The sequence below is a fragment of the Triturus cristatus genome, chromosome 2_2, assembly GCF_964204655.1.
Source record: "Triturus cristatus chromosome 2_2, aTriCri1.1, whole genome shotgun sequence".
Lineage (NCBI taxonomy): Eukaryota > Metazoa > Chordata > Amphibia > Caudata > Salamandridae > Triturus > Triturus cristatus.
The window spans coordinates 336,068,998-336,141,086 of NC_140582.1; the positions used below are offsets into that span (position 1 = coordinate 336,068,998).

General features: G+C 46.0%; 2 protein-coding genes across 2 annotated transcripts; both read right to left on the reverse strand.

Annotated features, from left to right (window-relative positions):
• Window positions 1-2,609: 2,609 nt before the first annotated feature.
• LOC146862246 (cis-aconitate decarboxylase-like) lies at window positions 2,610-8,993 on the reverse strand. The gene is made up of 6 exons (XM_085643249.1): window positions 8,722-8,993; window positions 6,976-7,030; window positions 6,314-6,501; window positions 5,155-5,247; window positions 4,653-4,858; window positions 2,610-4,160 (listed from the first exon to the last, which is right to left on the reverse strand). The coding sequence occupies exons 1-6, from the start codon at window positions 8,740-8,742 to the stop codon at window positions 3,239-3,241; spliced, it is 1,485 nt and encodes a 494-aa protein (XP_085499375.1). The 5' UTR covers window positions 8,743-8,993; the 3' UTR covers window positions 2,610-3,238.
• A 16,072-nt stretch (window positions 8,994-25,065) lies between these two features.
• On the reverse strand, window positions 25,066-31,292 carry LOC146862247 (cis-aconitate decarboxylase-like). Its single transcript, XM_085641415.1, has 6 exons — window positions 31,045-31,292; window positions 29,431-29,485; window positions 28,771-28,958; window positions 27,620-27,712; window positions 27,118-27,323; window positions 25,066-26,625 (listed from the first exon to the last, which is right to left on the reverse strand). Exons 1-6 carry the CDS (start codon window positions 31,063-31,065, stop codon window positions 25,704-25,706), a joined length of 1,485 nt encoding a protein of 494 aa, XP_085497541.1. The 5' UTR covers window positions 31,066-31,292; the 3' UTR covers window positions 25,066-25,703.
• Window positions 31,293-72,089: the final 40,797 nt, after the last annotated feature.

Genomic DNA, 72,089 nt, shown 5'->3' on the forward strand with positions numbered 1-72,089 from the left:
TTCAGTTTACCATGCAAACTGTGCCTATATTTTCCCGACAAAGCTCAATAGAGATTTGAAATTACATACAGCACAAAATGCAATCCCATCACGAATGGATGTAGGAGAGAATCAAAAAGCCCCAACTCCCACCTCTTTTTGTCATCAGTAGGTTTACTTTATGGTGATTCTAGATATTGGTCAGTATGTGTGATTGAGTGCCCTAAATAAATTAATATACACAAAAGCCCTACAGGAGTATAAGACAGCAATAGTTCAGGCCAAGTCATTATATTTTACAAATAAAATTCAGGCAGCCTCTAACACCACTAGAGAACTATTTAAAACGGTCACTCAATTGACCAAGAGCCCCCGCGATACTGTCTTCACCCCTAACCAGGACCTCGTGACCAATATTGCAACTTTCTTCCAGCAAAAGGTTCAGAATGTCTATGATGATTTGAGTTCATCTGCATTGACTATACCCAACGACAATGTCGACACTGCCCACTCGTTTGGGCCTGGCTATTCCTGTTTTCCGCTGTTGGAGGAGACTCAGGTGGCAGACCTAATTGCTCTGATGAAGTCGGGGTCCCCTCTAGATCCTTGTCCACCACGCATTCTACACTTGATCCCACAAACGGTAGCGGTTGGCCTGACCCCGCTGCTCAATAACATCATCTCCTCTGGTGACTTTCCCAGCTGCTGGAAAAAGGCTTGTATCCGACCGATCCTTAAAAAGGACTCTTTAGACCCAACGGTACTAAAGAACTACCGCCCAATTTCCTGCCTTCCCCTGCCAGCTAAGATTCTCGAAAAAGCTATAAACCAGGAAATGATGAGATATGTGGACCAAAACAAACTCCTGGATCCCTCTCAGCATGGTTTCCGCCCATATCACTCGACAGAGTCCGCTCTTATCATGGCCACTGAAAACATCCGAAAGGAAATGGACGAGGGCGGCAGAACGGCTTTGATCTTGCTGGATCTTACGGCGGCATTCGATACCGTAAACCACTCCATCCTATTAAACAGACTAAAAACTTTAGGCTTCACGGGCACGGCACTTACACTGTTAACGTCCTTCTTGGACTCTCGTATCCAACAAGTACATTGGGAAGGTCTTTACTCTGATGAATGCTCTCTTCCAGGTGGGGTCCCTCAGGGCTCGGCACTGTCGCCCACCCTTTTTAATCTGTATGTCACTCCCCTGGCTGCCCTAATTCGATCTCATGGCCTTCAATTAGTCTCTTATGCCGACGACACTCAAATCATTGTGTCAGTGTCCCAGTCCATCGAAGCTACGGCAGAACGCTTCAAAAACTGCCTTCTGGATGTTAAAAACTGGATGAGCTGTAATTTTTTTAAATTAAACGCGGACAAAACCGAGATAATCGAATTCGGTCAGAAACCACCTGTCTGGAGCAACCTATGGTGGCCTCAGGAGGCAGGCCCCTGCCCTAATCCGGTTGATAAAGTCAAAAATCTTGGTTTCTTGATGGACAAAGATCTCTCCTGTAAAACACAGATAAATCAAGTCACCTCCACTTGTTTCTACACCATTAAAGTCCTTAATAAAATCCTACCCTACATCCCTCCAACTCTAAAAAAGACTGTAATGGCTGCCCTGATAATGTCCCGAGTGGATTATTGTAATGCACTCTACTTGGGCACAGGTGAAAAACAAATTAACAAACTCCAGGCAATTCAAAACGCAGCAGCTAGGGCTCTACTCAATCTACCCTATCGTCATCCAACGTCAAAAGCTATTAGGGAACTTCACTGGCTCCCAGTTAGAGCCAGAATACAATTCAAGGCCCTTTGCCTGGTCCAGAAATCTCTGTATGGCACCGGACCTGATGACTTGTCTAAACTTCTCCCTCGCTATGTGCCCTCGCGTGCTCTAAGGTCAGCCAACCTTGATCTATTATGCCACCCAAGAATAAGAAGAATGCGATGGGGCGGCAGGTCTTTCCCGTACCAGGCCTCCAGATTGTGGAACTCTCTGCCCTCCCACTTACGCTCACAAAAATCTAAACAATGTTTTAGGAAAGCACTAAAAACCTGGCTTTTCTCTCCTCATTAATGATCCACTCTCACAATTCTCTACGTTATCTCAGCGCCAAGACGCCTCGGCATTCGAGCGCTTTATAAATATTTCAGTATTCACTATTCAGTATTGAGTGGAGTGGCTCACAGAATAGGTTGGCAAACTGTATAATTTTCTGTGTATTTCCCACATGTTTGATTAACAGTATGCTCCACTTTCCAACACACATTGCACCAGAACTTCCACAGTGGTGCAAACTGTATGGCAACAGCCGAAATATGTTAACATTTAAAATGTGTGCCATGATTGGATCAATCTTTGGTACTTGTTCAGATATGTATATTCCAGCTGTTATATGAGTAGTTGAGCTTCCAAGGAAAGTTTCTAAAAACAGGGATGGCTGTGAAACTCTAGTAGGAGGGCTAGCATGTTGAGCAACAGCTGAAAAGGAGAGTTTCATATGTAACGTCCGTGTGTGAGAGAATCAAGTCTCACTGTCACCAAGCCGTGGCCACCTTGTAAGGTAGCATCTTAAAATGTCAGCAGCTTTACACATCAAAAATTACAATCGCTGTACAATAAATTTATTGACTTTATTAAAAATTAAATAACCACAGAAAGCACAAAATACGTTTCACTGACGAACATGAGAGATTGAAATAGAAAGTCCTTGCAGTGACCTATTTTGTCCAGTGTTTTTAGAAAAGTACACATAAGAGAGTGCGGCACAGGGAGAATTCTGTACAAGAGCAATATTGAAGATCCAGCTCGTCCTATCTTTGGCCACTAGGGGTGAATCACTTAGTTGGAAAAAGAAGTGGTATTTCAGTGAGATGGAGGTCACATTTTTTTAAACAATAAATAAACAAATAATAAATAACAATACAAATTGCATTTTACAGTCCTTACAAAGTACTGATGAGTTACTAGGATACGTAATCTTATTGCTTCTGGCCAGCCAGATGCTTCTATATTTGTATTAGGTTAAAAGGGGACCTCACTGTACTGTGAGACATAACAACACCTTTCATGAAAGGAGAGGACATAATTGACGCTCGTCGTTTTATAGAATGAATTAGTAACGTCCCTCTCCTTGGGTCGATTTTCAATCTTGTGTAAAACTAGATAATGCAAAGATAATTGCACCTGGTGGTTCATTTAAAGTTTTACTCCCACTTTGCGAGAGGGATGAATTGTGATTGAACTTGTTTACTGCAGGGAGGATGCCAGTTGTGAACAGTCTGTAAGGCTTTCTATCTCCTTCACCACCTCAATAATTGCTTGTGCCTGGTCTTGGTGGAGCACATGGGTAGCATTGGAGAGGAACTTCTCATGGAGTGATTCTTGGCTGAGGGGCTTCCTCCAGTGTCCATAGAAGGTGTCACATCTGCCGGTCACGATCTCTCCACTCTCCAGGAGCAGCACTACTTCTCCGTACATCTTGTCAAAGTTAGCAACATTGTCTTCAGGGTGCTCCACTACCACCTTCTTCAAGAGGTTGATGAGGTCTGGTCTCCTAAGGCTGTCCTCACTGAAGGAAGAAATGCCCACCTCGCCATCGAGGAGGGCAGTGCAGGCGTTGAACTGGAAGGAGTGTCGCGCCTCATGCTCAGACTCTGGGAAGGGCCTGTTGATATACTTGGAGACTGGGACCCTCAGAAGAACAGTGCGGATGGAAGCAGGGTTAAAGGAGCCCATTATATTGGTGACTCGGTTTCTGACTGAGATGGCAGCGTCTGCCACCCAGTGCATGCCCAAGTGAGCTGGGAACCTCTTGAAGGCGATGTCTTGCTTCTCCAAGAGAAAGCTGTAATCTTGATCTGGCATTGCCAGCGACGAAGGCTGGTAGTCACCATAGAAAGCACTGAACCCAGAGCAGCCGGGCACATCGTCCAAGATAAGTGGGTTGGCTTCCATCCCACGGGCAGCCAGAAGTGCTGCTTCCATCCCAAAGCGGGTCGCATTGCCAATATGGAGAGGCTTGGCAAGAGTTGCAGCATTGGCCATAGGCGCTCCCGCCAGAGAGGCAGCAATTGCCAGAGCATGGGCACATTGTTCTGCATTCAATGAAAGGAGTTTTGCTGTAGCAGCAGCACTGCCCATAGTGCCAACAACTGAAGGAGGGTGGAACCTGAAGGAAACACAAAGGTCTGTGTCAGACATTGAATAATGATAATACCAAAACAGATTTAAAAGAGGGGTAATGCTAACAATAAGTGTGAATTACGGAAATATATTTAAAGCATGTCAGACAGTAATGCTATCATGCAGTACAAGGAAACAGAGAAAAAAATGCTAGGATTTAATCAAGCATTAGACACAAACAAATAATCTAGTTACAGTGAACAGAAAAATAAATGTTACCATGTTTACATTGTACTGTGTGCTATCAACATACATGATTTTGTTTGTATCACAGATTCCTCTTGCAGATATTTCTGCCCTTTGCCCCCGTCAGACATGCATCATAACATTCCCTCTCTCTATGGATCTCACATATAAAACATGGAATATTTCTACCCTCTTTCAGCATCATAACCACGCTCGGGAGATACTGGAGCCCCCTATGGGCATCATTTGGTGGCCATAGGATATTTCTGCCCTTTGTGCTTATCATACAAACCTTTTAGGAATATTGCTGGCTTCATTGGAGAAACGCATGAGTCTTCCTTGCACCTCGATGCCCACGTTGAATGCCAACAGAAAGTCTGAGCCACTGGGTCGGAAACCCACGGGCAACATCTGTGTGGCAGCCATTAGAGCCGGCAGCACAGCACCTGACGGGTGAGTGGCAGGGTGCCAAGTGTCATCGAAGTCCATGGAGTGACTCTGTTAGAAGAGGAGTAGAGGATTAGAAGGTCTTTAAAGAAGGGTAGGTCAGGATGTGATGTTAAGCAGAGAGATTGTGTCATCGACCTATGGAAACAATTTACAAAAGTGTAGGATTCATATTCTAAGATTTGGTTGACCGACTGTGCCATTTCCCAATACAGACTCTTTACAGAAGTGGAAACAGACAGGATTTTACATTGGCGGAGACAGCATTTAAGTAAAATTCTCACAAACTCATCGCTCTAAGTCTATGATTGATTGATAAAGTGATTGGCAGCTTTCAAAATCCTTACCGCTACTCCATTGACATATGCAGCCAGCGTAGGTGGGAGTCTCAATCCTTTCCTTCCGTACACAGAGCTGATGGCAGACAAGGAGTACATGTCCTGTTGGAGAAAGAATTAAGTTAGAAATCGACAGTGTACCTAGACACCTAGTGGTGGAACAACAGAGCTTGTGGGAATGTGGGTTATTTAACTCTAAACACAGGATGATTCAACCTCATACATTGTGGTGTGTCTTAGAAGAAATGCAGGAGTCTCTGTGAGTAGATGTATTGTTTCTGAAGGACAGTTGTACAGTGAATCAGACGTTGCAATGTTTATTTAGGTACCATAGTCCATAGTTAACGACTTAACATCTGAAGGCAGCCTGGGGTGTGATTAGTGGATGAGTATTTCATGGTGCATGAGTAAATAATAGTGGACTTTGTGACTTTGTCTTTCTCTCTTATCTGTTATTCCAGTGAGATGGTCACACTGTTGTTCTAGAGGGTTATTTAATGGGTGAGGGGTTCATGGTGTGTTGCTTGGTAAGATCCAAGATTCGGATAACCAGATAAATTCTCATGGTGATACTGAACAGCGATAGTCTCAAAGGGGTTTTGATTAAGGGACGGTTTGAATCCTGAGACGTGGTTTTAAGTCAATGCCTCCTTTTCTCTCTGAGTAGTTCAAAGATATGGTAACTTTCTGGGTCAATGCAGGGTGTTTAAATGCTTGTGTGTTACAAGATGTGTTGTTCATTTTGCTACCAGCCTCACCTTGACCGACATGACTCCTGGGTGATGGTGCACTCTGCTGATGTACAGGGTTTTAATGGACGTGTAATCCTTGGTGTGCTTTTTGGCTCAGAAACTGTCTGCTTTTAACTCATAAGGCTTCAAGGAAATTATGGCATAGTAGGTTTTTAATTGCTGGGTTGCAAATGGTGGGCTTGCTTTGGCCCATGTCTCAGGCTGGATCAAAGGGAGGTGGTGTCCATTGCTCGAATAGAGAGCTTTAATGGATGGATTTTACATTAGTGTTCTTCGGTGTGTTCCATTTTGTGGTGCCTGTAGCCTTTTACATGGCAGGATCACGGGGATACAGTCACACTCTTGGCCACAAAAGGGTTTTTAATTGTTGTATTTCGCATGGTATGATGTTTAGTGTGTTCAATGTCTCCTCTTACCTGGCAGTATCCCAGGGCGATGTTGAACACATGGGTCGTGCTTCCCACCAGTCCAACGCCGATGCTGTCCAGGATCATACGCTTGCTTCGGTGCCGCACAGTTTGGGACAGGTGATCTCCCTGGACTCCATGTATGAAGGAAGCAAAGCTGCTAGTGACCGCCTTCTCCCGGGGGCTCCCCTCCAGCACTGAATAAAGAGAAGAGAGACGATCAGAACTATAAGCATTCTGGGTTGGCATAAGACACAAATCCAGCTGATCTGGACCAGAACCAGATGTTGTTTATATGGGATAATCTTTACCCAGGGCTCTTGGAGTTCTAAACTGATAGCAAACTCAAACCAGTGCTAGCAGCTCCAAAAGCAGAAACTGGGACCTTGGCATAAGGGACCCAAGTCAGGGTGAGTGACACCAGAACCTGTAACTGGGCCCATGGGATACAGAGCGGTCCGGGCACGAGGAGAGTGGCATCAGAACAAGTAACTGGGCCCAGGGTATACAAAGCGGCATCATAACAGGGAGAGTGACACCAGAACCAGTGACTGGGACCAAGATATAGAGAGCGGTTTCAGACCAGGGGATCGGACATCAGAACCAGTAACTGGGCAGAAAAGAATCAGCGTGACCTCAGACCAACTGTAGTGCATGCACCAAACACTTACCTTCCACCGCCGCTGTGTGCACCTGCCTGGACAGCCTGAGGATGGCGCGTGGTTTCTGGAAGAAGGGAGAAAGCAATATTAGCCGAGTTGTGTCATTGTATAAGAACGTGGAAGGGAGTGGACAGGGCTAAAAGAGAAGAACACAAGGCACCAGAGTCGAGAAGGGGAAGATGACAGAGAAGGGGAAATAACAGAGGAGAGATTTTAGGGTTTTCACAGCTAGCAAGTGCAATCTGTCAAACTGCAGTCCAAGACTGGCAAAGGAGTAACTTCAGCCTGGCCCATGGGCAGCCTCAGCCTGGCATATAAGCAATTCAAGGTTGGAACATGAGCTGTCCCAGCATGGCACATTGCCTGGCATATCAGCAGGAAGAGCATGGTATATAAACAGCCATAGACTGGCACATGAGCTGCAGCACTGGCACCACAGTCACTCCATCACAGGGGGGGGACCAATAGCAGAGCAGCACCCGGGGAGGACTCTGATAAATGATGCCAGCACCTTGGCATATGAAGTCAGCACACTGACATATGATGCAAGTACCCTGACATTACAGGAACCATTGTGCCATATTATGCCAGCACCTTAAGCTGGCACTCATCTAATCGCAGCACTATGTCTAAGGATGCTGGTCTTTTGGCCTGTGATGCCAGCAGACTGTGAAATTATGCCAGTTTAGTACCACATACAACAGGTGGTCTCTGTTCTGGTGCAAGCATTCTGATTGGATGTTGGCAGAGAAGCAGTGTGAAGCATGATATCAGCTGGCACAGAGTGAAACTCTTTATTTTGCTCCTGCCGTAGATGCGAGAAAGACAATGTCTCTTGGGCCACAGTGCACCACCGAGGCACTATGTATCAAGTGGCACATGCATGCCACCCGGGACCCCGTATCTATATGGGCACAGTTTTCTGATCGGCTAAAATAAAATGTTGTTTGAACAATTCCCCTTCAGGGATGGCTCGAGAACTTCTGGCTATTGTCGAACACTGTTTACGTGGTGTGCGTTGTGCATTATTACACCCACTTTGGGAAACAAACACTCACAATAAAGTCCCAAACTCCTTTCAGTGCAATCTGCTGTTGCTAATACTGCATTTTAACGAGCAGTTTGTGCTTCACGGGCTGTGCTTGATAACAGCGACAGCGCTACAAACAACAGAACTGCAGCAAAACCCGAAGGCGCTTTAAATATTACTGTCGCATTTCTGAGAATTGTCCCGCATGATAAAAGCCCCAATTGGTGAACATCTTATAACAGACCTTAACTACCCAGGATGCCTCTGCAATGATCACGGGAGACAGAGACGTCCATATTATGAACATCACAGAAACACATGACGAATGGTCTCAGACCTGGCTATATTAAAACACAAGGTAAGAATAAAAGGTGCCCTCCTTTTATTCACAAACATATATTCAAAAACGAAAAAACTTATTAAGAAGTATGAGAATGTAAAAAGTACATAAAAAGCATGAGAATGCCAAGATGAAAGAAACGAATCAACAAATGAAGGCAGTAACATAGCCACATTAGACATTATCTAATAAGTGAATGCACCGTCTGTTGTATATTAAAAGATATCCCTCTATGAAAACAATACATGAATAGCGAGATCGAGAGAAATGCTTTCACCCAACCTAAGTAGAGAAGGGAAATAAAGTATGCCCCCCAAGCAGACGAAAAATATACAAATCCAGCCATTAGAGGGGCCAAAAACTGATGCCTGTAGCAGGGTCTCACCTGGAAGGCGCATTGAAGCATGTTCCGCACTGGTGTCTGCCTCTGTCCTGGGAGAAGCTTTCCCTGTCTGTGCAATCAGTTCCTGTCTTTCGAAATAGACCTCCTGTGCCCCGGTCTATCTCCGTCGACCTGAGAGGGGTCTCTTTTGTCTCTGTCCTGGGACAGTCCTTCGCTCTGCCTCGCTCTCTCTGGTGCTGACAGGCAGGGGCAGGTGAGCTCCTGGTGTTGGCTGATGCTGTGTCTCTCCTGACAGAGGTTAAATAGGCTGAAGAGGCGCTTGAGATCCCCGCAGGGGATCCCTGTGTGGAGTGACGTCACTAAAAGGGGCAGGTGTGACCAGAGCCAGGTGTCAATCTCTGGGAAAGGCCAGGGAGACATCTGGGAAATTCCTAAACCACCGTAGAAAAAAAAGACCACAAAGAGAGGGTCCCGTGGAAAATCCAAGGAAGACACCCCCGGCTGATCCAAAGTGTCAGTGTCGCCCTCACTTGGTTTCCTAAAATGGAGGAGGAACTGTGATCATACTAGTAACCGTGATATTAAGAGTGTTTGTGAGCGCGCGCAGATCAATTTAAGGGATTTGTAAAGCGCGGCAAAACACCAGTGAGGGTCTCGAGGCATAGCTGTATCTTTCCCTGCATGCCTATACATCTGCGCATGTGTGAATTTAATGACATCCATTTGTATTTACAATAAAATATTTACATTCACACATTTGAATCCAACATAGTAAACAGTTCATGCGAACACCCGTTTAATAATTTTATTTACATTTGTCATTTATCCACGTGAGTGCGTATGTGTTTGTACGCATTTCTTTAATCTCTGTCTCTATATGACTCGGTGCCTACAATTCTAAGCATCTCTCTAAGAATATACCTGAGATTTAAGTTTACAAAAGAACAGTCACATTCACACATTCGAACCCACTTCAAATAATTCTCGCAAGCCTCACGCTCATAATTTAAGGGAATCATACATACTTTTTATAAGGAATAACAAAAAAACGATATTTCCTCTGTGCTTTCCATGGTTGGAATGTATTCTTAATAACAATAGACTTTAAACAGTCAAAGGAAATCATTTCTCATTAGAAACCTATGACGTCATATCTCAGAAACGGAAGGGTAGCAGTTTGGGAGATGAACATCCTACTTTAATTCCCTATAATAACCTTGAAAATCCGAACAGGAAGTTCCAACTCTTTGTGGGGGGCTGGAGGCGGGCGTTGTCTCCAAGTAGCGCCTGCCCTGAGCCGTGCAGGGGACTCCACTCACTATCTCTGTTTACGAAGTTAGGAAATCCCGGAAGTTACAGACAATAAACACCTCTCAGGGGTGTCCTTGTGTAGGACACATTTCATCATACCAGCTCCTCCCTCTCTCCCACAGAGCTGGTTCCACAGGTCTGTGAAGGAACTGGAACCACAAGTGACAACACCCCGGTCTAAAGAGAGACTGTCTGGGATTCATTGACAGCAGAGACTTCAGAGCAGGGGCTGCTGCACCACAACCCCCCCCCCCCACACACACACTCCAACAAGCGGTACAACTGGTCAGCAGACGCTTGAACAGGTCACATTACTGAGCACCTAATGCAGTTATTTAGAGTTTTGAGCAGCTACACATAGCCCATTAATGCTGCGTCAAGGCGCTGTGAGATGAAAGGTAAACAGAATGGGGGAGAGATGGTTGGAGGGGGTGGTAGACAACAATTCTTGGGAGAGCGGGTGGTCGGACTCTTCTGGTTAGTAGATCTCAGGTGTCTACTCAGGAGACTTTGGTTGTGTAGCTGGGAGCCTGTCCATGGACAGATATACGGACAGGACGAAGGGTATCAAATTGGGATCTCTCTTTGACCAGGAGCCAATGGAGTGACTTGAAGATCACCGTGATCCGGTCCTTGTGTCTACGGCCAATTATGGGTCTAGCTTTACAAGTCTCTACCACACAACTATGATTTTGAGGAAGACGGGGTTTCCCTGGCAGAAGACTGTTGAAAAATAAATGAGTCAGAACTATGATTTAAAAACCCTGGACACACAACAGGCAAATTTGTTTGCATCACTGGAGAAGCAAAAACTATCTGATATGAAGTGTTCGCTGGAAAATATCCATTGAAAACCCATTGGAAAATGACGGCAATTCTGAATGCCCATTACTGATCCTCTGCCGGTTAATCCTCCTTTAAAACTTTCTATCAGAAGTTAGTCTGTTATATGCCTGGGCACTGCCGTCACATGCCAGGCTTCCGCCAACATAAATCTAAGTGTTTCTCAAATATTCCAACGTGCTCCCAGTTATATAGCCCTTAGTGTTGGTAATATCAATCAATCAATCAATCAGTGACACTTGTAGAGCGCGCTACATACCCGTAGGGTCTCAAGGCGCTGGGGGGGGGGGTGAGGGGGGGGGGTGCCGCTACTGCTCGAACAGCCAGGTCTTCAGCTTCTTCCTGAAGGAGAGGTGGTCTTGGGTCAGGCGCAGGTCGGTCGGGAGGGAGTTCCAGGTCTTGGCGGCCAGGTAGGAGAAGGACCTTCCTCCTGTAGTCGCTCTTCGGATGCGGGGGACGGCGGCGAGGGCGTGGTTGGCTGATCGGAGGTGGCGTTTGGGAGCGTAGAAGTTGACTCGGCTGTTGAGGTAGCTCGGGCCTTGGTCGTGTAGGGCTTTGTGTGCGTGGGTGAGGAGGCGGAAGGTGATTCTTTTGTTGACGGGGAGCCAGTGAAGGTCTCTTAGATGTCCGGAGATGTGGCTGGTTCGTGGGATGTCGAGGATGAGTCTGGCTGAGGCGTTCTGGATCCGCTGGAGTCTCTTCTGGAGCTTGGCGGTGGTACCGGCGTAGAGGGCGTTGCCGTAGTCCAGTCGGCTGGTGACGAGGGCCTGGGTGACGGTCTTCCTGGTCTCGGTGGGGATCCACAAGAAGATCTTCCGTAGCATGCGTAGGATGTTGAAGCACGCCGAGGAGACGTTGTTGACTTGCCTGGTCATGGAGAGGGAGGTGTCCAGGAGGAAGCCCAGGTTGCGTGCATGGTCTGTCGGTTTGGGTGCGGTGCCCAGGGCGGGAGGCCACCAGGAGTCGTCCCAGGCGGAGGGTGAGGAGCCCAGGATGAGGACCTCCGTCTTGTCCGAGTTCAGTTTCAGGCGGCTGGTCGTCATCCACTCGGCTACCTCTTTCATCTCTTCGTGCAGGTTGGATCTGGCGGCGGCGGGGTCGTTGGTCAGGGAGAGGATCAGTTGGGTGTCGTCGGCGTAGGAGATTATGCTGAGGTTGTGTTTGCGTACGATGGCCGCGAGGGGGCTCATGTAGACGTTGAAGAGGGTGGGGCTCAGAGATGATCCTTGAGGGACGCCGCAGGTGACTTCGGAGGCCTCTGACTTGTACGGTGGTAGGCGGACTCTCTGTGTTCTTCCGTCGAGGAAGGAGATGATCCAGTCCAGCGCCTTGTCCTGGATTCCGATGTTGCTGAGGCGCCGTACTAGGGTGCGGTGGCAGACCGTGTCGAATGCCGCAGAGAGGTCTAGGAGGATGAGGGCCGCTGTTTCTCCATTGTCCATCAGGGCTCGGATGTCATCGGTGGCGGCGATGAGGGCGGTCTCGGTGCTGTGATTGGCTCGGAAGCCGGACTGTGAGGGGTCGAGGGATCCGTTCGTCTCGAGGAAGGCGGCCATCTGCTTGTTGACGGTCTTCTCGATGACTTTGGCTGGAAACGGGAGGAGCGAGATGGGGCGGTAATTCTTGAGGTCGGTGGGGTCCGCTGTAGGTTTCTTTAGTAGGGCGCTGAGTTCGGCGTGCTTCCAGCTCTCAGGGAAGATGGTGGTGTCGAAGGAAGTGTTGATGATGTCTCGCAGGTGGGGTGCGATGACAGCGTCGGCCTTGTTGAAGACGTGGTGAGGGCAGGGGTCGGTCGGTGATCCGGAGTGGATGGAGCTCATCGTGCGGATGGTGTCTTCGGTGCTGATCGGGGTCCAGGCGTGGAGGGTGGTGGTGGGGGGTGGTTGTTCGGTCATGGTGTGCGTTGGTTGGTTGTTGAAGCTGTTATGTATGTCCGCGATCTTGTTGTGGAAGTATGAAGCGAGGGAGTTGCAGAGGTCTTGCGATGGGGTGATGTCGTTGTTTCCTGCGCTGGGGTTGGAAAGCTCTTTCACGATGTTGAAGAGTTCCTTGCAGTTGTGTGCGTTGTTGTCCAACCGGTCTTTGAATGCTGTTTTCTTGGCGGCGCGGATCAGCTGGTGGTGTTTCCGGGTGGCAAGTTTGAAGGAGGTCCTGTTGTCCGGTGTCGGTTCCCTTCTCCAGACTTTCTCGAGGGCTCGGCAGTTCTTCTTGGAGCTCTTGAGTTCGTCTGTGAACCATGGGGCCTTCTTGCTGCCGGGTCTGCTAGGCGGGGTCCTCAGTGGGGCGAGTTCGTCCGCGCAGTTGCTGATCCACTTTGTGAGGTTGTCGGCGGCTTGGCTGGGGTTCGCTGAGCTGGCAGGAGGGTGCTGGTTCAGGGAGGTGGCGAGCTGGTCTGCTGTGATCTTGTTCCAGCTTCTGCGGGCTGCCTGTTGCTGGTGTTGGTGGGTCGTCGTTCTCTTGAAGGTGAAGTGGACGCAGCTGTGGTCCGTCCATTGAAGCTCTGTGGCGTGGCTGAAGTCTATGTCTGTGCTGGATGAGAAGACTGCGTCGAGTGTGTGTCCGGCGAGGTGGGTGGGGGTGGACACCAGTTGCTTGAGTCCCAGGTTGGCGAGGTTGTCGAGCAGGGTGCTGGTGTTGCGGTCGTTGTTGTTCTCCAGATGGAAGTTGAGGTCTCCCAGGAGGATGTAGTCGGCGGAGGGGAGGGCATGCGGGCTGACGAAGTCGGCGATGTCCTCGCTGAATTGTGTGCGTGGTCCAGGGGGTCGGTAGATCAGGGTGCCTCTGAGGGTGGTGTTCGGGTTGGTGTGGATCTGGAAATGCAGGTGTTCGGCGGTGGTCAGGGTGTTGTCGGTGCTGGTCGTGAGACGGATGGTGTTCCTGTGGACGATGGCGATGCCTCCTCCCATCTGGTTGGCGTTTCGGTCCCTCCGGACGACCTTGTAGCCCTCTGGGATAGCGATGGCGATGTCGGGAGCTGAAGAGGCGTTCATCCAGGTCTCCGTGAGGAAGGCGACGTCAGGGGCTGTGGCGTCTAGAAGGTTCCAGAGTTCGATGGCGTGTCTGTGGACGGAGCGGGTGTTGAGCAGGATGCACTTGAGGTGGGTGCTGCTGGTGTTCGACTTGGTGGGTGCTGGTGCGAGGCTGGACCGGATGCAGGTGTACTTGCAGGCGTGGCAGCTGAAAGGTCCGTGGGTACGTCGTGGAGTGGCTTGATGGCATTCTGGGAGTCGGCTGGTGTTGAGAGCGGTGAGGGTGGCGGCGGAGTACGTCAGGCGGGTCGGTCGGGATCTTCGTTGGCCAGGGGTCCTGGCGCTGGGCGCGGTCCGGTCGCGGACGGGCGCAGACGGGCTTACCTTTGGCGCGCCTTCGGCGCGCCCGCTGCGCGTGACCGCTGCGCGTGACCGCTGCGCGTTCGCACGGTCGCCATATAAGGCGAAGTGCGCGGGTGGGCGGGGCAGCTGGGAGGCGGGAGCGGGGAGGGAACAGAAAGGAAAAAGGGGCGTGGTCAGCGGTGGTGGCGGGAAGCGGGGAGCGGGGAGGGAAGGCGGAGGGCGGCGAGGTAGGCGGGCAGACAGGCAGGAGAACGCAAAGGGCTGAAACTGACTAAAAAAAATACAGGCACAAAAGTCAGACAAAAACTGCTAACACGGGAGGAAAATGCAGTTCAAACAAGCACAAATGCTAGACAAAACAAGCAAAAACAGACGCCAGCGGCGTCAGCCGGCAGCGAGGCAGGCAGCGAGGCAGAGGGCAAGGCGAGGGGGCACACACAGCAGCTGGTGGCCGTGCGGCGCGGGGGTGTCCCACAAGTGGGTCACACTCACCTGCGTCGCACGGTCGCCATATAAGGCCAAGTGCGCGGGTGGGCGGGGCAGCTGGGAGGCGGGAGCGGGGAGGGAACAGAAAGGAAAAAGGGGCGTGGTCAGCGGTGGTGGCGGGAAGCGGGGAGCGGGGAGGGAAGGCGGAGGGCGGCGAGGTAGGCGGGCAGACAGGCAGGAGAACGCAAAGGGCTGAAACTGACTAAAAAAAATACAGGCACAAAAGTCAGACAAAAACTGCTAACACGGGAGGAAAATGCAGTTCAAACAAGCACAAATGCTAGACAAAACAAGCAAAAACAGACGCCAGCGGTGCCCAATATGCCAGCCGGCTGGGGTGCTTCTCAGTTGTGAGGAGTTCTGATTAAACACAAGCCTGCCAGGGATGAGCGCTGATGCTCAGATAGAATGAGGCTTTCTCGGAGTTCCAGAGGCCTGGTCATGGTGCTAGGTGTCTGATAAAAGTGCCCACATGTTGGTACTATGGCACTCAGTGTGCCAATATGCCACTGATGGAGCCCAGCTCTGTCACCTCTGTTCAAAGAACGATTGTGCCAGGGAGGAGAGCCAATACTGAGAAAGGCAGAGACTTTCTCAGAGTGCCAGAGATTTACCCACAGTGCTCGGATGATGATTAAATGATGCTCAATGTGCCAACCAACCTCTGGATCTGCTCAGGGGTGCAAAAGTTCTGTGCAAAGCACAAGTCTGCCAGGGATGAGTTCCAATGCTCAGCTAGGCCGGGGCGCTCTCAGAGTGCCCGGGGTCTCCTAGTAATATCTGATCCTCATGTTGCTAATGCCATGATGCCCAAGAGTATGAAATACACTTTACTATTCCGTTAACCTACATCGACCCTGCATGTAAAGCATAATTGCCATGCCAATGACTCACAGTGAAGGGGATGCCAGCTGTGTGCAATCAAGAACTACTGATAAACATGTCATGATGCAGCCTTCTATCATACGTAGATACTTATCAATATGAAGGAGTAACCCTGAGCATCAGATATAATTATGCACATGTCTGTCACTGGGGTTAATGCTGTTGTTAGAAATTGGGTTTCTGGTTGGCTAGGGCTTCTGCCACAGCCAGGCAGAAACCACCACTCTAGTCAGGGCAAGGGAGTTATACGCTGTAGATAACCCCTGCTCACCCCCTTGGTAGCTTGGCACGAGCAGACAGGCTTATATCAGAGGCAATGTGTAAAGTGTTTGCGCAACACACACACACAGCAGCGACACACTAGGCACACTACAAAAGAAACTCCACACAAGGTTATATAAAAAATAGCCTTTGTTTTATCCAAAACACATTAGAATCATAATCACACATATACACTGCGCCAACTGGCATCAGGCAATAATTTACAGGGGATTATATACATGACAGGGCCAACCGGGCCACTGTCAGAACCATCACACAGCACAAGTAGCAAATATAACACAACCAGTAAATACTGGCAAAATACTCTACTCAGCATTAGCATTAGCAACATAAACGCATTATGCCTCCATCACCTTAGGCATAAGACACATTATGCACAAACACCATAAGCATAAATACATTATGCAATCTCTGTAGGCATAAACAGATTATGCAATAGGTATCACATTAGGGCCTTGCGCCCTACCAACACTGACCCCCGGCCACAACTGGCCTTCGGTGGGGCTCAAAGGCCCTTTGTCCTCCAAAGTCAGGGCTCTAACTGGGGCCTTCCACTGGCCCTTTGGCTGCCAACGCAGCAAAGACAATGTGCACCATGCACTGGAGTGTGGGATGTACATCACCCCTTGCTCCTCATCTAAAAAGAAATGGCCCCACGTTGCAGCTGCCGCTCTCTCTTGCAGTGCAGCTGGAGAAACCACAGCACTGGCACTAACTGTGCCGTGAGACCCCGTTCACTGGGCTCCGTCTGGTGCACTCCCTCGGCACCAACACTGATGCACAACACCAGCCCCACTCACCGGGGCAGATCGGCGTCTGCTCCAGGCACCGACAATGTGCCTCGGTAGGTCCCCCACTCACGGGACCTTCCCTGACCCCTCCTATCTCCTCCCCCCAGGACTTCGATATGGAGCCCACGAGGCTCCGGTCCCCTTCTAGAAGACTCACCACTGCGGGGTAGGCTCCCGCCCACAGTCTGGCTTCCACCGCCTGTCTTCCGGCTCTGGCATGGGCCGCTCTGATTAGAAGCGTAGTCTCCTTCTGATTTCTGGCCTCTAGGCCCCGCTCACAACCAGGCAATCTTTGCCTGTCTTCCTGGCCGGCCGTGCTTCTCCTCTCCGGCTCAAAAGTGCGGTGTAGGCTCCCGCCTTTAAGTACACACAAATGCTGGGTGGGCTCCCGCTAACAGGAGCACAAAAATGTGGGGTGGGCTCCCGCCTTACTTCTTGGATCATCGCAATGCAGGGTGGGCTCCCGCTTCCATCACAATGCGGGGTAGGCTCCCGTTGTCCTCTGGCAATGCGGTGTAATCCCCACATCGGGATTCCCTTGGAATACGACGCAGCCCAGCGATGTTTCTCCTGTCCTGGGCGAACCAAGAAGAGCGTTGCAGCTCTCACGAGGTGCTAAGCCCCCAAATGTTTAAGGGAAAAGGCTGGGCCCAAAAAGGCCAGCTCACAGGGCCCTCCAGCAGGGAGGCAGTCCCTCGTGGTGGTTCCTCCTGGGGCCCAGCAGCAGCAAGTCCCCAAGTAGCACAAGGAAGCACACCTTCATGGCGCAACAGCCCCAATATTTACACAGTGTTTACCCTTTGTCTGCCCCCGGCACAGGGTTTGGGGGAACCAGCCTAAACTGGTTCTGGGGGGTGTTGAAGCACTCTGTTTACCAGGCTTCCACACACTCCTTTGTCAGATGGGTCTCGGTCCTCTGATACACCACATGGGGGGCTGAGCCAGCATTCACCTAGGCAGGCTCTGACCTGTTCAGGGTCAGGGGACTACCCCCGAGCCACGTCCTACCTCGAATATAAACGAAAGGGGCATTATTTACCCAGTGAGAGGGTACTTGGACCTTAACAACTGGAATACTCTCATGGTGCCCAATATGCCAGGCATTCTGTGGTGCTGCTCAGCACCCAGAGAGTTGTGCTCAAAACTCGGGCCTACTAGGGATAAACGCTGATGCTCAGCTAGGCTGGGGTGCACTCAGAGTGCTAGGGGTCTGCTAGTCATAACTGACCCTCATGCTGATAATACCATGATGCCCAAGAGTGTGAAATACGCATTGCAATGAAATTGACCTATGCTGGTACTATGGCACTCAGTGTGCCAGCATACATGTGATGCTGCCCAGCTCTGTCACCTATGTTCATAGTACAATTCCGTTGTTGCACTTCGTTCATAGATGTGTCCCCCTAGGCACAGCTTTTGATCCATTCTATCTTTCTTTAAAATATTTGAGGCGACCCGTGGTAGATTGAATTTCAGTTCATGTATTTTATTCATACATTGTGAATATTCATACTAAATTGGTTATTCTTATTTATGGACTATTTATTCCTATGCCTTTCGGGTATGAATACCCTTCGTCAGGGATTAGTCCTGCAGTAAGAATATAAGTATCATAAACAACTGTGCACAATACTGTATAAGGTATTATCTCATTTGGTTGATGTGCTTGTTTGGGTAATCAAATTAGGACTGTGTTTCCATACGTTCGTTGTTGAATTTGTGAAAAAATGTTACATTAGAAGTAGCGACTGCAGTGTGTTATTAAAATCGTGAATTTCATCTGATTTCATTCACCGCTCGGTGCGAGATAAGCGTGTTCAAATTATGGTGTGCGGTACGGGAAGTGTCATAGAATTTTTCAAACCATGTGAATGAATAAAGTAAACAATGTTTAGCGTCCACGAATATGTGCCCGTGGGTTTTCCTTACGCTAGATGGTTTGAGAGTTAGTGACCGGTTCGTGATGGAAAAAAGTTATCGATAATGGTTTAAATAACTGTTATTTTCGTGCGTTATACAATAAAGTGAAGCAATGAGGTGAAGCAGGTAGCCGTTAAAGTGTTCGCGACGTTCCGTTCTAAAAACGAAAGTGTTTAGTGTTGCTATTCGTGCGTTACGCAAGATTGAATATCAACACAAAGTTCATGCCATTACATACCAAGAATCCTTTCAGTGCTCCTTGGTGGAGAATTTTCGTTGCCGATATGTGCAATACCATTCGAAGAGCGTCTATATGATGGGATTCGTTCGTGTGAGTGACATAATGAATGGACTAGGGTATACTAACATTGGGAGCCATCTTGGAGTGTATAGGTATGATTAGTGTGTAATCATATTGGGGGCCATCTAGGAGTGTGTTTATGTGCCATAGTGATGGATATAAGTGATGTTTAAGAGGGATACAGGTGAATAAAAACAAGATAAACTGATTCAAAGATAACAAACAAATTCAATGCGGTCATTTATCCCATGTGGATGTGCGCTGTCCAATTTTTTGATCCAAACGTTTTCTCGCTGCAGTAAAAATTTTCTGTTGTCTCGTCCTTCTGCTTTTTGTACCACTTCGAGGATTAAGAATCGTAGTTGGCTAATGTTGTGATGGTTTTCATGGAAGTGTTGTGCCACAGTTGACTTGAGTTGTTTGGTACGTATATTAGATTTATGTTCATTGATTCTCGTCTTTATTTTTCTTTCTGTTTTTCCCACGTAGATTTTGCCACATGGGCATTTAATCAGATACACTGCATTGTTGGTATTACAGGTAGCTGTGACCTTGAGTTTTATGATATTTCCATTTCTTGGGTGAGTTATGGTTGTGCCTGGTATGATATTGTTGCAGTTGTTGCAGTTGTAACATGCCATCGTTCCTCTGTAAGTGTTGAGGTCGACTTTATTAGTTTGCTTAAGCGTTTCTCCCAGGTTTTTACTTCTGGTATATGCAAATGTGGGTAGTTCCTGGAATAAATTTTTGAAGTCTGGTTCCATGGTTAACATTGGCCAATGTCGTTTAATTATGCGTTTCATATCTTGACTAGCAGTAGAAAATTTAGACACCATCACTAAGGGGTTTGTTTTTTCTTGTATAGGCTTGGTAAGAAGATCATTCCTGTTTTGTGATTGGCATCTGTTAAGTGCTTCATGTAATATTCTTGGTGGGTATCCTCTTTGTAGAAAGTGCTCTACAGTTTCCTGTAGACGTATATTGGTGGTTTGTGGATCGGATACTATGCATTTTACTCGCAACATTTGTGAGTAAGGTAAATGTTGTTTGAGTGGTTCTTGGTGGAAGCTGGCATAGTGCAGTGTATTGTTTCGATCAGTTGGTTAATGAAGGATACTCGAACATCCAAGAAGTTGATGTGTTCATTTTGTATATCATGTGTAAATTGTATTCGCTCATCGATTTGATTGAGATTTTGGAGTGCTTCTATAAGAGTAGGTAATGGACCATTCCATACTACAAATATGTTGTCGATGTAACGTAAGAACAATTTACTGTGTTTCTTCCATTGGTCTTTCGAGAGTATGTTATCTTGTTCGAATTTGTCCATGAACAAATTCGCGTACTCTGGTGCGGCGCAATTGCCCATGGAAGTTCCGGTAGTTTGTATATCCCATTCATTTTTCCATTTGAAATAGCTGTGAAACAAAGTAAATTGTAACAGCTCCATGAGGAAGACTTGGGTGTCCAGATTGTGGTCTGAGTGTAACAATGCTTGTTCAATTGCTTCAATCCCTAGGTTATGTGGTATGGATGTGTATAGAGATTTCACATCGATGGTGCACAGTAAAATCGTTTCATCTGGATGGATTTCAATTTTCTACAATTTTTTGAGAAAGTCTGTAGTGTCTTTGACATATGTTTGCGTTTTGAAGACCATTGGTTGAAAGTATCGGTCGATGAATTGTCCGATGGGTTCGTGTATGCTTCCTTTTGTGGACACAATTGGTCTGAATGGTGGGTTCAGTGGATCTTTATGTATTTTTGGTACCATCTAGATGGTCGGGCTTTTTGGAAATTCTTGGATTAGAAATTTTTTGGTTCTGTTGTTGATTGTTCCTTTATCAAATGCTTGGTTAATGAGATTTTTTAGCATGTTATGAAAGGTATCCGTTGAATTGATGTCGAGTTTTATATAGGTTGTTTCGTCCGCTAGGTGACTGGTTACTGCTGTTTCATAGGTTGTTGTGTTGAGGATAACTAGAGCCCCTCCCTTGTCTGCTTTTTGACATGTGATGTTCGGATTGTTGGCTATGTTCTTAATGATGCCAATTTATTTTTGAGTTAGATTGATTTTTCTTCTTTTTTTCGAAAGATTGAGTTTCAATAAGTCATGCTTGACTAAGTTTTCAAAAGTATCCAATGTTTTATGGCTTACTGGTGCCATATATGTACTTTGTGTTGATAATCCCTTGAGTTGATCAGGTTCAGGATTGATTTGTGGGGGTAGAATGTTTTGGAAGTAGTGTCGAAGGCGTAACTTTCTCATGAATTTGAATAGACTTATTTCAAGTTCCAAATGGTTGGTATTGGTAGTTTGAACATATGAGGTTCCTTTTTGCAGAGTACAATTCTGCCAGGGAGGAGAGCCAATTCTGAGGAAGGCTGAGGCTTTCTCAGAGTGCCAGAGGTCTGCTCACGTCTCAAATGATGCTCAATGTGCCAGCAATCCAGTGGTGCTGCTCTGCAGTGCGAGAGTGCTGCGCAAAACATGAGTCTGCCAGGGATGAGTTCCAATGCTCAGCTAGGCCGGGGTGCTCTCAGAGTGCCAGGGGTCTGCTAATCATAACTGACCCTCATGCTGATATTACCATGATGCCCAAGAGTGTGAAATACACATTACAATGAAATTGACCTACATCAACCCTGCATGTAAAGCATCATCGCCATGCCAGTGACTTACAGTGGAGGGGATGCCAGCTGTGTACAATCAAGAACTGCTGATAAACATTTCATGGTGCAGTCTTCTATCATACGTATATACTAATCAACATAAAGGAGTTGCCCTGACCATCCGATGTAATCATCTGCACTGAAGTGGGTACATGTCTTGCACTGGGTTAATCCTGCTCACACAGGATCTGCTGCCCACACGACACTCATGTACATGTGCACACCTGGGCAAACTAGAAGGGTACAAGTCTGATTACAGTGAGCTGCCAACAAGAGTTACCATACTCTCTGCCTGCCTCAATCTGCCGATTGGACAACGTAAGTCTCACTTCCACAACCATCCATTGGCTGATTCCTTTCAGTGTAGCACGTGAGAGATTCCGGTCTTGGAATGTGGATGTGCTTACAAACTAGCACGCATTATCTACTCTAGATTTGACTAAAATGATCCAGTGTAATTGTCACATTGTCAGCGGCAAACACATGGCCTCAAGAATACAAACAACAAACCTTTGTAATAGGAGGCAGTTAGGATATAGTTCCATCATCAGTCCATATCAAATATCCACATATTTTAAAACTAAAGTATTTAATACAAAGCTTGAGAAGCTCTACAATAACTATGAGTAGATTCACAATGAACTGAAACACCAAAGAGTACTTATCTCCAAATGTCTCAACCTGTAAATCAAATACCCAGGATGATATGCTTCTTAAGGTAAAGTTGTATTAGAGATGCTGACTGTTAGTACCGGGGTCTCTAGTTGGCAGGGGTATGCACTCTAGTCCAAGAAGGAACCACTGTTTCCGACAGGGTAGCTTGGCGCAAAGCAGGTAGGCTAAACGCAGAAGGCAATGTGTAAAGTATCTGTGCAACACACTCCAACAGTAACACAGTAAAAGCACTCACAAAAGGACACTACACCAATTTTACATAAAAAGACAGGTATATTTATCTCAAAACTTATGCAAGATACAAAAATACGACAAGTAAATTCCATGTATAGTGGAAGGTGTCGAATAGGTAATGTCTCTGGGGAGATTGCCACCAATACCTGATAGTAGCTGTCTCTCAGGTGGGAAGTACTGGGGCAAACAAAAACAGTTCCCAAATGTAGTAGATTATACACTGTTCGCAACATTTTATGAGTCCGAGTCCCTTTGGGACGTTGACAATGGGGATCAGAGAAATGCAGTAGGCAGTCTATGCCAAAAATGCCCAGATCGAGAGGTGAGTAGGGCGTGTCACTCTTGGCCCTGTTCGTATCGTGGGCAGTACGACTTTACTGGTTTGTGGTAAAGGGATGCAGTGGTAAAAGGCCGCCGGTTGGAAAAGGAAAGGCCCAGCAGTCTCTTTGTTACAGTCCCCGGCAGTCCCGTTAGTCACTTTAGGCAGTCCCCGCTAGGCCCGCTATTCCGGTGCAGTCTCGGACACTCGCTCATAAAGAGGGAAGTCCCTGCAGCCTACAACCTGCTCCCGCCAGCTACTCCCACACGGCAGCTCAACTGGCATGCTGTCCATTACCTGAGGCGGGCACTGGCTTCGAGGCTCCGCGGGTCTCCCAAGACGCTGGGTTTCTCATCATGGCGGAGTCAGGACCGGAGCGGGGCAGCACTTCTAGTTTCAACGTGGCCGCGCTCCAGGACCAGCCCCTCGATGCCGGGCAACACTCCCGGAGCTGCACCAATCCTAGCGTGGCCCCACTCTGACGTCAGCGGGGCAGCGCACTGGTTCCCCGAGTCTCCCGGGCTGGCGGCGGTGATCCCGGCTAACAGCACTTCCACCACAGCGCTTGCAGAGGCAGTTTGTAGTTAGGTACAGTTACAATGCAGTTATACGCCCAGGCCGGCAGCGGTGATTCTTGCAGCGATTTTGGTGCACCTCGACTCTGGCCTGCAGCGGTGACTTCGGGGCTGGCAGAACTTTTAGTTTGGGATGCAGTCGGGTTACCCGGCCTGCAGCGGTGATCTTTGGGGAAACCAGCGCGTTTCTGTCACAGCGCTCCACAGTCCCAGCGCAGTCAGGTCACGGGCAGTAATGTCGGCAGTTGAAAGGTGTTCTCCGTGCACATGCAGCGGCAATGATTTTGACACACAGCGCTTTCCTGCCACAGCGCTTTACAGTTCAGTTAGAGTCCCGGGCGGTGGCGGTGCTTTTAGGATCACAGCGCTTCTTCCTCACAGCGCTTGACAGGTCTGGTTGCAGGAGAAGTAGATTGTGGTAGTCTTTAGGAATCTTTATAGTTCAATAAGCAGGGGACCAGTCACTGGAGAAAAGTCATTGTGGAGACACGCTGGAGATGTTACCTCAGTCTCCCTGGCAGGGCAAGATCAGCAGTGAGTAGGGCAGCTCAGCACGTTGGGGGCAGCAGATCCTGGGAGCAGTCAGCCTCAACAGTGTGGCAATACTCCTGGCACTCCAGTAGTGTAACAGAAATGTGTGGCCAGAACCCTCACTATTATACCCTAAGGTCAGGTGACCGGGAGGGGCGGCACCTTCTGGAGGAATCCAGGGTGTTGGAAATCTCTGGAAAAATCCAGGAGGCTCCGGGGTGTTCCCTTGCTTCCCTACCTGTCTGTCAATAGGGACAAAAGGCTACAGTTGCAAAAAGTCCCAGACCGTGCAGACTACCAGCACGCAAATGAAGGGTAGGCCTCACTGCAGTAGCAGGGCCTATGGCTGATACACTAGTGTCACTATGCTTTTAAGGGAGAGCACCTGCACCTCAGCACAGTTTAGCAGTGGTAAGGGGCCCAGAGTCCTAAGTCCAACAAACATATGTGGTCCAGTGGGAGGCAAAGAGGGCAAAAAAATGTAGGGGAAGACCACCCTAGGGCTGACAGGTCTAACACTGACTTGTTAGAAATAAATTACCGAACCATCCGCATATAGGAGGACTTATATTTGTCTGACTAAAATCACTTTCAGTTTACCATGCAAACTGTGCCTATATTTTCCCGACAAAGCTCAATAGAGATTTGAAATTACATACAGCACAAAATGCTATCCCATCACGAATGGATGTAGGAGAGAATCAAAAAGCCCCACCTCCCACCTCTTTTCGTCATCAGTAGGTTTACTATATGGTGATTCTAAATATTGGTCGGTAAGTGTGATTGAGTGGAGTGGCTCACAGAATAGGTTGGCAAAATGTATGATTTGCTGTGTATTTCCCACATGTTTGATTAACAGTATGCTCCACTTTCCAACACACATTGCACCAGACCTTCTATAGTGGTGCAAACTGTATGGCAACAGTCGAAATATGTTAACATTTAAAATGTGTGCCATGTTTGGATCAATCTTTGGTACTTGTTCAGATATGTATATTCCAGCAGTTATATGAGTAGTTGCGCTTAGAAGGAAAGTTTCTAAAAACAGGGATGGTTGTGAAACTCTAGTAGGAGGGCTAGCATGTTGAGCAACAGCTGAAAAGGAGGGCTTCATATGTAAGGTCAGTGTGTGAGAGAATCGAGTCTCACTGTCACCAAGCCGTGGCCACCTTGTAAGGTAGCATCTTAAAATGTCAGCAGCTTTACACATCAAAAATTACAATCACTGTACAATAAATTCATTGACTTTATTCAAAATTAAATAACCACAGAAAGCACAAAATATGTTTCACTGACGAACATGAGGGATTGAAATAGAAAGTCCTTGCAGTGACCTATTTTGTCCAGTGTTTTTAGAAAAGTACACATAAGAGAGTGCGGCACAGGGAGAATTCAGTACAAGAGCAATATTGAAGATCCAGCTCGTCCTATCTTTGGCCACTAGGGGTGAATCACTTAGTTGGAAAAAGAAGTGGTATTTCAGTGAGATGGGGTCACATTTTTTTAAACAATAAATAAACAAATAATAAATAACAATAAATACAAATTGCATTTTACAGTCCTTACAAAGTACTGATGAGTTACTAGGATACGTAATCTTATTGCTTCTGGCCAGCCAGATGCTTCTATATTTGTATTAGGTTAAAAGGGGACCTCACTGTACTGTGAGACATAACAACACCTTTCATGAAAGGAGAGGACATAATTGACGCTCGTCGTTTTATAGAATGAATTGGCAACGTCCCTCTCCTTGGGTTGATTTTCAATCTTGTGTAAAACTAGATAATGCAAAGATAATTGCACCTGGTGGTTAATTTAAAGTTTTACTCCCACTTTGCGAGAGGGATCAATTGTGATTGAACTCGTTTACTGCAGGGAGGATGCCAGTTGTGAACAGTCTGTAAGGCTTTCTATCTCCTTCACCACCTCAATAATTGCTTGTGCCTGGTCTTGGTGGAGCACATGGGCAGCATTGGAGAGGAACTTCTCATGGAGTGATTCTTGGCTGAGGGGCTTCCTCCAGTGTCCATAGAAGGTGTCACATCTGCCGGTCACGATCTCTCCACTCTCCAGGAGCAGAGCTACTTCTCCATACATCTTGTCAAAGTTAGCAACATTGTCTTCAGGGTGCTCCACTACCACCTTCTTCAAAAGGTCGATGAGGTCTGGTCTCCTAAGGCTGTCCTCACTGAAGGAAGAAATGCCCACCTCGCCATCGAGGAGGGCTGTGCAGGCGTTGAACTGGAAGGAGTGTCGCGCCTCGTGCTCAGACTCTGGGAAGGGCCTGTTGATATACTTGGAGACTGGGACCCTCAGAAGAACAGTGCGGATGGAAGCAGGGTTAAAGGAGCCGGTTATATTGGTGACTCGGTTTCTGACTGAGATGGCAGCGTCTGCCACCCAGTGCATGCCCAAGTGAGCTGGGAACCTCTTGAAGGCGATGTCTTGCTTCTCCAAGAGAAAGCTATAATCTTGATCTGGCATTGCCAGGGCCGAGGGCTGGTAGTCACCATAGAAAGCACTGAACCCAGAGCAGCCGGGCACATCGTCCAAGATAAGTGGGTTGGCTTCCATCCCACGGGCAGCCAGAAGTGCTGCTTCCATCCCAAAGCGGGTCGCATTGCCAATATGGAGAGGCTTGGCAAGAGTTGCAGCATTGGCCATAGGCGCTCCCGCCAGAGAGGCAGCAATTGCCAGAGCATGGGCACATTGTTCTGCATTCAATGAAAGGAGTTTTGCTGTAGCAGCAGCACTGCCCATAGTGCCAACAACTGAAGGAGGGTGGAACCTGAAGGAAACACAAAGGTCTGTGTCAGACATTGAATAATGATAATACCAAAACAGATTTAAAAGAGGGGTAATGCTAACAATAAGTGTGAATTATGGAAATATATTTAAAGCATGTCAGACAGTAATGCTATCATGCAGTACAAGGAAACAGAGAAAAAAATGCTAGGATTTAATCAAGCATTAGACACAAACAAATAATCTAGTTACAGTGAACAGAAAAATAAATGTTACCATGTTTACATTGTACTGTGTGCTATCAACATACATGATTTTGTTTGTATCACAGATTCCTCTTGCAGATATTTCTGCCCTTTGCCCCCGTCAGACATGCATCATAACATTCCCTCTCTCTATGGATCTCACATATAAAACATTGAATATTTCTACCCTCTTTCAGCATCATAACCATGCCCAGGAGATACTGGAGCCCCCTGTGGGCATCATTTGGTGGCCATAGGATATTTCCGCCCTTTGTGCGCATCATACAAACCTTTTAGGGATATTGCTGGCTTCATTGGAGAAACGCATGAGTCTTCCTTGCACCTCGATGCCCACGTTGAATGCCAGCAGGAAGTCTGAGCCACTGGGTCGGAAACCCACGGGCAACATCTGTGTGGCAGCCATTAGAGCCGGCAGCACAGCACCTGACGGGTGAGTGGCAGGGTGCCAAGTGTCATCGAAGTCCATGGAGTGACTCTGTTAGAAGAGAAGTAGAGGATTAGAAGGTCTTTAAAGAAGGGTAGGTCAGGATGTGATGTTAAGCAGAGAGATTGTGTCATCGACCTATGGAAACAATTAACAAAAGTGTAGGATTGATATTCTAAGATTTGGTTGACTGACTGTGCCATTTCCCAATACAGACTCTTTACAGAAGTGGAAACAGACAGGATTTTACATTGGCGGAGACAGCATTTAAGTAAAATTCTCACAAACTCATTGCTCTAAGTCTATGATTGATTGATAAAGTGATTGGCAGCTTTCAAAATCCTTACCGCTACTCCATTGACATATGCAGCCAGCGTAGGTGGGAGTCTCAATCCTTTCCTTCCGTACACAGAGCTGATGGCAGACAAGGAGTACATGTCCTGTTGGAGAAAGAATTAAGTTAGAAATCGACAGTGTACATAGACACCTAGTGGTGGAACTACAGAGCTTGTGGGTTATTCAACTTTAAACACAGGATGATTCAACCTCATACGTTGTGGTGTGTCTTAGAAGAAATGCAGGAGTCTCTGTGAGTAGATGTAGTGTTTCGGAAGGACAGTTGTACAGTGGATCAGAGGTTGCAATGTTTATTTAGGTACCATAGTCCATAGTTAATGGCTTAACATCTGAAGGCAGCCTGGGGTGTGATTAGTGGATGAGTATTTCATGGTGCATGAGTAAATAATAGTGGATTTTGTGACTTTGTCTTTCTCTCTTATCTGTTATTCCAGTGAGATGGTCACACTGTTGCTCTAGAGGGTTATTTAATGGGTGAGGGGTTCATGGTGTGTTGCTTGGTAAGATCCAAGATTCGGATAATCAGGTAAATTCTCATGGTGATACTGAACAGCGATAGTCTCAAAGGGGTTTTGATTAAGGGACGGTTTGAATCCTGAGACGTGGTTTTAAGTCAATGCCTCCTTTTCTCTCTGAGTAGTTCAAAGATATGCTAACTTTCTGGGTCGATGCAGGGTGTTTAAATGCTTGTGTGTTACAAGATGTGTTGTTCATTTTGCTACCAGCCTCACCTTGACTGACATGACTCCTGGGTGATGGTGCACTCTGCTGATGTACAGGGTTTTAATAGACGTGTAATCCTTGGTGTGCTTTTTGGCTCAGAGCCTATCTGCTTTTAACTCATAAGGCCTCAAGGAAATTATGGCATAGTAGGTTTTTAATTGCTGGGTTGCAAATGGCGGGCTTGCTTTGGCCCATGTCCCAGGCTGGATCAAAGGTAGATGGTGTCCATTACTGGAATAGAGAGCTTTAATGGATGGATTTTACATTAGTGTTCTTTGGTGTGTTTCATGCTGTGGTGATTGTAGCCTTTTACATGGCAGGATCACGGGGATACAGTCACAGCCTTGGACTAAAAAGGGTTTTTAATTGTCGTATTTCGCATGGTATGATGTTTAGTGTGTTCCATGTCTCTTCTTACCTGGCAGTATCCCAGGGCGATGTTGAACACATGGGTCGTGCTTCCCACCAGTCCAACGCCGATGCTGTCCAGGATCATACGCTTGCTTCGGTGCCGCACAGTTTGGGACAGGTGATCTCCCTGGACTCCATGTATGAAGGAAGCAAAGCTGCTAGTGACCGCCTTCTCCCGGGGGCTCCCCTCCAGCGCTGAATAAAGAGAAGAGACAGGATCAGAACTATAAGCATTCTGGGTTGGCATCAGACACAAATCCAGCTGATGTGGGCCAGAACCAGATGTTGTTTATATGGGACAATCTTTACCCAGGGCTCTTGGAGTTCTAAACTGATAGCAAACTCAAACCAGTGCTAGCAGCTCCAAAACCAGAAACTGGGACCATGGCATAAGGGACCCAAGTCAGGGTGAGTGACACCAGAACCTGTAGCTGGGCCCATGGGATACAGAGCGATCCGGGCACGAGAAGAGTGGCATCAGAACAAGTAACGGCCTAGGGTATACAAAGCGGCATCATTACAGGGAGAGTGACACCAGAACCAGTAACTGGGACCAAGATATAGAGAGCGGTCTCAGACCAGGGGATCGGACATCAGAACCAGTAACTGGGCAGAAAAGAATCAGCGTGACCTCAGACCAAGGGTAGTGCATGCACCAAACACTTACCTTCCACCGCCGCTGTGTGCACCTGTCTGGACAGCCTGAGGATGGCGCGTGGTTTCTGGAAGAAGGGAGAAAGCAATATTAGCCGAGTTGTGTCATTGTATAAGAACATGGAAGGGAGTGGACAGGGCTAAAAGAGAAGAACACAAGGCACCAGAGTCGAGAAGGGTAAGATGACAGAGAAGGGGAAATAACAGAGGAGAGATTTTAGGGTTTTCACAGCTACCAATTGCAATCTGTCAAACTGCAGTCCAAGACTGGCAAAGGAGTAACTTCAGCCTGGCCCATGGGCAGCCTCAGCCTGGCATATAAGCAATTCAAGGTTGGAACATGAGCTGTCCCAGCATGGCACATTGCGTGGCATATCAGCAGGAAGAGCATGGAGTATAAACAGCCATAGACTGGCACATGAGCTGCAGCACTGGCACCACAGTCACTCCATCACAGGGGGGACCAACAGCAGCAGCACCCAGGGAGTACTCTGATAAATGATGCCAGCACCTTGGCATATGAAGTCAGCACACTGACATATGATGCAAGTACCCTGGCATTACAGGAACCATTGTGCCATATTATGCCAGCACCTTAAGCTGGCACACATCTAATCGCAGCACTATGTCAAATGATGCTGGTCTTTTGGCCTGTGATGCCAGCAGACTGTGAAATTATGCCAGTTTAGTACCACATACAACAGGTGGTCGCTGTTCTGGTGCAAGCATTCTGATTGGACGTTGGCAGAGAAGCAGTGTGAAGCAGGATATCAGCTGGCACAGAGTGAAACTCTTTATTTCGCTCCTGCCGTAGATGCGAGAAAGACAATGTCTCTTGGGCCACAGTGCACCACCGAGGCACTATGTATCAAGTGGCACATGCATGCCACCCGGGACCCCGTATCTATATGGGCACAGTTTTCTGATCGGCTAAAATAAAATTTTGTTTGAACAATCCCCCTTCAGGGATGCCTCGAGAACCTCTGGCTATTGTCAAACACTACGTGGTTAACAGCAACAGCGCTACAAACAACAGCACTGCAGCACAACCCGTAGGCGCTTTAAATATTACTGCCGCATTTCTGAGAATTATCCCGCATGATAAAAGCCCCAATTGGTGAACATCTTATAACAGACCTTAACTACCCAGGATGCCTCTGCAATGATCACGGGAGACAGACACGTCCATATCATGAACATCACAGAAACACATGACGAATGGTCTCAGAACTGGCGATATTAAAACACGTTGCAAGCTAAGAATAAAAGGTGCTCTCCTTTTATTCAGAAATAAATAGATTTAAAAACGAAAAAACGTATTAAGAAGTATGAGAATGTAAAAAGTACATAAAGAGCATGAGAATGCCATGATGAAAACAACCAATAAACATTTGAAAGCAGTAATATATCCATATTCATTTTCTAATAAGTAAATGCACTGTCTGTTGTATTTTAATAGATCGCCTTCTATTAAAAAAAAACAATTCATGAAAAGCGAGATCGAGAGAAAGGCTTTCAATCAACCTAAGTGGACTTTGGAAACAAATTATGCCCCCCAAACAGACGAACAATATACACATCCAGCCATTAAAGCTGCCAAAACCTGATGCCTGTAGCAGGGGCTCACCTGGAAGGCGCATTGAAGCATGTTCCGCACTGGTGTCTGCCTCTGTCCTGGGAGAAGCTTTCCCTGTCTGTGCAATCAGTCCCTGTCTTTCGAGATGGACCTCCTGAGCCCCGCTGTCTATCTCTGTCGACCTGAGAGGGGTCTCTTTTGTCTCTGTCCTGGGACAGTCCTTCGCTCTGCCTCGCTCTCTCTGGTGCTGACAGGCAGGGGCAGGTGAGCTCCTGGTGTTGGCTGATGCTGTGTCTCTCCTGACAGAGGTTATATAGGCTGAAGAGGCGCTTGAGATCCCCGCAGAGGAGCCCTGTGTGGAGTGACGTCACTAAAAGGGGCAGGTGTGACCAGAGTCAGGTGTCACACCTCTGGGAAAGGCCAGGGAGACATCTGGGAAATTCCTAAACCACCGTAGAAAAAAAAGACCACAAAGAGAGAGGGTCCCGTGGGATATCCAAGGAAGACACCGCAGGCTGATCCAAAGTGTCAGTGTCGCCCTCAATTGGTTTCCTAAAATGGAGGAGGAACTGTGATCATACAGGTAACCGTGATATTAAGAGTGTTTGTGAGCGCGCGCAGATCAATTTAAGGGATTTGTAAAGCGCGGCAAAACACCAGTGAGGGTCTCGAGGCATAGCTGTATCTTTCCCTGCATGCATAATACATCTGTGCATGTGTGAATTTAATGACATCCATTTGTATTTACAATAAAATACTTACATTCACACATTTGAATCCAACATAGTAAACTGTTCATGCGAACACCCGTTTAATAATTGTATTTACATTTGTCATTTATACACGTGAGTGCGTATGTGTTTGTACGCATTTCTTTATCTCTGTCTCTGTATGACTCTGTGCCTACAATTGTAAGCATCTCTCTGAGAATATACCTGAGGTTTAAGTTCACAAAAGAACAGTCTCATTCACACATTCGAACCCACTTCAAATAATTCTCGCACGCCTCACGCTCGTAATTTAAGGGAATCATACATACTTTTTATATGGAATAACAAAAAAAACGATATTTCCTCTGTGCTTTCCATGGTTGGAATGTATTCTTAATAATAATAGACTTTAAACAGTCAAAGGAAATCATTTCTCATTAGATACCTATGGCGTCATATCTCAGAAACGGAAGGGTATCCGTTTGGGAGATGAACATCCTACTTTAATTCCCTATAATAACCTTGAAAATCCGAACAGGAAGTTCCATCTCTTTTGGGGGGCTGGAGGCGGGCGTTGTCTCCAAGTAGCGCCCGCCCTGAGCCGTGCAGGGAGCTCCACTCACTATCTCTGTTTACGAAGTTAGGAAATCCCGGAAGTTACAGACAATAAACACCTCTCAGGGGTGTCCTTGTGTAGGGCACATTTCATCATACCAGCTCCTCCCTCTCTTCCACAGAGCTGGTTCCACAGGTCTGTGAAGGAACTGGAACCACAAGTGACAACACCCCGGTCTAAAGAGAGACTGTCTGGGATTCATTGACAGCAGAGACTTCAGAGCAGGGGCTGCTGCACCTCAACCCCCCCCCCCCCACACACACACACTAACAAGCGGTACAACTGGTCAGCAGACGTTTGAACAGGTCACATTACTGAGCACTGAATGCAGTTATTTAGAGTTTTGAGCAGCTACACATAGCCCATTAATGCTGCGTCAAGGCGCTGTGAGATGAAAGGTAAACCGAATGGGGGATTGATGGTTGACGGGGTGGTAGACAACAATTCTTGGGAGAGCGGGTGGTCGGACTCTTCTGGTTAGCAGATCTCAGATGTCTACTCAGGAGACTTTGGTTGTGTAGCTGGGAGCCTGTCCATGGACAGATATACGGACAGGACGAAGGGTATCGAATTGGGATCTCTCTTTGACCAGGAGCCAATGAAGTGACTTGAAGATCACCGTGATCTGGTCCTTGTGTCTACGGCCAGTTATGGGTCTAGCTTTACAAGTCTCTACCACACGACTATGATTTTGAGGAAGACGGGGTTTCTTGGCAGAAGACTTGAAAAATAAATGAGTCAGAACTATGATTTAAAAACCCTGGACACACAACAGGCAAATTTGTTTGCATCACTGGAGAAGCAAAAACTATCTGATATGAAGTGTTCGCTGGAAAATATCCATTGAAAATCCATTGGAAAATGACAGCAATTTTGAATGCTCATTACTGACCCTCTGCCGGTTAATCCTCCATTAAAACTTTCTATCAGAAGTTAGTCTGTTATATGCCTGGGCACTGCCGTCACATGCCAGGCTTCCGGCAACATAAATCTAAGTGTTTCTCAAATATTCCAACGTGCTCCCAGTTATATAGCCCTTAGTGTTGGTAATATGGTGCCCAATATGCCAGCCTGCTATGGTGCTTCTCAGTTGTGCGGAGTTCTGATTAAACACAAGTCTGCCAGGGATGAGCGCTGATGCTCAGATAGGCCAGTGAGCTCTCAGAGTTCCAGAGGCCTGGTCATGGTGCTAGGTGTCTGATAAAAGTGCTCACATGCTGGTACTAAGCCACTCAGTGTGCCAACATGCCTGTGATGGAGCCCAGCCCTGTCTCCTCTGTTCAAAGAACGATTCTGCCAGGGAGGAGAGCCAATACTGAGAAAGGCAGAGACTTTCTCAGAGTGCCAGAGGTTTACCCATAGTGCTCGGATGATGCTCAAATGATGCTCAATGTGCCAACCAACCTCTGGATCTGCTCAGGGGTGCAAGAGTTCTGCGCAAAACACACGTCTACCAGGGATGAGTTCCAATGCTCAGCTAGGCCGGGGCGCTCTCAGAGTGCCCGGGGTCTCCTAGTAATATCTGATCCTCATGTTGATAATGCCATGATGCCCAAGAGTGTGAAATACACATTACTATGCCGTTAACCTACATCGACCCTGCATGTAAAGCATCACTGCCATGAACGTGACTCACAGTGAAGGGGATGCCAGCTGCGTGCAATCAAGAACTACTGATAAACATGTCATGGTGCAGCCTTCTATCATACGTAGATACTTATCAATATGAAGGATATGGGATGAATGTAAGGCACATCCCAGCATATCTCTCTTGTCCCAATCATGCCAGCAAAGGACCACAACCATGCACACAAAATTTAAAATTGGACAACCCAGTACAGTAACCAGCAAATCATAAGTCATAGTCATAAGAAATACATTGAAGGGTCCTGCAGAGCTATTCAAAGTTGCCAGTTTACTGAAAACCATAATATTGCATGTCTGTCTCTCACAATTCATCATCCACCACACTGCTATGGGCTGCATCCTGCAGCACAATAACCGCACCTTGGTGGTCCTCACTCATGACATGGAAACATTTCCCACGTATGATCACAAAACAAAGACAACACCTTCCCAGCTACACACCCTGCTTGGTGCAGCTTGATGTACATTTACGTAAGCACTTCAGTGCCCCACAAAGGGGCATCTAGCGCTATAAAAATATTGCAATACAGTACAATATCTGAACCTAAAATAGCTTACGTTAAAGCCCAATTTTATTTGCTTAGTAGAAGTATAGCCAATAAAACGGCATTGGTTGTGTAGCAGCATTGATTAATGAAGCTAATTTACAATACCATAATAAGTAATGTAATATGTCGAAAATGTATTGTACTCCATGTCATAGTCAGAAAACCATACTATATGTTTACTGTTAGGTCCACACAAAGCATTTCAGAACAGAACCTTTAGGTCAGTATTAAATTCAAGAGATAGGAGAAGTAACCGTGCTGATGAATTATTTACCCAAATGGAAGTCTAATATCCTCCCTACCTGCTGTTGATGGTGGACATCCAATAATTCTAAAACATTTCCACAGAGAATTTCAAAACTGATTTCCTTCTAATTTCTTTATCTAACTATTTGAGAGGTGAGAGAGTTTAGAGAGACTGAAGATCTTTGTTGATTTGATTTCTGTTGCTTGGCACCGGGTAGGTGTTTTATCCCGTGGATAGGTCTTTTGCACTTGTTACTTGCCAACTCCCTGGGCTACTGTGCTAGCCTCCTCTTGTGAGTATTAATGGAGAACCTCTGAAAATGACCACATTACTAAATACGGTGGATAAGATCACAGTGACAACAATATATAATGTCTCCTGTTTGGGCTATAGGAACCTGCTGTAATCCAGCTCATTGAACACACCAACTTCACCAGACTCAAAACAATACATCTGGGTTAGAAGATCACACATTTGGCCACATGTTCTATCCCATCAGTCCAGTATACCGGCTGCCTATTGAGCAGAAGTTCATTCACAAGACCTTGAATAGCAATAGTCATGTGTTCCTGAAGGATCAGATCTCAACGTATTGCTCTTATAGGTTCCTACATTCAGTAAAATATAACACACTGAAAATCCACACCTTGAAGAGTGAACAAAAAGGGGATTGAACTTTCTTGTGAAGGTTCTTTTCTCTCGACATTCCTTATAAATGTCTATTGTAAAAAACTGACGTTCATTCTCATCAGAATAATATTGGATATTATATCACTAGCATTCTGTTGACATCCAGACGCATGTAATTCAACAATCGCAGGAAAGCTGCAGCCCATCTAACAATTACATGTTTCATGTTCAACAATTGATGAGTCGTACATGTCTTTGAATGAAAGAGTAAGAACAAACTACTCTTCCTAGGTTCTAACGATTCCACTACATGGGTGCCCTCTGTTAACATTAGGCTTTGTCATAAGTTGTGGGGTCCTCTCCGAGATCAATCTTTCACCGGGCAAGTCAGCAATGTGACCAAGAAGATATTCGTTAACCTACTTCGCATTTGTGGTATTGTACCTAGAGCCATTAATTAATCAACTTTGGTCTCCCTAAATTACAAGGCACCCAAATCTTTGCTGACAAATTCATTTTTAGCTAAAAAACACACCACCACATTTTACGTTCATTCATTTCACTTCACCGTACTGGTTACCCGATAGACATAGGTTGGAATAGATTGTAAAAATCTCTATCTGATGCATAATACGTTACATAGGAAATATTTGGACCTCCTTTCCAAACTGTATATCCTTAATCAACCAACCACATGTGTATGGTTGGATGGCAGAACTGTTCATTTCACCTAGTAGCTAAAAGCAAATTGTTTGGGGGACGTTACGGTATTGTCATGGCTCTACCCTATAGAAATGCTTGCCTTTGGCTTTCCAATACAAGGAAGCCTTTTGAGAATTCTTCAAACTATTGAACATCCATCTCCTCCTTCAAACATTGAGCCTTGATTCCCCTTAAATATCTTCCAGCAGCTGCTGCAATGAGCACTTAGGTTGCGCCTGCGCGTTAGCAAAATTATAAATTAAATTAAATTAACTCGCATTTTGATTTTAAATAGTTGTATAACTGTTGGTAAGTCCAGGCTAATACACTCATGCTGTAGATTTACCAGTGGGGCTTGTAAGGATCCTTGCTTTTGAGTTCCTCGCCCCATTGGAGGCATTACGAGAATGTATGAAGCAGATACTGTTGCTATTTAAAAAAAAAAAGATTATGTTTTGTGACTTTTGTTTAATAGTGCGCAACAAAGTCTGTCATTGAATTTTTGCAAAATGCCCTCAAAAAGTAGGACTATTGTTGGTAATTAGGAAAACAATGTTCAATTTATCACTTCCTACACTGAATGGCTGTGGGAAGAGTGAAACTGTGCACAGGATACACACAGTCACACACTGTATAAATAATCCACTATTAAATAGCCTTGTTGAGCGAGTGAATCTTATTTTATCTGAGAGTATGCAGACAGCAATCACTCTTGTCAAACATATCAAAAGTAGTTTGAGGGGAAAAATGTATTCCGTGCATTGTATGCCACAAACAGAGCCGGACTGGCTGTAGTGGACGTCAGGCATTTTCACTGTGTACTAGAAGGGTATGGGCTGATTTTGGAGCAGTGGGGGACGTTTTTGTTACTGGGTGCCGGTTTTACAGCAGTGCTGCATTATCGGCCCCAGTGTTTAATTTGAGCCAGTGGTCTCCGGTGCACAGCACCGGCACTTAATTGTGAACACCGGCACTTAGACAAACAGTGTCACCATGCGGTATACTGCTCTAACTTAGAGAGCAGCTTAACAACATTTGTTTAATAATTCAATATACATTGAAAATGTCTAAAACGTGTCACAAGCCATTCTTATAGCTATAGGGGCCTAAAATAGTCTCAGATGCCACAATGCTAGGTGTGTGGTGGTTGGTAGTTGTGTTGGTACTGTTATTGGCAGGGCTGGTGGGAGCAATGGGTGGTGCAAGTAGCAGTGATCTACTTAGAGGGCTCCTGATCGGCCCCCCGTACAAAAGCGGCAGGGGTGCTTCACAACAGCACCCCTTCTCTGGGCCGCCTGCAGTGCTAGGGGTAGTTTGTGTTCCCAGTCCAGTGGTGGCAACAAACTACCAATAGTGAGGTTCTTTCTGGGATAAGGAACAGAGTTCTGTGAGCTGGTGACACGGCCGTCAAGGCTACGGGGGAAGTAGTTGGGTGTTAAAGCTGGTGGTGGTGTACAGACAACCACATCAAGTGAAACCGGGTTAAACACAGAAGGAATGATCTTAAAATATATGCTATGTTCCAAGTAAGAGTTTTTGCTGTTCTGTATGGCTATCATGGCTGGTCAGGTTTTTGGTTGATGGCTTTTGGCCAATGACGGCACTTTGCATCTAGGGTATACAGAGTTTAATTTTGTTTGTAGACATTCTCTTCATTATATTGCACAAGTTGCTGTACAAAGAAAGCATTTGATTAAGCAACCAAGTTAGTGTTCTAGCTATTATATTTGTATTAAATTGCATATTGTTGTACTGTGTGGAAGACATATTTAATCATCCCTTTATTTGTTTTCTTTTTGCCATTTCCCTTTCTCTATTTCTGCAGTGCCGTGTATGTTTGGTCTTTAATGGTATGTACCAGGCTGTGTGAGTAGAGAGTGAGAGAGAACATGTGTGTGTGCGTATGTATGTGTGTGTGTGTAACCCGCAAATTGTGAGTACCCGACCAGTCCTCACAGTGTTAGTAATGTGAGTACAGGTGCATATTTTCTTTCTGTGGTGTTGGGTGTAAGATCTGGAACTGAAGTCTGCTTGCAATGTGAGTTGCAATGGGATCCTAATCTATGGAGATTTGACAGTAAACGTTTTGAAGCTGACCTGCTCCTTTCGTCATTTCAATGAATATATACTGCCCACAATAAATGAACACACCTAGAGACCAGGTGAAAAGCAGCTGCGTCCCTCACTAACGCAAGAGACCTTTAAGCATTGCTGACAATTTATGGAATCCCAAAAGTCCCAAGCCACCGTACATTAAAATGTAGGGTTTCTGCTTATTGGAGTAGGATTTTTTAACATTATTCACAATCCAGGAAAGGAGCACAGCCCCTCTGATTACATCAACAGAAGCCCCTGCCTCGAACTGTCACAAGTCTTTCAGTTGAAGAACAATATGCCAACTTCATAGTGCAACAACAGACTAAGACAGCATTAGAGCAAATTGCAGACAAGATGCCAAGGGACTCTGCTTTGCAACAAGTATACAAGTGACGCCACACAATGAAGAATACTTCTTAATGATGCCAGGAAGGTGTTCAAACAAGTTAATGAAAAGCTCTTAGTGACAAGTGATGTAGTATTTGTACGTGGGATCCACATATTATGTGTTGATGTTGAAATACTAACAACCCTATACCAGCAAATTATTGATTACTACAAACAAATCAGATTTGGATGGAGTTCCTGGAGTTTTACTTCATGCAACTCTGTGAAGTGCCCAAAAACCTCAGCTGCACTCTGCAGAGTTCTGCCAGCGGCAGAGTCTGTTAAGCCACGCTGCTCACAGTGATTTTTAGTGCCCTGAGTTTGTCCCGCGCTTCAAAATCAGCATGAAAAGCACTACACGTTACGCCACAGGGCGTTTCTGCTTCCTGTTGCTCGAATCGACATTCTACATGAGCCGCAGCTTCCTCAACGCGAGCGGCAGATTTCTCAACGCAAGCGGTTGCGACCAGGCGAGACCACCCAAATCTCTTAGTGAGGAGGTCTAGCACACATCACGAGCACGCGCCAACTAAACATTGGCGAACTGATAGAGAGAAAAAACTCTGCTCTGCATCACTTCGCAGAGCGTGGGGTGGAAAAAAAACTCTCCAAACTCCTCCGGCAGAGCCGAATTCTTTGCTCACCCCTGCCAAAAAATCACTCTAAAAAATGCGTGGCTCCCCCTATTAGATGCCATGGTTGAAAACACGATGAAGACATGCCACAACGGAGGAAGGTACAACTGAAAACATTTGAAGCACACTGGCTGCATTAACGTCCTTAGCAGCAGATCTCTATGAGCTTCCTAATTTTAGGCAATATCTCTATGAGCTTTGAAGCTGGATCCTCAGACAGAGGCCATAAACACACTTACCCCAAAGGAATCTATACAGCCAACCTTCGTTCACCACTATTAAAACAGGTTGTAAATCAATGATCAAATGAATGAATATTGCATTTGTAAAGCGCATCTGTCGCTCCAAATTGAGCATCCTGATGCTGAGCGGAGAAGAACAGAGTTCATAGCGGCAAGATTGAGCATGAGCGAGGATCCCTATATAAGAGAGTGGCATAAAGAATCTGAGGCTGTGAAGGTCCAAGTTTTCAAATGTTTCTTAAACAGCAATTCTGAGTCAATATATCTCAGATGTCTGGGGAGTTGCTTCCAGGCCCGGGTTCCAAAGACAACAAGAGATTGCCACCGTTTGTCTTACAACTAAAAGTTGGAGGTTTGAGAAGGTTAGCAGATGAAGATCTCAGAGTCCTGGTGGTGGTTTAATGAGTAAATCTGGAGCAGTAGCGGCCCATGCCCTGCCAAAGTGGCGGTGCGAGCCGGACGAGGGAGCTGGGGAGGAGGGGGGCTCGGGGGCCAAAATAATAATAATAAATAAACCGTACCTGAACATCGCCGGTGCAGCCCGCTGCATTGCAGCCCTCCAGGTTTCTTCTGAACACAGGCTCCCAGAATGCAATGCGGCCAATCCTGATGCTGCATGAAAGCAGTGTCAGGATTGGCCTGAGTGCTGGGATTGTGCGCTCCCAAGCAGACTGGGAGTCTGTGCCAGCTCTCTCCAGCCCCAGCAACGTAGCTGAGGCTGGAGAGAGCTTCACTGCACATGACGGTTTCCAAATCATCATGTGCAGTGAGGGGAGTGCACTACCACTACCCCACTACAGTGTAATCCCCCTGGATCCGCGCCCAAGACTCGTCAGAGTCCTGGGGGCGAGTCCAGGGGGATTCAAATAAAAAGATTATAAAAACAGTTTGAAAAAACGTTTTATTATCGTTTTATTTGAGGGTGGTGGAGGCGACCCTCCTCTCTATTGGAGGAGCTGCTGCTGATCTGGAGACTAGATATTTTGGTCCTAATGCTCTATAGGCTCTGAAAGTGAGCAACAGGATTTTGAACAAAACCCTTTTATGTATTGGAAACCAATGAAGGTCATTAAGAGCCACTGAGGCCAAGGAACGGCGTGGCACTTTCAATATAAGCCGAGAGGCTGCATGTTGCACCATCTGCAGCTTCTGTAATACATTTGGTGGCGCCTGCATATAAACTGTTACAATAGTCAGGTCTTGATTTAATTAATGCAAAGGCAATTGCCTTTCTTGCTGATCAGGGAAGATTGTCCAAAAAAATGTCAATGATGTTATTAAAATGAAGCACATTCCTGCCACAGCTAGTGTTTGTGGAGGAAAGGAAAGAGAGGAGCCAAATTTCACACCAAGGTTTTTTACTACCTCAATTGTATTAGGCAGGAGGCAGGGTCAGATTGGAACCAAAAATAGGCCCGGGCACCGCCAAAAAAAGTGGCCCACATTTCCGAACTGCAACCTTTTGTGAAGCATCAATTAATTTAGTATGAGGGAGATAATTTTAGGAGAACATTGTAGTAAAGAAAGTCTTGTATTCCATTATTCCACTGAAACTCCACTCACTCTTCTGACACTCAACTTGAAGTCCATAAATTTCCATTATCTTATGCTCCCCTTCATATCTCTGAGTCCCCTCCTGTCTATTGGGCCACAATCTATATATATCCTGATGAAGGCAACAAATGATGAGCCAAAACATTGTATACAAAGCTGATAATTGTTGAAAAAGTGTCTGGAAAGGAGAGGGAACAATTGGATAAAATTCATACTGCTTGGTGTTTTTGTCTCACTTTTCCAGGACATATTCAGTAGATATGTGTGAATGAGAATGTGTGCCTGGAATAGTATTTTACTTTAAAAAAAAATATTTTCATAGATATGCCATGTATCAAATGGTATTTGATAGAGAACAATGATGAAAATATCAATAGCTGGTGACTGTTTTAAATCTGTATGGATTATATTTGTATATAGAGCAATAAAGATGAGATTATATCAGTGATTCTCTTCCTTTTAATGATGGATGATAGAAATATAAGTAGTTGTAATTGTGAGGATGAAGTATCAGTTGAGAAGTAATGATGAGAGTGGTATCAATATTGAAATTAGATTTGACGATGAGGGTGAGATACTCTCTAGATGCAAAGACTTACCCAACTGTAATAATATAAAGGCACAGACTCTTACCATTGACAAAAAGATAGAAAAGGCAAACTCGGCTCATGTCCTCTGGAATGCAAGGGAGAGAGAGACGTTCATTGGCAATGGTCTGTGGAAGAGACAGATTCCCAACATGGATAAAAGGCTGGAAGTAGGCCCTCACCATGGGTTCTGCAATGAAGGAGGCAAACCACCAACACAAACAAAATGTGTTGATATATACACACACACACACAGGTTATATGTGTGTGGGGTTCAGATTTTCTTTTAAGGAATCTTTGATCTGAGTTGTTGAACACAGGCCTGCTCAGTACCGAGGCAACAAACACTTAGTTTCACCCTATCCCGCTTTCTTCCACCATCCCACTCTTCCTTTCTCTTTATTTCACTCTTGAAAGTTCATTTTCCTCTCTCGTGTCTCCCTTTGTCAGTGCTTTCCTATGACTCTGTTCCCCTCGTTTTGTGCTTATCTCTTTCTTGCGCTGGTCAAACTTTCATGGTAAAAAGTAAGCCTTGGTGTCCAAAAATGAGTGATTGTGCCAACCACCACCAAAGATCTGCACAAATTAAGCACTGTGTTGATGTTCTGATAAAAGGAAGGTGATGTGATCAGACAAAATAAAGTGAGATACAGACATTGGTGCAACAGAGTCAAAAAGCAGAGCGTTACTGAAAGAGGCAGAAAAAGAAATGAAAGGTGCTGACATTTTGAGTTGTTACATAGTGCATTCCACTGAATTTTTTGCCATTCCGTAGCACTGTACCTAACATGTGTTTTTAATACCATGATAAATTTTTCTGAGAAAGAGGAATAACTGGGTTGGTACTGTGCAGAATGAAGCCTGTAAGTTATATCCATGGCCACAGGAATTATGAGATTGTGCAGCTATGCCTTTTTTTGCATATAGATTTGGCGCATTTTCCATCATCTCCTGTGTAACCTGCAGATTTTAACAAAAAAAAGTTGTTTCTAGCTCAAAGGGTTCAAAGGTAACCTAAAATGCAGCGACATGTTTCCGCGGAGTAGAAGGCCCTTTGCAATGTTTGACTGCTCACCTTTCTGTTGCTTATTTCATTTTTTGTGTTTTAACTAGGTATTGATGTGGTGCAGCCAATGCACTGACACGTTAACAAGTGTAAAAATGTCAAAATAATGAAGTAATACTATCATGTGTTGCATTATGCCATATCATTTTCTTGCCCTATAATTTATTCAGCCCTGCTGCATAATATGGCCATCCTCTGCCGCATAATTCCAGTGGTCCTGGTTTTATCAGTACACCCCAGCAGACATTATGATAATGACTGTCCTGTCTTAACGATTAAACTACAGGCATAAACACTTTCAGTTTCACTGGTTTTGTTTGAAAGAGCTCCATTTTGTTTTCTTCAAGGAAGGAGTACATGATCAAACATCTGATCTCTCTGAAAAATAGTAACACTTTCTGTGGGGATGTCCTTTGTCTAAGGGAATTGAAAAGCTGCACTGCAGTGGCACTAAGGTACTGCAAACTCACTGCCAAGGGAACCTCCTGGCAAAGCCTTTCAATTTTGTGCCAAATCTGCAAGAGACAGGTAAGGAAGGGGGTTGTTTTCAGGTCAAACTCTGGGTTTGAGATGGGAGGTTGGTAGAGGAGCAAGGATGCCTTGCTTGATCACCATGAATGGGAGTGTTGCCATCCACTGCGGGCACTAAAGCAGAACCTCGTTTATTGCCCCATCACTTCCCCTTCCAAAAGGAGTGAAAACTCTGCTGCTCAGAAGCATCATCTCCCATGGCGAGGCCTCACCATCATACCCCAAGGTCAGGGTGACAGCACACACCATATGCTGTGTTTGCTGGGGCTGGCCCGTTGTCATTCTATATATTGCAATGGTCTGCGATAAACTGGGTTGGGTTGGGAAGGGGCTCTCGAGTTCAAAGCAGCAGAACAGGCCTGAACTTTGAGGAGGAAAAAACTGGCCCACATCAAGCCTCAGGGACTGGGCCTCGGGCACCGGCCGAATGCCCGCCTTCCCAATCCAACCCTGTGGCGGGGAAGGGGGCAGAATCTGACCACCGTAGCACCGGGTTGAAGGGGTTGGTCTTCCCTAAAAACATAATCTCTGTTTAATCGGTATTGCATTTAAGGTGGTTGGATTGCATCCACCGAATAAATTCCATTAGGCCAAGCTTGAAATTGAGCTCTGAGTCAGTTGATTCTTTGTCCAAAACCAGAATCTGCTGCATATCGTCAGCATATGAGGTTATTTTGATACTAAAAGAGGAGATCAGTATGATGAGTGGGGCAATGTTTATAAATAACAATGCAGGGCTAGGAGATGAGCCCTGCGGTACACCCGAAGTGATGGTCTTTTCAGCTGGTAAATATGGTCCTAGTACTACTGTTTGCCTGCGATCTGACAGGAAGGATTTCAAACATGCCAGGGCAAGATGGGAAATGCCACTATTTTTAATACACTGTAACAAGATGTCATGAGAGATGGTATCAAATGCAGCTGATAAATCTAATAAAATCAGCTCTGCATTCTTTCCTGCATCTAGAGTTAGCTTTAGGGTATCTGTAGCTTCCAGCAGTGCTGACTCCGTAGAGTTTTTGGAATGGAAGCCAGACTTCCCGGGATTGAGAATATAGGTCTCTTCTAAAAAATTAGTCAGTTGGCTATTTACCATTTTTTTGATGATTTTCCCAAGGGCAGGTAGTAGTGAGATAGGACAGAGGGTAGCGGGATCAGCTATATGTTTCTTCTGTAGTGGTTTAACAGCAGCAAGTTTCCAATCAGTTGGAACTTCTCCAGTGGCTAGCGAGGTGTTTATGATCTTATTGAACACAGGATTCACAATGTCCACAATGGTATGAAGAATGGAAGGAGGGAAGGGGTCAAAAGCGAAGTCTGATTTGCAAGATAGAATTGCTTTTCGGGACTGAGCTAGGGTAATTCATTGTAAATCTGGGAGAGAGGGTCCTAAGTGAGGGTAGTTCACCTCTGAAACATATGTGGACAAAGGAGTAGTACTGAACTGGCATTGGCTGTTCTGAATTAAAAAATAAAAATAATATACAGAAGAGAAAAATAATGCAGCCACTTCCACCAGAACAACAGAAGCTCTGGTGAAGGCACCAGCCTTGACACAAAGATGTGATTTGCTCAGATCAATGGGACGGTTACATCAGATCAATATTCTGCCAACAGCTGTCTCACTTATAGAAGTATCATCAATCCTGCGTTAAGCCTCATGTGGGAGCAGTCTATCATCATAGAGGCACATATATTGAAAGCAAAGTTAAGAATAAAGAGCCTTGTACTTTTCAAATTGAACAGGGCAGCTGTTGTAAGTCACCAAGAACCATAAGATGACTCCCAACGATCCAAAGAAACAGATGTGATCTTCTTTTCATTGGGAAAGAGAGATGTCACTTCATGAGTTGAAGAGCTGCAGCACAGCAGAAACCATGTAACTCAGCCTAGGGTTTCAACCTCAAGCAATTAGCAAGGAAAAGGAGGAGTATCTCAAAGTGTACCCGCCATTGGCCATTGCTATAAGCAACATGATCAGATATTAGCTCTGGTCAGAAGAAGAACCCTTGTAACTAAACTTAGGGAACTAGAGGAGATTCTCAAATCAGTAACTAAAGCTGTGACTCCAGTGCTTCCAGTGCCTACCAGTATGTGCCCAAGCAATGCTTCAGTGCGACCTTCAACTCACTTTCCCTTCTGACTCATGTTGGTGTCTGTCTCCTGCTGTTTTTCTTGTTAGCTGTTTCGTCTGCCCCCAACTCAGTAACTGCTCTCTCCTGTTTGAGCCGTCTGTTCTATCTGCCCAGTGTCTCTGTTTAACTGCTCCTTTTAGCATCCTTTGTTCTCTTAACTGCCCCTTTTGCATCTTTTGCACCTCTTAATGCTCTGTTTCACATCTTGATTTCTTCTGCCTGTTTTTGACCCCCCAACTTGCTCTGCTGATCATCTCCTCGCACCTTGCAGCTCCTGCTAGACTTTTCAGTTTGCCCGCCGGATTTTCCGACTCTTGCTGTGCCCGCCCACAACCCTCATGCATCTCCCAATCTCTAAGGCCCTATTTAATGGAGGTCTCACAGCAACCACACCGAAGGCATGCCAAAGGCAAGCACATTTGGGCAAGTCCACGCCTGGACTTTGGCCAGTGCCAGGAACCTTGGTCTAAACTCCTCCTGCAGCTACACCGCTGATGAACTCCACCTGCTCATCACTGGATGCCGCCATGAATGCTGCTGCTGAGCCGCACCTCAATTTCAGTGTTCCTTTTGCCTGCTCGCATTGCCCCTTCACCTGCCTCCACACACCAGGCCCAACCACTCACACACACACTGCACCCCTCACCAAGTCAGAACTCAAGACCCGCACTCACACAGTACCACGCACCCATCCCGCACAACAACACTTACTTGTATGCATGTTCCTATACACATGCTCACTTCGTAAGCACTCCACAGAGATTTGGGAGCTGATCGACTCCCATGCACCGGACCACTTCTTCCTCACTGAATCCTGGCTCAACACCACATGAGTGATGGACATTGCTGCAGCCATCCCTACTGGATACAAAATCCTGCACCAGGACCGGCCCATAAACCAGGAGAAGGACTTGCCATCATCCACAGAGGCACCATCAAGTATACCTCTTACATTGACCCAGTAGCCACTTTTATGGAACACATGCACTTCAAGATTCAGACGGACAGTAAAACCTCTATCAAAGGCACCCTCGCTTACCGGCCCCACAGGTCATCGCAACCACCTCAGCAACCACCTCACTGACCTCACCACACCCCTCACCATCGGCACCAAAGACTTTATACTCCTAGGCGCTCTCAACTTTCATCTCAACAACCCCATGGACTCCAACTCCACAGACTTGCTCAAAAGTCTACAGAACATCGGTCTTACCCAGCTCATCCCAGGCTCTACAAACTTTGCTGAACTTACCCTGGACCCCATTTTCTCCTCCAGCGACAAGGTTAAAGTTAGCCACATCCCTCCACTCACATTGACAGACCACTCCTAGCCCACTTCCACATAACAGGGCAACCAAGCACCCCTACGAAGCCTACCAATACCCTAAGTCACTGCTGGAAGAAAATTACAGAAACGGAACGCTCAACGTCCTCCAACTAAACTTCCCAGAACCCCCATATGACCTCATCAATGACAAAACAACCTCAACAACTAGATTATCACCTGCACGAATAACATGGTGCCCCTGAAAAACACCAGAATAAAAAGATCCAACAAACAAGCTAGCGGACACAACACTGCAATTCTCAGAGAATCAAAGAGAGTTTACAAACAAATTAAAAGGAAAAGGAGAAACACCTGAGGAACCACAGTAAGAAAAACCTTAGACACAATCACCATCAAGTAAAAGAGAGGAAGACAAAGGCCTTAACCCTGAGCATCAAATCTGCCTCCAATGACTGCAAGGAACTTTTCACCATCGTCAAGGAATTCACTATCCCAACAGTTGCAACCCAAACCATTACCCCCTACATAAGAAATCTGTAACAACTTCTCTAACGTCTTTCATGAAAAATCACCGAGATCTACAGGAACTTGGAAACCCAGCCACCCCCATCGACCTTCACAGTCTGCTAATCTCATCAACCAAAGATTACCAACTGACAGCAAGGAACCCTCTATCCATCGAGGACACTGCAGTAATAATGAAGAAAGTCAACTCAGGGGCTCCCACAGACCCCTGCCACCACCATATCTGCAAACTAGGAAGAGCCACGGTCAGTGCTGCACTCGTTTCCATCATCAACACCTCCCTCATAACAGCCACCTTCCCAGGTAGCTGAAAACACGCCAAAATCACAGCCCTCCTCAAAATACCCTCTGTTAACCCCAAAGTACTCAGCAATTACAACCAATTTCGCTGCTCACTTTCCTAGCCAAAATCTTTGAGAAAACCAAACTACGATGAATCACAATCATGATTCTGAAACAACCATAGCACAGAAACAGCCCTCATCACTGCCTCAGATGACATATGCACCATCCTTGACCATGGACAAACCGCCACTCTCATCCTTCTAACCTCTCTGCTGCTTTTGACACCGTCTCCCACCTCACACTCATCGCCAGACTACACACAGTGGGAACACAAGGACCAACACATAACCACTCTTAGGTTTAATGCTGGGACTTACAGACAGGCACGTGTAATAATCGGGAAAGTGAAACTGAAAGTCCCAGCATGCTTGGTTCCATTGGCAGTAAAATGGGGGCTTTTAGCATGGGGCTCGTAGAACAACAAGGTAAAGAGATGAGGTTTGACCCACGGTACTGGAAGATTCTGACCAGTTACATTATCGGCGTTAAATATATCGCTTCAAACTGGCTATAGCTAGTTCCCAGTCATTATTAATTTTACACCGACCTCGACATTGTTAATTTAAGAAATGTTCTCTTCTCACCCGAGCCTTCCGCTGTGACTGCACACTGCAGTTATACTTTGCGCGCCAGTGCTTTCCCTCCTGAAGCCGAAGGCTAAACATGAGCCAACACTTTCACCTGCCACGGAAATGAAATCGGAGCTGCTGCTGTGTGGACAAACTCTTCCACAGCTCACTCCCCCAGCTTCCATTGCCCAATCAGGAGGCTTAAACATAAACAGAACGCAAACATGAAGGGAGTGCCTCAGTTGTTGTTGCCACCCACTTCACGTTGTCGATGTAGGCCAGCCCTGCCCCTTACCATTTAGTTCAACAGCGCTCTGCTGAAAAACGCATGGGCTACAGCTTAAGCGCCCAATTTGAAAGCTATCCATTGCTGCTTTTTACGGCCACTCCCATCATGGTGACATCACTCTCCTTGTGTGTGCCTCGAGGGCGAGCAATAGTCCTCGCCCCCGGCCAACACATACGCAGGAGGACTCGTCTCACTCTGACCTCGTCCTCACCCCTTCCTTTACATAAAAAAACCTAGAATTTGCACGAAGCAGTGAGAGCTGAGTGGAGCACTTTAAAGCTGCTGCTCCACATGGTGTGCATTCCTCTCTCTTCTCCCGGCCACTGGTAGGGCAACGCCTCTTTCGACCATTAAAACCAGCCGGCACTGACCAACACTCAAATGGATAGCTTCCTTTCTCTCCAGAAGAGCACTACAAGTCAGGTAATCGCCGTTCACATCAGAATCCAAGGACATCATCTGCGGTGTCCCACAGAAATCATCACTCATCCCCTTACTTTTCAACATATACATGACTCCTCTCGCAAACTTTATCATCAAACTTTATTTCATCCACGGGAGAGGTAAAAATAAAGAAAGAAAGAAAACCACTTAACCTGCGCTCACCGACTTGGCCGCATTGCCCAGTCTGCGATGTGGCGGGTGCAATGTAAGTGTTTTTCATTTACTTTTTAAAGATATTTTACCTTTCCTGTCGACTGTGGACTTCAACCCACTCCACCCCACCATGCCCCACCCCCGCCCCAACTCACCGCTGTTACCTGTGCTGGCCACCATTGCTCTTAAGCTAAAGTAGCATTAGAGATGCACTTATACGAAATACATTAACAAATCATTCGCATACAGGAAGACTTATGTTTGTCTGAATAGAATCACTTTCAGTTTAGTATGCAAATTGTGCCTATTTTTTCTTGACAGAGCGTAATAGAGATGAGAAATGATATACAGCACAAAGAGCAAACCCTTCCAAAATGCATGTATGAGAGGATCAAAAAACTCCACCTCCCACCTCTTTCCTATCATAAGTAGGTTTACTATATAGCGTTTCTAAATATTGGACCGTATGTTTAACTGAGTGGAATGGGTCACAGTATTGGTTGGCAAAATGTGTGATTTTCTGTGTATTTCCCACATATTTAATTAATAATATGCTCCACTTTCCAGGGCACATGGCACTAGTTTGTGAGCACTGGGGTTTGAGAAATAACCACAGTGGTGCAAACTGGATGGCAACAGCTGAAACATTTGTGCAATGATCGGATCAATCTTTGGTTCTTGTTCAGATATGTATATTCCGGCTGTTATATAAGTAGTTGGGCATTCAAGGGAAGTTTCTATAAACAGGGAAGATTGTGAAACTCTAGTAAGAGGGCCAGTATGTTAAGCAACAGCTGAAAAATAGAGTTTCATATGTAAGGTCTGTATGTGAGAGAATCCAGTCGCAATGTCAACAGGCGCGGCCACCCTGTAAGCAAGCATCTAAAATGTCAGCTGCTTTACACATCAAAAATTAAAATCACTGAATAATAAATTCAGAGACTTTATTCAAAATTAAATAAATAACCAGAGAAAGCACAAAATACGTTTCACTGACAAAATATGAGAGATTTCAATAGAAAGTACTTGTAATTACCTATTTTGTCCTGTGTTTTTAGAAAAGTACACATGAGAGAGCAGGGCACAAGAGTTCAGTACTAGACTAAAATTGAGTATCCAGCTCTTCCTATATTTTGCAACAAGGGGAGAATCACTTTGGGGCATATCTACAAGGCGGCGATAAAAAATTATCGCCGCTTTTGTGGCCGTTTTAGGCCGAAAAGCGGCGATAATTTTATCGCTATATCAGCAAGGTCACGCTATCGCTTGAAACCTTGCCTTAGTGCCTGAATTCCGAATGCCCATCTTTGCATCTCTAATGAGATACAAAGTGGGCGTTCCTCCCCAGGATAACGGGAGAAATGTCGCTAAGCGACATTTCTCCTATTATCAAGCCTCACGCAAAGCAGCATAGCGACAAAAAAAGTAGCGATAACCTCTGTTATCGCTACTTTCCTTACGCCTGCTTTGAAACTGACTTAGCCATGATATCCTATGGAAGGTGGATATCATGGCTAAGTATGTGAGGCCCTATCGGCAAGCTATCGCCAAACTTCGTGGCATTATCGCTGGGTTTTCCAGCGATAATCTCCCGCTTGGCAGTTAGCGCTAGGATTTTTATCGCTTTTGAGATGAGTGTTGCTAATAGCATGCTATCTCAGCGATAAAAATCCACGCTAGCCGGCGATAATTATCCTAGCGCTATGTGCGCTTAGCGATAATTATCGCCGGTTGTTGCTGATATGCCCCTTAGTTGGAAGAAGACATGGTATTTCAGTGAGAAGAGGTCACAATTTATTAAACAATCAATAAACAAATAATAAATAACAATAAATACAAATTGCATTTTACAGTCCTTCCAAGGTACCAATGAGGTTCTATGAATCTTAATCCTATTGCTTCTGGCCAGCCGGATGCTTTTGTATTTGTATTGGGTTAAAAGGGGACCTCGTTGTACAGTGAGACATGCAGTAGCTTTAATGATAGGAGAGGACATGATTGACATTTATTATTTTATACAATGAATTGGTAATGTCCCTCTCCTTGAGTAGATTTTCAATGTTGTGTACAACAGGGTATGCAAAAGATAGTTGAACCTGGTAGTTCATTTAAAGTTTTACTCCCACTTTGTGAGAGGGATGAATTTTGGTTGAACATGGTTACTGCTGGGGTGATGTCATTTGTGAACAGTCTGCAAGGCTCTCTATCTCCTCCACAACCTCAATAATTGATTGTGCCTGGTCTTGGTGGAGCACATGGGTAGCATTGGAGAGGAACTTCTCATGAAGTGATTCTTGGCTGAGGGGCTTCCTCCAGTATCCATAGAAGGTGTCACATCTGCCGGTCACGATCTCTCCACTCTCAAGGAGCAGCACTACTTCTCTGTACATCTTGTCAAAGTTAGGCACATTGTCTTCAGGGTGTTCTACCACCACTTTCTTCAATAAGTTGATGAGGTCTGGTCTCCTAAGGCTGTCATCACTGAAGGAAGAGATGCCCACCTCACTATCCAGAAGGGCTATGAGGACGTTGAACTGTAATGAGTATTGCGCCTCGTGTTCAGACTCTGGGAAGAGCCTGTTGATATACTTGGAGACTAGGACCATCAGAAGAATAGCACGGATGGAAACAGGGTTAAAGGAGCCTGTTATATTGGTGACTGTTTCTGACTGAGATGGCAGCGTGTGCCACCCAGTACATGCCCAAGTTAGCTGGGAACCTCTTGAAGGCGATGTCTTGCTTCTACAAAAGAAAGCTGTAATCTTGATCTGGCATTGCCAGGGCCGAGGGTTGGCAGTCACCATTGAAAGCACTGAACCCCAACCAGTCGGGCACATCGTCCAAGATGAGTGGTTTGGCTTCCATCCCACGGGCAGCTAGAAGTGCTGCTTCCATCCCAAAGTGGGTCACATTGCTTGTATGTAGAGGTTTGTCAAGAGTTCCCGCATTGTCCATTGGTGCCCCCGCCAGAGAGGCAGCGATCGCCAAAGCAAGGGCACATTGTTTTGCACTCAATGAAAGGCATTTTACTGTTGCAGCAGCACTGCCCATGGTGCCAACAACTGAAGGAGGGTGGAACCTGCAGGAAATACAAAGAACTGTGTCAGACATGGAATAATGATAATACCAGAATAGGTTAAGATGAGGGGCAATGCTAACAATAAGTGTGAACTACAGAAATATACTTAAAGCATGTTAAATATTAATGCTATCATGCAGTACAAGGAAACAGAAATATGCCAGGATCTAATCAGGCATTTGACACAAATCTAGTTACACGAACAGAAAAATAAACGCTATCATGTTCACATTGTATTGTGTGCTATCCATATATGATTTTCTTTGCATTATAGGTTGCTCTGGCGGAAATTCCTGCCCTTTGCTCCCATCAGGCTCACATCATAACATTCCACCTCTCTAGGGATCTCACACATAACTCATTGAATATTTCTACCCTCTTTGAGCACCTTAACCATGCCTAGGAGATACTGCAGCACCCTATGGGCATCATGAGTTTGTCATGGGATATTTCTGCTCTTTGTGGGCATCATACAAACCTTTTAGGGATATTACTGGCTTCATTGGAGAAACGCATGAGCCTTCCTTGCTCCTCGATGCCCACGTTGAATGCCAACAGGAAGTCTGAGGCACCGAGTCGGAAGCCCATGGGCAACATCTGGGAGGCAGCCATTAGAGCCCAGCAGCACAGCACCTCTCGGGTGAGTGGCAGAGTGTCAAGTGTCATCGAAGTCCATGGAGTGAGAATGTAAGAAGAGGAGTAGAGGATTAGAAGGTCCTTAAAGAAGTGTGTGTCAGGAATAACGTTAAACGTAAAGATTGTGTCATGGATCTATGGAAACAATTTACAGAAGTGTAGGATCCATATTCTAAGATTTGGTTGAGTGACTGTGCCATTACCCAATGCAGACTCTTTACAGAAGTGGAAACAGACAAGATTGACCATTGGAGGAGACAGCATTTAAGTAAAATTTTCATAAACTCATTGCACTTAGTGTATGATTAATGGATAAAGTTATAGCTTTAAAAACCCTTACCGCTACTCCATTGACAGAGGCAGCCAGCATAGGTGGGAGTCTCAATCCTTTCCTTCCGTACACAGAGCTGATGGCAGACAAGGAGTACATGTCCTGTGAGAGACTGAATTAAGTTAGGAATAGAAAGTGCACCTAGACTTCTAGTGGAGAAACAGCGGAGCTTGTGAGAATGTGTGCTTTTAACTTTATACAGAGGATGATTCACCACATACGTGATGATGTCTATTAGAAGAAATGCAGGAGCAGGCAAGTGGTCTCTGCGAGTAGATGTAGTGTTTCTGAAGGACAGTTGTTTAGGGTATTAGAGGTCCCAATGTTTATTTTGGTACCCTAGTCCATGCTCACAGTCCTGCAAGTGTCTCAAGATATTAACTGCTTAATATCTGATGGCAGCCAGGGCTATGATTAGTCGAAAAATATTTCATGGTGCCTATACTGAATTAGAAGAAAGTGATAAATATATAGTTCTTCCACTCAAGCAAATCTCTAGGCCCCATGAAAATATTGCACCATGTAACATCAGAGTTCAGAAAACAGTTTATAATATTTCCTTTCATCACTCGGGCAATTTCAGCTGAACTCGAGGATGGTGCTGAAAGTTACTCTGTGGGTGTCTGCATCAGTATCACAGGCAGATCATGGACCACCAGTCCATACCTTTTACTCACGCCTTTTTAGGGGCAGAGCATAACCAGGCAAGGCCCCAGTTGCTCAGGCTTACAAACTCCAGAAGGACTAGCGGGGCGCCGTCGCTTTTTAACCAGGGTCCTGCCGTAATGACTCCTGGGATTTTGGCATAATGCACCCTTATTGTGCTCCTGAAAGGGTACCCCTCGTACAAATCATCCTCCGGATTGCCCTTTAACTCCACCTTCAACACAAATGAATACATTAATACGTTCAATTCATTAGCCAGCCCTCACGTCGGCTTGCAGCATAGTGCCGATATCGGCAACCCCCCGCTCAGCAGTAATTAGTCACGCTTCGCAAAATAATCAGTCCACACAAGACTTTGTTGAAGAAAGTTTGCTGCAGGTTTATTATATACAAGGAATATGCCAACTTGGTGGGTTAACTTATGGGCGATCCAAGGGCAGGCAGCGGTGACTAACCTAAGCTGCCCTGCCCACCTGATGAGCCAAACTGCACCGTGGTCAATCCAATAGGTGCTACCATTTATGTGGGGGTTCTACCCTTTACATATTGTATTGTATCGTTTTGTAATTGCATTTATATAGCGCTTACTACCCCAGACGAAGCAACAACGTGCTTTTTCGGGGAATAGTATGCTGTTCCGGAACCCATAAAGGATTAGTGTTGAATTAGTTTAGTGAAATAGGAAAGTAATTTGAGTAGTGGATAGGTTAGTCAGTTATTTGGATCAGAAGGATAGCAGAAGGATAGAAGATGGTAAAAAAGGTTTGTAGTTATAAAGTGCTTGTTACCTCTGATGGGGTGTTGAAGCGATTTTTTAGCGAGTAGCATGCTACTCCGGAACCCATAAAGGATTGGTGTTGAAAATTAGTATAGTGAAATATGAAATTAATTTGAATGGTGGAGATGTTACTTAGTTTTTTGGATAGAGAAGGGTAGTGGCGGGATAGAAGAGGGAAAGAGGTCTGCATTTATATAGTGCTTGCTACCCCTCTTGAGGTGTTGAAGCGCTTTTTTGGCGAGTAGCACACTACTCTAGAACCCATAAAGTATTAGTGGTGAATTAGTATAGTGACATATGAAATTTGAGAAGTGGACATGTTAGTCTGTTATTTTGATTGAAAAGGATAGTGGAGGGATAGAAAAGTGAAGGATTTAGACTTTTTTTTGTTTTGGAGGTCATAGCAGTAGGAAGAGGCTTGGGACGAGTAAAAAGGGATGTGGAGGGGAAGAGTCAGGAGAAAGAGTTTGGAACGGCTTGTTTTGGGTGGATCGATATAGTAAAAGAGGTGTAAGATGATACAAGGAGGAGTAGAGTAGGGGGAGAGTCTAGAAAGGGTTATTTTGGGAATCATAATAGTGGTATGGGGTTTGGGATAAATGAGAGAGTGGATGTAGAGGGTATATTGATAGAGGTATAGAGTGAGAAATAGGGTAGTGCATTGGATATACTGAATTAGAAGAAAGTGATGAATATATACTTCTTCCACCAAGCAAATCTCTAGGCCCCAGGAAAATATTACACCATGTCACATCAGAGTTTAGAAAACAGTTTATAACATTTCCTTTCATCACTTGGAAGATTTCACCTGACCTCAAGAATGATGCTGAAAGTTACTCTGTGGGTGTCTGCATCAGTATCATAGGCAGATCATGGACCACCAGTCCATACTTTTTACTCATGCCTTTTAAGGGGCAGAGCGTAACCAGGCAAACGCCCGGTTGCTCATGCTTACAACCGCCCGAAGGACTAGCGGGGCGCCGTCGCTTTCAACCAGGATCCTGCCGTAAAGACTCCTGGGATTTTGGCTTAATGCTCCATTACTATGCTCCTGAAAGGGTACCCCTCGTACCTATCAGCCTCTGAAGTGCCCTGTACTTCTGCCACAGCCCTGGATGTGGTCACCGTCATCTCCAGAGCCCCCTACCACACCATGGCAGGTTCCATAACCTCCTACAATGTGTTGGTACCAGTCCTTCTAGCTGGACAATTCACATCTAACTCTGTCAGATTACCAGTCCTCCTAGCTGGACAATTCCTATCCACCTCTGACAGGTTAACAGTCCGCAGTTGTTCCCTGTCCCTATTGGGGGAACCTTGTGGTGTATGCATGCAAGAAGCCATGCCTTACTTACCAAGCCCACTTATTTGCTTTTGAATAAAGTGGAATCAAGCCCTCCTGCTTGGTGGGCTTGTGCATGGCGTATTTACCCCGTAGTAGGCAAGTTTGGTCGCCTCCACTAAAATGTGAACTACTGTTCTCTGATTTCACCTCAGTTTCATTTTACCCATCCGTAGGCATGTTCGATGGCTCACCCAGGATTGAAACAACTGCTCTCTACTTTACCTGTAGTTAAGGGTGAAGTACCTATGGTGCACTGTGCCAAGAAGGGCCTTCTTCTTAGGTGTTGCCAGGTCGTGCATTACCCGTCACTGCCCATTCACTGATTTCAGAATATGCTGGAAAACCTATTGGAGTTCGCCTCCCAGGCCAACAGTGTAATAGTTAACAAGTTATTGTTTGTGGCAAATACCATACCCTTAACTCCTCCAGCTGGCCTCCTTCTGTATATGAGTACCACGTCGGTCTTACTTCTTACACAAGTGGGAATGCAAAACTACTGTTTCTTAAAATCCTGGTTATGTCTAGTTTAAACCATTGCGCACTGAGTGCTATATGTGCCTTACATTAAGGGTTAACTAAGCCCTTGTTTAACCCCGTTCCAGACTATTCCCCAGATTTGGCGGTTCAAGCTGATAACTGTGTACCGCCCCAAAAGTGGAAATGCACCTTCTCCTTCCAAGTATGAATGCACGCTGTTTTGTAGAACTGTCAGCATAAGTGCACCAAAACCTTCTATCTCCCCCTCACTGGAGTCGTAGCACACCCTTATTTGGAATGGCAATCTTGCGCAACCCCTTTCTAAAAACCCACTATTTGCGGGTTCCTGGCACCGTACCCATCTGCCGGTGTATGGCCAATGTAACACCTGTAGCATCTTGCCTGACCCTCCGTAAAATGCTTTAATACCGGACCATATTGTCTGCCAGCCCTCACCTACTGACTTCAATCTAAATAGCTGCTGTGACGCCATGCTGATGAGCAAGTCGTGCCTTCCAAACTTCTGCTAATGAGTACCATAGAGTAGACGAGAGAATGGGGACGGGGGGGGGGGGGACAATAAGTACGGGTACCTGCCTTTTCTTTTCTTAATAATGGACATGCAAATGTTCTTAATACCTTGTAGCCTTTTTGTGTTTTAACACCTTATGGCCCCAACTTTTCAAACAGCAGCACACCTGTTAAATGTCAACTTACACAACCAGCCTACCTACTAAGGCTATCATGGTGGGGAGGTTTATGCTTAACTGAAGCAACCTGTACCATTCCCTCGGATCCAGAGCGCACATACTTTGCTGAATTTGACCAGACATTCACACAGAGCTTTTCGAGTGATAAACCATGGCTAACACAATAATGATGTCAAATATGGTTTAAGGGAATGTTTGTATTGTGCACATTATTGCAGCCAGTGCACCCTTTTTGGAATGACTACTCACGCTTAACTGCAGTCCGATTACAGATGTACACTACCTGTCAACCAGCTGTGGCCCATGGTGTTTAAACCAGCAATAGACCTAGTTAGCTTCGTTATCCCTGGAATAGATTACCTTTCACAGAACCAGAGCCGGGTTCAGCTCACCTTCAAGTCACCTAGTACTACATGTTGGACCATTTTCACCCCGCATAGGCAGAGGGTCCTGCGTATTATGAATCCAATGCTAAAATCGAAGGCCTGCCTTGTTTAGCTTATTACTGGTCTTCCTCCTGGAACCATTCTAATTGGTGATACGAACCAGTTTACTCAGCGTAAGCTAACAGTCTTGCGTTGCCATCGCCATCACCCGTACAATGCCCTTTGTAATCCCTTTCCATCCTCCTGTGCAGTGTTCTTTTGTCGTAAAGCCAGTGGGCCACAGAAATGCTCTTTGATCCTCATGTCCTCTGCACTATTATCAAGCACCCCTCCCGTTTACCACACAGGGGCTCCCGTTAGTAAAAGAGTGTGAAAATATCTTGCTGGAGTGGACACAAAAGACTATTATACATTTGTGGCAGTCCTCACCAGCTACGCGACTGTCCAGCTTCTGGTGCCCAGAAACGGGTGGCCTTGAAAAAATTCAGGTCTGTGTAATATCAATATGTCCGTTAAGTTGAATCCTGTGCTGTTCAGCTGCCCATCTTCAAAGGCTGTTTAACTGTTAACTATATGAGTGGTGTGGAGACAATATGTCGGAATATAAGTGATGTAGTTTCATGTTTTGATGCGGTCCCCACTTATTTGGGTCCTATTGGAACCGCTCTGCCTAATGTGCATGACCTAAGTACTTAGTCCAGCAACTTTGACGCACTTGATGTGACTCAAGACAAACTAGCCCCAACTGGAGGTGCTACTGCTTAGGGGAGGTTTCAAGCAGATGCACCCACCTCTGGAGAGGTATCTAACCACATATGGACGGCATGGAGCCTAATATAGACTTCCTGCTGTTATTTCCGGTATCTTAAGACCTTCCTGACAATGCTGTCCGTGTATTCTCAGAGAAGTTGGTGGAGATGCGCCTGAAACAGCTCGAACTTAGACCCGTGAACACAAGGCTTCCGCTGAAAAAGCTGTACCAGCAGAAACCCAATTTCCCAATTACACCCAATCTTGTGACTGCCTCCATGCAGTGCCATTATGCACAGTGCGGAGGGGCCTTTTAGTGCAGGGGGTACCTGTGTTGCCTTCTGCAAGTTTGTGCTAGTTTTCCCTGCTCGCTCGGTTAACGTGCCTGCTGCACGGCATTGCCCCTTGCTACTGGGTCCTACTCCCCTGCTGAAGCACCCCTTGCAAGGCTTTGGAAATTTCTTTCCGCTCAATGCATACCTAGTAGTTTGTCTGTGGCTCATGGTGACAAGTCCTATGGGGGGGGGGCTGAGAATTTTAACTTCTAAACTGCTGTACAAAGGAACACTCAGGCTAGAGTGGTCACCCACTAACCTATTCACCTTATATGCGTTTGCGATCCGCATGATACACGTTCTGTAGCCGGTTTATAATCTCCCACAACCCACCCTATTGTGGGTCTTCTTAGTATAAATTAGAGGACCGGTGAACTTTATGGCTGACTTGGCAGTGTGGGTGGCTATTTTATCCCTATTATTCACCTTTCTGTTTCAGGAATCAGGGTCAGTCAGACCCCATGGCACTTAGCATGACCACAATCAAAAGAGCAGTTGTGTTTGTATACCGTAGGATGTGACAATAAAGGTGTTCCCACTCCACTTTAAAAAACTGCAAGATGCTATGGCAAGGGAGTCATTATACTCATTTACAGCAGAGGTGCTCTCTACATGTTATGCTCTGGCAAGATAACACACAAACCCCATTTCGCTGCACCAGACTGCAGCGGCTGCCATCACATCTATATAGTGAAGGCATTCTATAGCAATCAAAGAAGCTACAAACCATCACCTTGACGCCTTGCCCGCAAGGCCTAACAATCCAGGGGTAAGCGTAAAGCCATGCTTTACCACATTCCTCTCATAGCCGACTGGCATAAGCTAGCACTAATATGCTAGACGTTCCTGGGTCACTAGCACTACTCAGAAAGTGGGGCAGTCCTGAAATCAACTGATGCACTTGGATTTCCGAGTTATTCTTCAATAAATAGCCAAAAGCCATAGGAATGAGTTCTGATACTGGCTAGCCAGGGTCCAGCAGCCACTCTCTGCTAAGTTAATAGGTGTTGCATGGTAAACAGAAACCACAAGCCCAGTGCCCAGACGTCAGCCCTGGAAATGCCCGTTATGGAAACCCAAAGAACTACTTCTAAACAGAGCCTAGTGTTAGTATGAAAGCAATACAAGATGAGCCCTGAACACATCAACCTCACTGTCAGCCTACTACAATGCTGCAAGAGAAGCTGTGGTATTGTACACCCCTGCCCGCATACTGATGTGCATCCATTGATTGGTTTATGTGCTGCACATACCAGGTGAGCTACGTTACCCAGCTTAGCAAACCGGGGAGAGCTCCCATTGCCCTAACTCGGGACTGGGAAACTACTATAAGCCCTGCGCAGGACAATCCAAACCATCGGGGTGGTGGAGACGTCTCCCTGCCTGTGCCTCCGTTGGAGGGAACAAGACACCTTAGGCTTAAACGTGTCAGCCTACCTGAATGCATTTATGCCTTTGATGCATAGTGTTGCTTTTTACCACCCTAAGGGATTGCACACTTTGTAAATGCTCCCATATTGCCTACTGCGCTGTCCGCCCTAGACTTTCTGGTTGTCCATGATAGCAAACAACAGGCTAGACATGTCATCGTGTTCGCAACGGAACATGCCCCCTTATCAGTTTGGCAACAGTCAAGTACAAATTCTATTTTTTATTCTCAACCTATAAAAAAAGAATTGTCACCCTAACTTGGCACAGTTCACCTGTAATATAGCAAATGCAAGTGAATACAGTGATGGTGTGTAAATCAGGGTCTAACCCAGCACAGACGAGTCCCCTACATAGCTAGGCCCAACAGGGGCAACCAAGTATTCTTCACAGTGTACTTTTCTGCAGACACTGACCTTGTAATGAAAAGGTTCCTTGGCACTCTGTCCAAAGTTAGGACTGACAGAATGGGCGACAGTGACTCTTACCGTCAACAGCCACCCACTAGGATACGATGAGCAATAGGAATATGGGGAGGAAAACAACTGACACTGCATCCCTACCCCAGCCACCTTCACCAAAACAGGAGTCACCTCAACCACATTCCTTTACCAAATCCACTGCTGTAACCCTGTGGCCGAAACTCCCCTTCTTCCACGTCGAACCCGATGTACAATCTGTTGTGCCCGAATGCCTGTGCTGCAATGAACCTTGGCCAACCAATCATGCACCCACCGGTCCCATAGCATATTGGAAAACCTTCCATTCTGAAATGGTGAGAATCTGAAAGACTATAGTGAGTCTCTTTAAAGCCGCAATCAAAGCAGTCCAGTGTGATATTGCTGATGTTTCATGTGTATTCATCGGATGTCATCACCACACTACCGTACAGCTGAAAACCCTACTATGGGGACATGTGACCAGATGGAGTGCTTCTATCCTCCCCGCGGCCACATCTTTATGGGCTGAGTTATCCTTTCAGTGTCTATGTCAAGGTCCAGGCACCTCCTGCTCGAATAAATGGAAACACTTGGTGTTTGCTTCCGGTGTAAACTTCCCTTGCTCACCGACCAGAGCCTGCTGGCTGGATCACCCTCTGCCCACCAGACTGTCCCTCCAAGACATGCTACTCGGACACCCCACGAAAACCAGTTGACACAAATAATTCTGACCAACCACAAGCAAACAGACACCATCTACAGGTATGCAGAAGCAGGGGATGGAGGCATCTGCTTGCCCTCGCTGGACCCATTGGGCATCTGGCCCTCCAATGGGGTGCTGGGTCGACCAGCCCACATGGCTTTTAAGCATTTCTCTTCGTCACCCACATGACAGGACAAAACAGAGCAATATGCAATGGCTGTCGCCACCCATTTGGTCCTCGCTCGGCCAAAAAACATAACCCCTCACCTCCCACTCAGGACCCGGGTCGCAGGCTCAATGCGGCCATCGTGGGTCTGAAACCCAATACCTTCCCAAGAAGGGGCCCACTAACTCACCAGGCGACCGTCAAGCCCCCGATGGGCCAGTCTGCTACTCGGCAACCACTGGCGGGGCATGCGGGTGCGCGGGTCCCGTGCCGAGGTCCGGCTCTGGAGGGGGAAGGAGAGAGTGATCTGACCAACTCCAGGTCCAAGCTGCTGGGAATTGCACTGAGTGCGATGTGCGGGGCGCAAAGCCCAGCCCCTGCTTGGCCCCGCAGGCCAAACACTGCCTCCTCCTGGCCACCAGCCAACCTCCCCTAGCGCCGGCCTGCACTGGGAGTACGCTGCGGATGGAGTATACCAGGACCGGGTCACCGGGGGAGGGAGTGAGGACACCCCCCGCGCCTGTGAGATGGGAGAATTCAGGGACAGGAAGAGTTAGCGGTTAGCACATGCGCCAAAACAATACACTGTACCCAGGTGCCCATAACCACAACCCGTGAGTGTGAAAGGACAACACGGGCACTCACGCACCGAAACGACCCACATGATCACCGTGCAGAGGTGCAGGACATACCCCAACACCTCCCATTCTGGGGCCGGGCACAGCGAGACAGCCCCAAGCCAAAGCACTGGGAGCAGTGGGCCCCACCGCTCCATGCGCGCACGTGCACGCCCGACACCAGTGGTAGTGCCCCTGCGAGCCACTGACCGTGCTGCTCATTTGTCCCCCACCGCTCCGATTACACCCTCGAACGGCCAGTCTATGTCTAAGGAGGGAGAGGGCCGCAGAGATGCTGCATAGAGATGCCTGGGCACACCTCCTTCATACCTTCAGTCGGGACCTGGGACGGCCGAACCCCCGGACCTTGCCACAACCAGGAGGAGTCTGGTAACAACCAGGGCTGACAAGCAAAGCAACAGAATCTAACGCTCTCAAATGAGCTATTTGAGCCTGCTAATGACGCCACACTCACCGCAGCATGTCGACGCACACCGCTGTATCAGCCGACCAATGGACGCGACACGCCTTACAGTGTATCCAGCGGGGGGACAAAGACAGTGGCCAGAGGGGGTGGGCAGGTATAAATACTTGTCCCCAGCTCACGCGCACCAGAAATGACACAGTGAAGGTAATAAAATATTTACCTTAACACATTTGAATCCAACATAGTAAATAGTTCATGCAACAACCCATTTAATAATTGTATTTACATTTGTCATTTATCTACGTGAGTGCCTATGTGTTTTTACGCAATTCTTATCTCTGTCTCTATATGACTCTGTGCATACAATTCTAAGCGGCAATTCTACCGGCGATCATTGGTTCCTGCTTAAAAGTGTAGAGGGGAGAAATATCTTATCTAATTAGACGCCACAATTTGAATAAACTATGACTCAGAAGAATCACTGACTCCAGGTTCTAAGTTTAGTTAGTTTATTACAAAGCCAAGAATAATTGGACCTACAAACACCTCAAGATGAGTGTGTAAAACTACCTCAGAACTAATACAAAGACAAATCTACGTGCAAAATTTAGTCTATGGATCAGGCAAAGAATAACCAGTTCGAGAAGCAACACGCAAAAAATAACCACATCGACATCAAGAGTCTCCTTCATTGGAGGTTTGTAAGTAAAAAGCATTAGTCTGTCCCTAAACTACCACTAACGTGACATCCCTACTTAGCATGTTCCCCAGTCAAGTTCAGGAAAAGGTGTCAGTGCTTGAAAACTTCCAAAGAAGTGTGCTCACGTTGAATGGGTCAAGTAGAATAAAGCTACAGAGCTCGTTCTAAGATTCTCCTTCTTCTCTTCCAATCAGATCTCCTCTCCTAACTCAATTCCCTGGGGCACTGTCCCTAATCCCAACACCAAAATCTTAGGACACACCCATCCTCACATCACGCGATCATCCCATCCAACTGGACACCTCCTCATAGGCAACTTACCAGGCGGCTTCAATCCTCCCAGCCTCTGGCTCGATGACCTTGATTCCCAGGACTTCTCCAGTGAGAAATAACACCGTCACACATTATCAGCACCACTTGTTCAAATGTATCCTCTCCTCCCTAAGCCTAACTCCTAAAACAAATGCGTTATTCTAACAAACAAAGATGCGCTTCTTCACCTGCATCAGAAACGTGAGAAAGGAAAGATTCTGCATACACATGCATATTATGAACAATTGAAATAGAAAGCCAGGGATAAATACACGAGGCCTATATAAAATCGGCCAACATATGAATTAATACAAACTTCATTAAGCACACATATACATGAACATTATTACTGTGAATGTTTAAAACAGTGCGTTACATGTCAGTGAATTAGATTCTCATTAGTCACTAGTAAAACGAGCATTAAGACTTCACCATTTAAAACACAATTACAATGTTAATGTCTCCACATTGTACAAAATGCCTCTCACTTAACTTTACATGTTATTACACTGCACTTTCTAATAACCAAATTTTAACACGACAATGGAATATATGTAGGTGCAAACTACTTGTGCTTATAATGCAACCCAACAAATTGAAGAGCACAATCGCGCTCAATCAGGCCCCAGCCCTACCGGCCCATCTGCTGTTTCAAGAGATCCTGTGCCCAAAATCTCCTTGTCCTGCAGCCAGCAACCTCCAGAACACCTGGGAGGACTGACTGCCTTCAACAAAGACTGGATCTCCTGTGAACAGCACCTCTGTTCAAAAGAAACACCAAAGAAAGACTCCATGCCTGCTGAGGACAAAGAAACCCGACTTCTGGAACCACCACTGCACCCGACGCCAGCGGCCTAAGTCCGAATGGCACAGCGGTCCCAGCCAAGGTCCTTCAGTGCTCCAGACTCCGAGTCCACCATGTGTTAACTCCTCCAGAACACCCCGACATCGCCTGCAGCCTCTGCATGGAGAACCCCAAATGGCGAGTGACCCAAAATGGTAAAATCCGACCTCAAAAGGCACCCCTGTATCCGGCCGCCATGCGCCCTGGAGAAGAGGACCTGAGGTGCACCTACATTCCTGAGCCCTCCAACTTACCTGCTCAGCTGCTGATTCCTCCCGGAAGACTTCTTGGACCGAGGCTGCAGCCAAAACACAAAACAGGAAACCCCTATTGAAAACAACAGGGCACCCAATGCCAAATCATCACCCTTCACCTGTTCAACCCTGTGCCACTGTGGGTGCACCTTGTCTGCTAAATTGGATCCCCCTTTGCCCCTTTTCCCTGAGCTAAACCATATGAGCTTTTCTCCCACATTCAAGTGACGTGCCCGAGAGCAGCCACCAACCGGAGGCCCCCTATTCCCCATTTGATAACATTGGGCCTCAGCACTCTGCACCCGGTCACACCAGTGCAGCTGAGGGTGCCCTTTGAGTGCATCCTTGACCCTGGGGAGACCCTGGTTCTAACATCAGAAACTCAAACTCACAAGACTGATTACTCACCCTTAAACCGATAACCTGATTTTTTTTCCATTGGACTGCATTGATTATTTTTCTGTGGAAAAGGTTTGGAGTTGAGAATTGTATGAAACCTAAGAAACTGTGTTTTGAGAAAAACTGACTTACTTACCTTTTATCCAGGAAATGTCCCAGTGTGATATCTAGGCATATCACACTGTGAAGAAAAAGTAATCATGACAAAGTAATCCTGAAAAGTAATCTAAAGTAATCCAATTAATTACAACTATATTTGCACATTTTACAAACCTGTAAAAAAGTTATTCTTCATTGAGCTTGCTTTTTAACCATCTGTTTTGAAAAGTACAATCATATTTACCTGTTGCAAGTCCGGCTTGGTTGTACAAATAAAAATACAACAGAGAAATATTTTTTGATACAAACAATTGGTCTGAGTTCCGTCTTTGAGTGTGTTTATCCAGAAATAGGGGGAAGTAGAGGTAAAAGTTAGGTTCACCCTCCACAAATATATCTGTCAAAAAAACTATCTGAACAAGTCAGGTAGACAGGAACCTAACTGGGAGAAACAAAAGGTGTAGGAAACAATTTGATCCTTAAAGACACCGTTATCAGAAAGAGAAGTATTATCTCTTTCTATAGTCCCCTCACTCACCAGGGTTTCCCCACGGTGACATGCTTCATCATAGGGGTCCTCCCAGTCCTCTACGGACTGAGGCGTGCTGCGACTTGCGGTGTTACGTAGGAGCACTGGAAATTTTGTAAACTATGTGTAGTGTAAGTGAAGTAGTGGTGGAGTGGGAAAATTAAAATAATCAGCTAGTGGGCTACAAAATAAACTTTATTGGTGCTCTAAGCTGAAAAAATTAAAAACGGGGTAATATGACAAGGGACCCTAACTATGATGGAAAGGTGTGCCTAGCATATTTTGAAGTCAACTAGTTTCGAGCTCCCCAGCTCTTCGTCAGGACTACACTGGGACCAGCCCAGTGTCGAGAAACTTGCCACTCCTAGTCAACCTTAATAGGGTGAAATAAGTGTGATGCCACAATAGTAAGGCATGCGTTTTAAAATATATACATACGTAATGTACGTTAGCACACTGATCTGTAAAGTGCAAAATCACAGTTAATTGCGAGGAAAAATATATACATATATATGCGCATAGTGTAATACGTAATAATTGCTAAAGTTGTGAGCACACTACACACAGGTGGATGCACACTTCCATGACTGGCGTGCCGCTAGGTGAAAGACAGAAGAGATGCAATTATTCACTCCATGCCGGCGTGGTGATGGAAAAGGTGTGCTGGAATTGAATAAATTATTAGGTCTGACTACACACACACAATAACATACAACATAAAACATGTAACCTACTTAAGAAAAAGCAACACTGTGCCTCATGGTCACTGGAGGGGATGCAGAGATCTCGTACATCTAATGGACGAAGGGAATCGAGATCGTTAGGAAAAAACGGCGTGTTCCGTAATGACGGATCGCCCAGCATGGTGTGGGGGAGAAAGAGAAGGGTCTCCACGCTACATCCAGGAGTTGAGAATGGCAGCACTTACTTGTACGTTGAACCCCACATGCTTCTGACACCTACTGGAAGCCAAACCTCTCGGACCGCATTCTGGCGTGTCCTCGTAGCCGCAATGTTTTTATGTGCTGGCGGGCGTATCACGAGGCTAGAGATAGAAAAGGGCAAGTTCCAATGCCGGTATGCAAGTGGATCCGCCATCTTGGAAAAGGATGAGAATGTAGGTTTATGATACTATTAAGTATCCAAATATATTTTCTCTGTAAGGACTCAATGCCCCAGCGTGGGTATGCGATCGCTCGCAACTAAATTAGGTTATGAGGGCGAGAGATGGTGAAATTTGGAGCCGCATAATGGTAAAGCTCATATTTTGAGGCAAAATCGAACTTTATTGAAAGGACAGGTTGGAGCTGTTCAGACCCCGGTCAGTGGGATCGGCTAAGATGGAAGCCGCCATTTTGGAATGGGAAAGTGATGAATGGTCATGAGGAATTATGCGCTAGTTACAATTCGCTGTGGGGCCGTGAGGAAATAGTAATAGTAGCCAACAGGGAGATACAGATTGAGGGAATGAAAGAGGGATAATGGCTAATGGAATGACGTAAATGTTATCATAATGGATAACAACGTGCGAGGTTGTTTATCAAGTACAACCTGATGGAAATTGAAAGCTAGATCAGCAAATGTTCCAGTAATTGTTGTTTAAGTAAACTGGCCCCAGGGTATGTCATCATTGAGACCCCTGTCGTCCGAGCGTAGTTTGAACACCCAACGTTGTTCCTTCTCATGTAGCTGTTTCTCTATGTTGGGGTGATTCTTGATGTGTTCTAAGACAACCCAGTTGAAGTCATTAGGAGTATGGCGTTTTTCCAGGAAATGTGTGGTCATCTTTGTGTTGTCACGTTTACATCTGAAATTACTACGGTGTTCGATCATTCGGGTGTTTACTTTCCTGGTGGTCATGCCTACGTAGTGCAAATTACAAACGCAAGTTATTAGGTAAACAACACCTGTTGTGTTACAGTTAGTGAACGAACGAAGATTCCAGGTTGTCCCATTGTTGCATTCTACTGTCTTAGTCACCTTGGTCAGATGACACACACTGCAGTTACTGCATGGGAAATGGCCCTCTGGTAGGGGTTGGAGCAGGCGTTGGGGACCTGCGGTTTTTGTCGTCGTGGGGCGTGTATGGACAAGATGATCCCTTAAGTTGCGTGCTTTGCGATGGCTGAACATAGGTTTCTGTAGGTCTAGGCCCCCGCTGTTCAGGGTGCGCCAGTGTTTCTTGATTATTTTACTAATCAAGTTGGATGCAATACTGTATGTAGTAATACAAATTTGTCTTCGTGGCTCATCCTGTCTGGCTACGGTTTTAGTCTCTAAAAGGGCCTCCCTATTGTTATTGAGAGCTCTTTTTCTGGATCTGGACACAAGATGTTGTGGGTAATTTCGCTGTATCAATTTTTCTGATAGTTCTTTTGCCTGAATGTTGTAGTCTTGTCTTGTTGTACAATTCCTTCTGAGGCGCAAAAATTGGCCAAAAGGGAGGTTGTCCTTGAGGCTGCGAGGATGGAAGCTGTCATATACCAGCAGGCAGTTCCTTGCTGTAGGTTTGAAATGTGTGGTACTGTAGAGACGTCCGTCTTGTGCTGATATATTAAGGTCTAAAAAGACCATGGTGGATCGGCTCATCGAGGAGGTGAATTTCAGGAAAGGGTCTTGTTGGTTAAGCCAGACTAGGAAATCTTCCGCTTCTTGTTCATTGCCTTCCCAGATCAACAGTACATCGTCTATGTACCTTTTCCATAGTTTAATATGTTCAATGTGAGGATTGTGTTGGTGGAGAATATTCTGCTTTTCCAAATGATGTACATACAACCCTGCCACACTTGGCGCAAATGTGCTTCCCATACTGGTACCGTGGGTTTGCTTGTACAGGACATCGTTAAATTGGAAAAAATTCTCAGTCAAAGCCAAACGGCAACATTCAAGGACCACATGTCTGGGTGTGTGATAACCCCAATCATTCAGGTAGAGTACCTCTTCCAGGATGTCTAAGGTTTCCTTATGAGGGAGACTCGTGTACAGACTCTCTACATCTAAACTGATCAAAATGTTAGTTGTGGGGTTGAATTCGAGATCCTGGATTAAACAAAGGACTGCTTTGGTGTCCTGTAGATAGGTTTCAGTCGCCTGAACCAAGGGTCTTAAAAAGGCATCCGCAAATTTAGACAAGGGTTCCAAAATCGAACCGATCCCTGATACTATGGGTCTTCCTGGGGGAGTTTCCATAGATTTATGTATCTTAGGGATCGTGTAGAAGTAAGGTGTTATTGGTTTTTTGTTTTCTAGGAAATCTGCCTCTTTCTTGCTGATCCAGTCGTTAGTCAGAGATTCTTCCACTAGGCTAGCGATCTCTCTGCGTAGTCGTTCAGTGGGATCCTGTTGTATTGTTAGGTAGTTACGTTCATCACCTAGTAGTCGTAGGCATTCGTGTTGGTAATCAATAGTATTCTGTAGAACAATAGCTCCGCCTTTGTCGGCTGGTTTTATAGTTAGGTCCTTGTTGTTAGATAGTTGGTGGATCGCCTCCAGCTCAATTTTGCTCGTGTTGTGAAAGACTTTAATTGTTCTTGGATCTATCTCGGTCACCTCTTTTATAACCGCTTTCTCAAAAGCCAGTAATTCAACCGGAAGGTTATGTGGTGGAGGAGTGAAATTAGATTTCTTATGTAGTCCAGTGTAATCTCCTCCCCCCAGGACTTCGATATGGAGCCCACGAGGCTCCGGTCCCCTTCTAGAAGACTCACTACTGCGGGGTAGGGTCCCGCCCACAGTCAGGCTTCCGCCGCCTGTCTTCCGGCTCTGGCATGGGCAGCCCTGATTAGAAGCATAGTCTCCTTCCGCTTTCTGGCCTCTAGGCCCCGCTCACAACCAGACAATCTTTGCCTGTCTTCCTGGCCGGAAGTGCTTCTACTCTCTGGCTTAAAACTGAGGGGCAGGCTCCCGCCTTTAAGTACACACAAATGCGGGGTGGGCTCCCGCTAACAGGAGCACAAAAATGCGGGGTGGGCTCCCGCCTTACTTCTTGGATCATCGCTATGCAGGGTGGGCTCCCGCTTCCATCACAATGCGGGGTAGGCTCCCGTTGTCCTCTGGCAATGCGGGATAATCCCCACGTGGGGATTCCCTTGGAATACGACGCAGCCCAGCGCTTTTTCTCCTGTCCTGGGAGAACCAAGAAGAGCGTTGCAGTGCTCATGAGGCGCTAAGCCCCCAAAAGTTTAAGGGAAAAGGCTGGGCCCAAAAAGGCCAGCTCACAGGGCCCTCCAGCAGGGAGGCAGTCCCTCGTGGTGGTTCCTCCTGGGGCCCAGCAGCAGCAAGTCCTCAAGTAGCACAAGGAAGCACACCTTCATGGGGCAACAGCCCCAATATTTACACAGCGTTTTCCCTTTGTCTGCCCTCGGCACAGGGTTTGGGGGAACAAGCCTCAACTGGTTCTGGAGGGGTGTCAAAGCACTATGTTTACCAGGCTTCCACACTCCTTTGTCAGATGGGGCTCAGTCCTCAGACACACCACAGGGGGGCTTAGCCAGCATTCACCTAGGCAGGCACTGACCTGTTCAGGGTCAGGGGACTACTTCTCCCACTACTCCGAATGCAGATCTCCTATTCAGCCTACCACACCTCACCAGCCCCTGTCACTCCAGAGCCAGACATGCAATACACATCAAGCAGGCAGACACATAGCACACAGAAATGCCAACTTCTAAAAGTGGCATTTCTAAAATAGTGATAATATATCTGTGCACACCATTGAACAGCATTTATGATTACCATTCCAAACATACCAAACTTGACCACGCTGCTCCTCTCATATCAGGAATTACCACTGAAACACTTATCAGGGAATCTCCAATGCATTCCTATGAGAGGGCAGCCTCACAGCACTGAGAAACCAAAATGGCTGTTTGTCACTACCAGGACATGTCACACACTTAAGGTACATGTCCTACCTTTTACCTACAATGCATCCAGCCCATAGGGCTACCTAGGGCCTACCTTATGGGTGACTGACATGCAGTAAAAGGGGGGTCAAAGATGTGGCGCGCACTTTAGTTGCCACGTCACAGCAGCAGTAACAATGCGCACACAGGCCCTGCAATGGCAGAGGCCTGAGATAGCTTTGAAAGTCTATTTTGGTGGGTGGCGCAACCAGAGCTGCAAGCCCACCAGTAACATTTAATTTACTGGTCCTGGGTATCTGAGATACCACTTTACAAGGGACTGACAGGTAAATTAAATATGCCAAACAGGTGTAGACCAATCTTACCATATTTACCACAGAGAGCACACACACTTTACAGTGGACAGCAGTGCTAAAGGGCCCAGTGTCCTAAAACCACCAACACCATGTCAGAAAAAAGGCTAGGAGGACGGCAAAAAGTTCAGGGAGGACTCTGCAATAAGGGCCAAGTCCAACAGCTGTTCACACGAGATTTGCTGTCTACATGACACTCGTGTACACGTGCACACCTGGGCACTCTGAAAGGGCTTAAGACTAACTACAGCGATCTGTCAGCAGGAGTTATAAAATAAATAAAAAATAACTAAATGTTTTTGTTAATTAATTAAAATTACACAATATATAATCATAAAAAGAAGACGTTATGTAATAAAATATTTTAAAATCACTTAGGCACATAAAATGGTATCATATTACAATTTTAACATTGATTTAAGATTCCTAAAATACCAGCCGCCAGGATTCTGCGATTGACAAAATTATACACTGGTCCTTTTTGTTATCCCTCCAGAGTAAACCCTCAATAACAAATCTTAAATTACACAATTACCAGCAGCAGTTGGCATACTCTCTGCCCGCCTCAATCTGCTGATTGGACAACGTCGGTCTCACTTCCTCAACCATCGATTGGCTGATTCCTTTCAATGTAGCACGTGACAGATTCCAGTCTTGGAATCTGGATGTGCTTACAAACTACTAACTAGGAAGCATTATCTACTCAAGATTTGACTAAACTGACCCACTATAATTGTCACAAAAATATCACATTGTCAGCCGCAAACACCTGGCCTGGAGCAAAGAGACCCTTAAGTTAGACTTTCCAACATTCCATAAACAGACAGATCAGTCCTTCTCAGACTCTGGTCTTTGTATCTGGGACAGCATCCCTTTGACCTTCTCCAAGTCCCATCTCTTGAGCTCATTAAAAAAGAACTATAAAAGGTGATGCAATCCACTTTCCCTGACAGGCTGTCCCCAAGGAGTCCTAACTTTACTACTCCTAAACTGAGAAAAATCCTACCTTTAAGACTTTCTGTATTCACAGAAGGCATTTAGGAGTCCTAACTTTACTACTCCTAAACTGAAAAAAATCCTAGCTTTAAGACTTTCGGTATTCACACAAGGCATTTAGGAGTAATAAAGTTAGGAGTCCTAACTTTACTACTCCTAAACTGAGGAAAATCCAAACTTTAATTCTTTCGGTATTCGCACAAGGCATTTAGGAGTTCTAAAGTTAGGACTCCTAACTTTACTACTCCTAAACTGAGGAAAATCCAAACTTTAATTCTTTCGGTATTCACACAAGGCATTTAGGAGTTCTAAAGTTAGGACTCCTAACTTCTGTGAATACCGAAATGAGTAAGGGCCTTCTGTGAATACCAAAATGAGTAAGTGCCTTCTGTGAATACCAAAATGGTAGTAAGTTTAGGATTTTGTCTTAAGTTAGTTCTGTGACTCGGGCCCCTTATGTTTACTGTTAGGTCCACACAAAGCATTTCAGAACAGAAACTTTAGGTCAGTATTAAAGTCAAGAG

Bases quoted from the DNA above. Each gene is read 5' to 3' on its own strand.
- LOC146862247 (XM_085641415.1), bottom strand. From the start codon at position 31,065: ATGCTTCAATGCGCCTTCCAG. The intron at 28,959-29,430 runs GTAAGTGTTTGG...CTCTTTATTCAG, and splicing joins GCACACAGCGGCGGTGGAAG to CGCTGGAGGGGAGCCCCCGG. The intron at 27,324-27,619 runs GTAAGGATTTTG...CTCTTCTAACAG, and splicing joins CATATGTCAATGGAGTAGCG to AGTCACTCCATGGACTTCGA.
- LOC146862246 (XM_085643249.1), bottom strand. From the start codon at position 8,742: ATGCTTCAATGCGCCTTCCAG. The intron at 7,031-8,721 runs GTGAGACCCTGC...CCCTTCTTCCAG, and splicing joins TGCTTCAATGCGCCTTCCAG to AAACCACGCGCCATCCTCAG. The intron at 4,161-4,652 runs GTTTGTATGATA...TGTTTCCTTCAG, and splicing joins GCCAGCAATATTCCTAAAAG to GTTCCACCCTCCTTCAGTTG.